This window comes from Mastacembelus armatus, chromosome 7, assembly GCF_900324485.2.
Source record: "Mastacembelus armatus chromosome 7, fMasArm1.2, whole genome shotgun sequence".
In the NCBI taxonomy this organism is placed as follows: domain Eukaryota; kingdom Metazoa; phylum Chordata; class Actinopteri; order Synbranchiformes; family Mastacembelidae; genus Mastacembelus; species Mastacembelus armatus.
The window spans coordinates 20405461-20477300 of record NC_046639.1 but is presented as its reverse complement, the minus strand read 5'-3'; the positions used below and the strand labels follow the sequence as shown (position 1 = coordinate 20477300).

The 71840-nt window shown below is 40.0% G+C and overlaps 3 protein-coding genes, 2 long non-coding RNA genes and 1 other non-coding gene across 6 annotated transcripts; 3 read left to right on the top strand and 3 right to left on the bottom strand.

The window, feature by feature from the left end:
* Nucleotides 1–4131: 4131 nt before the first annotated feature.
* trnag-ccc (transfer RNA glycine (anticodon CCC)) lies at nt 4132–4202 on the bottom strand. The gene has a single exon. It is a non-coding gene; the product is annotated as a tRNA-Gly (tRNA).
* A 15874-nt stretch (nt 4203–20076) lies between these two features.
* nsfl1c (NSFL1 (p97) cofactor (p47)) lies at nt 20077–30618 on the top strand. The gene is made up of 9 exons (XM_026331418.1): nt 20077–20214; nt 22199–22299; nt 22546–22623; nt 24312–24477; nt 24748–24843; nt 25088–25197; nt 25340–25477; nt 26296–26466; nt 29472–30618. The coding sequence occupies exons 1-9, from the start codon at nt 20113–20115 to the stop codon at nt 29632–29634; spliced, it is 1125 nt and encodes a 374-aa protein (XP_026187203.1). The 5' UTR covers nt 20077–20112; the 3' UTR covers nt 29635–30618.
* Nucleotides 30619–32028: 1410 nt separating this feature from the next.
* On the top strand, nt 32029–39434 carry fkbp1ab (FKBP prolyl isomerase 1Ab). Its single transcript, XM_026331419.2, has 5 exons — nt 32029–32215; nt 32353–32400; nt 35207–35319; nt 36129–36285; nt 37931–39434. The coding sequence occupies exons 1-4, from the start codon at nt 32179–32181 to the stop codon at nt 36255–36257; spliced, it is 327 nt and encodes a 108-aa protein (XP_026187204.1). The 5' UTR covers nt 32029–32178; the 3' UTR covers nt 36258–36285; nt 37931–39434.
* A 1015-nt stretch (nt 39435–40449) lies between these two features.
* sdcbp2 (syndecan binding protein (syntenin) 2) lies at nt 40450–54929 on the top strand. Its single transcript, XM_026331712.1, has 9 exons — nt 40450–40610; nt 44084–44135; nt 44440–44536; nt 47612–47712; nt 48813–48977; nt 50354–50529; nt 52017–52188; nt 52889–52980; nt 53277–54929. Exons 2-9 carry the CDS (start codon nt 44085–44087, stop codon nt 53329–53331), a joined length of 909 nt encoding a protein of 302 aa, XP_026187497.1. The 5' UTR covers nt 40450–40610; nt 44084; the 3' UTR covers nt 53332–54929.
* Nucleotides 45809–48851, bottom strand: LOC113145247 (uncharacterized). The gene is made up of 2 exons (XR_003297224.1): nt 48775–48851; nt 45809–46021 (listed from the first exon to the last, which is right to left on the bottom strand). It is a non-coding gene; the product is annotated as an uncharacterized LOC113145247 (long non-coding RNA).
* Nucleotides 52755–58894, bottom strand: LOC113145246 (uncharacterized). Its single transcript, XR_003297223.2, has 3 exons — nt 58696–58894; nt 55035–55157; nt 52755–53104 (listed from the first exon to the last, which is right to left on the bottom strand). It is a non-coding gene; the product is annotated as an uncharacterized LOC113145246 (long non-coding RNA).
* Between the last annotated feature and the right edge of the window lie 12946 nt (nt 58895–71840).

Below are 71840 nucleotides of genomic sequence, written 5' to 3'. Positions count from 1 at the left end.
TATTTCACTATTGTTGTACAAAGGATTTGTGTGTGTGGGTGTGTGTATGTGTGTGTGTGTGGGGGTGTGTGTGCTTGTGCAGAGGCTTAGCTGTGCCCATACAAGTGTGTTTGTGTGTTTGCAGATTCATCAGTGCTGCATGGTTGGATCTACAGTAGTGCATGCCTGCCTGATTGCTTCTGTGCTTTATGTGCATGTGTGGGTGTGTGTTTTCATCTTATGTTACTTTATCAAGCCATTATCACTTGATCGGGTCAAAGGCCACTACCACGTTCAAGCCCAGGAGATATTCCTGTTGCTTAATGACAAACTTTGAAATCCACCTGTGGAAAAACGACCTGACATGATTCAGACGAGAACACCTGTGTATAAAAGTAATTGACAGACCAAAACCCAGACTTGACGTCCAAAGAACTCCATAGGTATCTGTGATCAAACTGTGTCGAAACATCTGTGCAAGGATGTGACTCACCCCGTACAGTTTTGGATGTTTTCAGAAGAATCATCATGCAAGAGGGCAATGTTTGGAACCAGCAGGACTCTTGCTATAGCTGGACATCCAGGCCCATGCTTCAGAAGTCCTCGACAGACATGGAAAGAATCTCAGAGCCACTTTACCAGCCAGGCCTTTATGTTAGAGTGGATAAAGAAGCTACTTCTGAGTAAAAGGCAGATGACAGCATACAAATGATACTGTTTGACCTGAACACCAGAAGCTACATCTGGCAAAAACCATGTAGTATTCACCACCTGGCTAATACCATCACTATAGTGCAGCATAGTGATGACAGCAACATGCTGCGGGTGTGTTTCCAGTCAGAATTGAGAGAAGAATGAACGTCATGCAGGCTGCAGAATGTCCTTGAACGTCCCAGCCAAGACCTGGATGTGAACCCCAGAAAACATCTGTTTACAGCCAATCTGACAGAGCTTGATGGGATCTGTAGAACTGCACTTGGGACACAAAGGTAGGTTTTACAGAAAAGTTATTTCATTGCAATAAATGGCTGCAACCAATTAGGTCATTTGCATGGGTTCAACTCTGGCATTGTACCAACTAGCCCTACGAGTTGTGTCTATGCCACCAAGAAATATGGATGAATTTCACTTTGTCATTTTCTGCTGAAGCCAAGAGTCTTTCCCTATTTGGTGCAAAACGTGCTTCACAAAATAACAGAATAACAGCTCTGAATACCTTAGCACAGTCAAAGCGAGATGTGAGGGTTTTTTTGGTTTCATAAATTAAATTAAAATTTTCTTTGAACATGTTTTCACTTTATCATTATGGTGCATAGAAATACCAATTGTAAATGGTTTCTACAGAATGCTTTCCAAAGGCATTGTATATGTAGTGGCACTGATTACATATTTGTGCCTTTAACATTTTTTAGAATAATTACCTCATTTATAGCACAGTTCTAATTTAAGGCGCAGGAAAAGCTGTGAGAACAGTGTGTAGGTGTTTATAAGCCCAGGAACATATGATCACTGGTTGAAAAGTGTGATAAAAAGTAATGACTACAGTAATGCTGCTTAGTACTGGCACAGAAAGCATCCATCTGATAAAGAAGCAGATATGATTGATTCATTAGGGCTTCCACACTGGAGAATGTCTGTCGCATGCTCGTTCATGTAAACAAAACTAGATTACTAAATTGTTTGGTCAAGAAATCTAAATCTAAATCTTATTGAGTATCCTGTGAGGCTGCATACTAAACACGCAAGAGAAAAGATTATTTATGTGCACTTGAAAATATTTTTTATGGAGTCATAAAAACTAATATGGTTAAGTGAATAGCACATACTGCTATTCCCGCAAGAATTGCCAGTTGGTAATTTAGCGATATCTCCTCCTCCAGCTCTATAATGGGCTTGTAATGCTGTGCTGCTCAATGCATCTTCAAAAGGAACCAACTCTCTGTGGCTCAGAGGCGAGGGCTGTAAACTAGGTCGCCAGAATGAGCCAAGGAATTTTGCAAGACAGGAAAGAAAGTTGGTGTGTGAGTGTATGGGGCTAAAACAGTGTATTATTAAGGTGTAATGGCTCGGGTCTGAGAGGCTGCTTCTGGTTTGATTTATTTGGGTCTGGGGAGAAACTTCTATCTGTGTCTTGTGTGCTTTAAGAATGCACCAAATGCAGTTTGATTTATTTAAGAGCCACACTTCTACCGTTTGTTCGCCTTTGTAAAACTGAGTCAGAGTTGAAGGTAAAGTGAGAGTGAAATCATGATGGGTGCTGTGAGAAAAGAGGGCAGAATGTTCGTCTGCTGGCATCACTAAATTCAGATATCACTTGTCATGTCTGACTGTTAGATAAGGCTTGTTTTAACCTCAAAGGCCTTGTGCATGAACATTCAAATGCACTGCTGTGCTTCCTGTGTGTTAGAGGTGGAAGGTAACAATGATCCTTTTCCCCACAGTGCCACCCATTTTTGTCTGATTCACACTGTCCCAGCCATAAAAGGTGTCACACCATTAAGAGTCCCCTTTCTTTCCCTTTCTGCTAACACTCATGCATGGTGGGGGTGAAAGTGAGTGTGTGTGTCTAGTGGTGTGAGGTGTCTTGCATGTGAGGATAATAGCCTAGTTGAACGCCAGACCTGAGAAGCATTTACATTTGACACGGTGAGATCCCATGAGCCTTTTCAGCATTGTACTATCAAACAGAGAACTCAAACTGTAGCTGTGTGAGTGCATCTATTGCTGCAATTGTCTGTGTGGACATGAAGTGAGCAATTACAGTACGTCAATAATCTTCATTTAGTTATCTACGTGTGTGTGAGAAAAGACTGGAGGTAGAAAGTGGTAGTGTTTGTGAGAGCATCTTCCTTAAGCTTTCATGTGCATGTGACCAGCAAAATGTGGCACCCAGGGGCCCATAATTCAACATTTCTCCATTAAGACTCAGACATGCAAGTCTAACTCATGAAATATGTAAACAAAGACTATGTAAGCTGTTTTGTTGTAAGCCTTGCCGCTTCTGTGTGTTGTCAGTTGTGGACGCATGTCTGCAAACATGCATGGTATGTGTATGTGTCGGTGCATGAATGTGTAGAAAAGGTGTAGATGAATTATACAGAGGCACTGGTTTTCTGAGTTCAGACTAACAGAGAAGAGTATCAGGTGTAGAACATGGTTGAGGTTGCAGTACTTAGATTCTTGGAGCAGACTGAGCATGCAGCCTGTGACACTGCATCTCACTCATGTAGTTATTAATACACTGTCTCGTCCACTAAAGTCTGCATAAATATGCTAGTGTTTGTTTTGAGAAGCAGTTTTGACACTTTAATGTTTCCAGCACAGAAAATCCAAATATGAAAAAGCCAAGACATATCTTATGACGGTAAAAACAGAAACTGTTTGTTGAGATTTGGCTCATTAACTATGTAAATGCATGTGGTTTTCATGTGGAATTTGCTGGTGGAGGGACAAGTATGTACCCCTGTAGTGTGGTTGTGTGGCCTGTGGTTGCTGGATCAAAAAGGCAGCAGAAAAAGGCAGATTCTGGTGTTTGTTCATGCAAGAGTTCTCATGTGACGCCTTAAAAAGGACTGCTTAATAAAAGGGACTGGTTGTGAACAAACACATGCTCAAGGTTTTGCTATTTATCTGATGCATGAAAGCAATGAAAAATGAAGGCACTGCATCTAAGGGGAGATATGAGAATGTGCTTCACTGGGAGAATGAGAACAGGCCAGTGTATTTTTATAGCCTCTGTGCTGTATACATATAGTTGATGCACTTATTCTGGAAATGCTTGACAGTATTTAATTGCAGCAGTGGAATAAATTCCCCAGATTAGTAATTTACAAAGACTAAAGGTTTACCACCACACTAGCAGCTCTCTGAATTTGTGTTGATCCAAGCTAAATGCTAAAGTCAGCATGGCAGCGTTGGAATGTCCACATGCTAGCATTTATTAAATGGTACAAAATATAACATAGAGCTAATGTTGATGGTACTGGACAAATGAAAAATCTGACCTTATGTTGACAATACAAAAGGACTATGATCCATCCCCTGAGACCATTAATATAGGAAATACATTTCATGGCAGCTCACAAGTAAAATATATATATATATATATATGTTTTAAATCTAAGATTGAAGGTGAACCTAAGTTATAATTCCTGCACTGCCTGGGAATCGAACCCAGATCACAAGAATGGGAATCTTGTATGATACCACTACACCAACAGTGCTGTTAGTGAGCAAAGCACTAATCTAGATCAGGCTGATAAATGAGAAGAAGGTGACAAAGCTGAGGGTGAAAGGGGGGACATTAACATGGGAAAACAAAGGGGTGATGGGGTAAAGAGGGTCAAACAAAAGAGGCTTAGAGAGGAAAACAACATGAGTCCCATGTGGAAAGATTTTATAAGAATCCAATTTTCTTAGTATTACATGAATATGGAAAGTTGAGTCTGGTGGAGTGGTTATATCATGTAAGCCAAAGACTTTTCCATGAAGGCTGTGGAAATGAAAAAAAGCTTTGACAATATGAGAAAACACGTGTAAGAAATCTGTCTGCTCATGCATCACATGTGAGGTAGGGGAGGGTGTAACGTTCTGAATACCACTGTGTGAGTGTGTGTTTGCACAGGGCATGTGATTGGTGAAAGAAAGAGGCCAGGTAACTACTGAGTTGAAATTCTGAGCAGGAGTCCAGATGCAGAGAACAGCTGATTCAGAAGATCTGCAGCTTTTAATGTCAACGTGCAGCTTCAGTCGGGTGGAGAGTGGAGTGACTGGAACTGAAAGCAATTTTCTCTCTTAGCACACGAGACCCAGTTTCATCTACTGGGTGTCATTTCACGTTTGTATTTGTTGGAATGCAGCAAAACTAGGAATAAAATACATAGACATTATGTGAGAATTTCATTTTCTTAACTTAGATTAGCATAAAAACTGGAGGCAGGAGGAAACACCTAGTTGAGGAATTCTTACAGACATTTATATGCTCTAGTTATTTTTTATTTATTTATTTATTTATTTTTTGCAGCATAAATTACATTTCCTTGTTTTGTCATTGGCGAAAGCATCTAAATTACTGCTTAAAGATGTTTTTTAATTTGCGTTTCTTTTTTTGCTTAAACATATGTTCCATCTTGTAGCACCTAAAAAATGACTGCAAATGTAATATTTATAGTAAGTTAAACATGGTTATATTTTCAGCAACAGAACAGGAGGTAATGTGGGTATTTTATTCAAATTTTTTTTATTATTATTATTTTGTCTTACCAGACAACATTCACTTTGTTTTCTGTTTAAATTCCTCTTGATGCATCACATGTCACATCACATATCAGTCCAAATAGTCCAGTCCAGCAAGGTATCCAGATATACCCACTTTACAACACCAGCAGTTGTGCTTTGCTGTTATGGATTTGAATTTGGGTATTTAGTATATCTGTATATCCCTGTTTCAGCTCACAGAGGCTTCTCTGTGATGACCTACAATTTTTCTCATTATACAGAAGATAAATGTGGGTACTCAGAGGGAAAAAGGGTGATTAGAGTAATGATTAGTAAACCTCTTTTATTTCGTCTGTGGGATACATGGGAGAATGGGGTTAAAAATGACGAGAAGGGATGCAAAGAGAGAGAAAGCGGCAATGATGGATGTGTGAGATGAATACAGACCATAGAGACTAGAGAGCAAAGAAAAATTTAACATATAGACTAAATACATTAGATGATTCCTGGGAATGCATTGATAAGCTTCAGAGATAGGAGCTTGTTTATTTAGGTAGCATATAAAAAAAGATAAGCAGAGTTTGCTGATTGAGGGTAGAGAAAGAGATGAAGGCAGATTATGATAAACTGTTGTTGACTCCAGGCTTATCACTGGTTGATTGTTCATCTGTCTGCTTTCTCCACAGACTATTGGACACAAACAATCCTCTTACATATACCCCGACCTGTGACCACCTAATCCTTGGTCTCCTATTCCCGTTCAGCTCCACACAGTCACAGAGCAGTGGAGGGTTTTACCTCACCTGCGTCAGTCATTGATTGGTTGACCATTGATTGATGCTTTCACTGGGACTATTGGCTGGAATGTGCAGTGAAGCCTGGACAGCAGTCAAAGGTGAAATTATACTTTAGCATTTTTGGCTCCATTTTACTTGAGGCTAGTGATCAGTGGGTTTCAGACACTAATTATAGCTAACTGTATCTTCAGTCTGCCATAACCTTCCAACACATATGAAGCTGACAAAGCTTCTTACCAAAACATAAAAAAATCTAGAATTAAAGAAATAGTTTGATATTTTGGGAAATTCTTTTGTATTCTTGTTGAGATGTAGATGCAAAGGTTACTATTACTCATGTGTTTGTATTAATTGTGAAGCCAAAGCCAGATCCACACTGGGAGAAGGGACAATACCAAGCCTGACCTTGCATAACATGTAAAAAAGAATCTGCCTACCAACACCCGTAAAGCTCACCAATTATGGGATTATGTAATGTTGAAACAATGTCTTGTCTCCACTGGAAATCTTACAGTGAGGACAAGACTCCAGAAAGTTACTGCCCCTGGCTAAGAAATAGTTACAGCATGTAACACCACTTAAAACTACATCTTAAAGGTAAACAGACCATATGCTAATTAGGAAATGTGACAGTAGGTCATTTTTTTTTTACTTTGTGCAGAACCAGGCTAGTAGTTTCCCCATGCTTCCAGTGTCTATGCTATCTATGCAAGGCTAAGCCATAGATGGATTACTGAATAGGCTTATCGGCCACATGCCCAGGATCCTAGAGGGTCATGGGGCCCCTAGACCAGAGAACCATGAAGGTACTGTTAACCTTTTCATTGGCAATTCAATCAAATGACTAAAAAACTACTACAAAAAGGTCTGTGAAGATTCTCAGTCATCCTGGTCAAGCAGCTGAGTCATGACAACTGGCTAGTGGTGAAACATTTTGACCTAAAAACTAGAAGTCCAGTTGCCATGACTCAGGTTCAAGACTACGACAATAAGCCACAAAGTGAAAAAAAAAATAAAAATTAAACATAAAACCATGAGAAAGTAGAATACAATGACTAAGAAAAACATAAAGTATTGCAAATAACAGCAAAACAATTGCAAAAATATTCAAACCAGCAAAAAGACAAAACTATGACAAAAAGAAAGAAACAAAACAAGTAAAAATGAACACAAAATGGCTAACAGTGAGGCAAAAAATGCAAAATTAGGTGAAATATAACTATAGGGCTAAAACATGACACAAAATAACTACAGGAAAACAATGACTACTCAATACGTGGTTGCTCAAACTGAGTCTTGCTCAATGTAACAGGAGGCTACATGTCTGTGCCCATGGGCCCATTGTCCTATAATCTGGTCATGGGCTAAGCTAAATGACTTTTGGTTCAGACTTGGATAAAATAGAATAAAATGTAAAACGATTTCTTTATGGACTTAAACTCTCCATAATGCATTAAACACAAGCCTCAGTTTTTGTATCCTACTTCTATAATGTGTATGTCCAGTTTTAATCAAACATAAATTTCTGAAATGTAACTGAGGGGGTCACACTGCCCAGATTTGGAGAACATTTTATTCACATCATGTTTCAGAGGCAGGTGTCTTAGGTTTGTTGAGTGTAAACTAAATGGAAATGTATCAGGCAGCAGCCGTCACCGAAGGCCTGAGGCGCAGCACAAACATCACATGTCTGCTTTTCACCCATTAACTACACTGTGTGTTCAAATCCCAACTTTAAGTAACGTCATCGCTCTGTTTATTGACTCACAGCACGGTGTTTCCACACAGATGTACTGGGGCATTTTCTGAATCACTGGTATTCTTCACACATTTTCCTGTGTGTGAGTAATGTGTCCCAGTGTTGCATAAAGGATGGGAAGGATCAATAACACTGGCATGAGCGCTGTGACGTATCAGTTTCTGTTCAAACCTTCTAACGTCACTGCTTCCAGGAATATTTTACATTCCTGTCAAACTGGCTTCAACTGGCAAAACTCACCCAAACATCCAAAATAGATTTAGCAGATAACAGCTTTGGCTCTAATAATGTGTTGGCAAGCACAGCTGGTAATAACATGAAACATAACGGAAAACACCTCAATGGCCTTCACTGTCTGTACTACCATGAAATGCTTTCATTTGGAAGAATTTTAGAAAATGTGAGAGTTCAAGGTGCCAGATACCAAAAAATGAAGCAGGAATATAGTTTTCATCCAAATCCAAATCTACATAATTCTGTGGTCTAACCATTAGTCTTAGTTTTTCTGCACGTCTGGCCCATGTGTGGATAATGTTAAGTGACCTGATGAGTTTCTGGAAAGGAACAGAAACAGCAGAACAAAAGCACAACAGCAAAACAAAAATGTTGTGTGACTGACACAATGATACAACAATTATTTTTAAGTGTTTGAAAAGATTAACAATGGCAGTACCTACCTAACCACTGACCAAATCCAAAAACTTCTTCTTTTATGTTTCCAGCAGATTAAACTCTTCACAGCAAGCGGAACCAGTTTCCTCATGTCGAAAAGGTTTATTCTGAAGCAAAATAAAGGCACCTTATTGGATCAGCACCCATGTAAACAGTTAAGTTGAAATCTCTAATCAAAATTATTTCAATCAGATTGAAGAAATATTGTCCATGTACCTGCACCTGTTGATGCAAGGGTAAAACCCTGAAGGTGGATGTCAACTGAAGCGTAAAAGATGAAAACACTTCAGTGTTGGTTGATGTGTTAGTTAACGCTGTTGGTAAGAGAAGTCTGAAGTTTAGTTTAAGTGAACGTGTCCATCAACAAAACCTCAGTTTGACAACTGATGCGTATGAAAATGTCAGTCAGCTTCTAGAAAAAAAGTTTATGGAAAGTTTGAGTGTCCACAGTGATGCAGTGTCCAGATGATGAAGATTACAGCTATAGAATGATGAAACAAGAAACATCATGCTCTGTGATTTCTGTCTGTTTCAACTTCTCTCTATTCATTTATGAATGTTCTGAGGAACACTGATGCTGTTTGCTTGTTTTTCTAAGTGAGTGCTATCTGAGGAATAGCTGCTATTCATGCACCACAACGTAACCTGAGGCAGAACAGTGTGATGGTGTGGAATTTCACTGGAGATGGTGTGTGTGTGTGTCTGCAGGTCTGTGTGTGTGTGTGTGTGTGTGTGTGTGTGTGTGTGTGTGTTGTATCTTTCTATTTGTTTGTTCGTGTATGTGTGTATTGCATTTATGGTCACCTCAAAGGAGAGCAGAAGTAATATCACAGTGTGTTGGTTTCTGTTTTCACGCAGGACTTAATGTATGTTATTACAGCCTGTCATGTTGTCATCCCGTCCACACTGCAGGGCCTTGTTCTCTCTGCTCCCTCTGTCGTTTTCTCACGTCACTAACGCCAGGATAGAGATCTGATCCTGTAGTGCCACGCATCCTAGTTTCACTGTCCTTTTCTCTTCCTTAATCAGAAATAATTAGATGCTGTCTCTACTACACTAAATGTTTTCCCATAAAGTTGTTTTATCACATTCTTCTACCCCAGGAGGTCAAAGGTCAAGTATAGAACAGCAGTCCTGAGAGTGAAGGAGTTTCTTGCTCAGTGACACATCAGCAGGAAAGTCTGTTTACACCAAGAACGCTCTTGATTGTGTCTTTTTTGTGACGTGGTTTGAATAGTAGATATCTTATTTAGTCTATTTTTAAGGAACTGTTACTGAATATTCCTCAAACAATGGAAGCTGTTAAAATAACAGGTGTTTGCTGACTTTTCCTGCTGAAACCTTTTTAAAGTGCCTGTTGGTGAGGGATTGTTATCACAGTGAAAAAGCACTTTGTATATGTGCCTATTCCTGTACAGACATTGATTCTAAACCGTAATCAATATAAGATAAGTCAGGAGGGACAGAAAATAAAAGTAAAAAGGCTAAACGGCTTCTGGAAGTGGTTCGTTTTGCAGTAGGCGTCTCTCTCATCTTTCACTTTTTATCTATTCATCCTAAGTGAGCTGTCAACTAGTTTAAGTCTTCTCCACTTCCACGTCTCCCTCTAAAAGGTTCTATCAAAATCTAATACATTACGCTTCAACACACACATACACACACACACACACACACACACACACACACACACTCACTTCTGAGGGCTTTACACTCACTTACATTCACTTCCTGAAGACTCACCCTAATCCAACAGTCCTTAAACTTTTCCCTCCTTTTGTAGGATCTATGTCTCTGACATGTCATATTATTGTTGTTGACAGAGGAACAGCCTTTAACTTGCTTCTGTTGCTTCATCAACCACAGCTCTGCTTTGAGGGTGACCCATTCATCTTTTAACATTTGGAGCTGTTGCTGTTGTCTCGTCATCTGCTTTGTTTGGCTGTCCTCTCACAAACTTCTCCAGTGTAGTACCATACTACATTATTTATATTTAGCCCCCCCCTTACCCTAAACCTCACCTTTAACCAAATCTTTACCATAAACCATGAGCAAACTTAGACTTGTCCACACAGCAATAGAAAGACACATGCACACAAGCTCCCACAAGACCTAGAGGCTGAATCACCTGTGACCGTCACTGTGACGTTTTCAGTTTCTCTGATATGAGGGAGTTGACCATCACTTTCACAACTGCACAAACTAAATAACACCAGCAGACCAGTGTGCATACTTAGCCTATGCACTCTCACATGCGCCTGCACACAAACAGTCCCCGGAGATAACAGGGAGTGCACCTGGGGGTGTCTTATCAGCCCTATATCTTCCACCGTCTGCACTCTCAGACAGAAAACACACCACAGATGCAACACTTGTGAAACCCTGAAAACACATTACACTTCCTGTTCTTCCATGTTTAAAGTTCCTCTGTTTTTTTCTCTGCTTCCTCTTTTACTTCTGATTTTCAAATGTCAACCAGTCTGAGTAATTTTCACAGTTGCCATTTCTTTGCCATTCTCCATATCTTTACTAAATATACACAAAGGTTTACTGAACTGCATAACACACATGGCTGTGATGTGTCAGCGGCTCATCAGGATGTGCTCCTGATGGCAGTTTAGAGCAGGTCTACATATGTTTTTACATGGCCTGAGTGATAGATGTGATCCTAATGAGCAGCCAGCATCTTGTTGACTGATCTGATTGACTACATTTACAAGCTAGTTTAAGCTATTGATTTACTATAGCTGATATAATTATTAGATGCTCTCTACACATTGTTGGAGTGTCACAACATCCTGTTTCTGCATTGACATCTTACAATAAGTTTTAGGGCCAAAACCATCTCTGTAGTCATCATTCTGCACAGTGGGGCTCACTTTTGACGAGAGTGGACTTTCAGAAATATCTTAACTATTGAAAACTGAAAAAAATATGTAAAAAAGCTTTTAAGAAACTAGCACAGCATCATATACTGTATCATAACTTACAGTAAGCAGTTTATTATATTATATCTACTTGTCAGTGGTTTGTAAGCATAAGAGAAATTCTATGTTTCAGAATTAGGAGTGTTCATACAATGTGAAATCAGAATTTAAAGGTCAAATATGTTGACCCTACAGTACGCCATTACTTCTTTTACTCTAACTGGGTCATATGTAAGCAAGCTAACATTAGCTTTGTCAGTTACACCTGATGATTTTACTGTAGGTGTGAATATTTATTAGCCAAGCATCTGGTTCCCATGAGAAAGGCAGAATCCTCACAATGGGAGTAATACCAGGGGCACACAGATATGATATAAGTTATAGGGAAACAGTAAAGGGTGCTTGTTCAAGCCTTAAATTAAAAATTGATATTATGCTCTAGTGAGTGAGTGGCTGTATCTGCTGAATATTTAATAGTCAGTCTGATTTTTTTTTCTTTTTACATTGACACTGTTATGTTTTCCTGAGTGTATAGTATAGGAAGCTGCTCTCCACCACTTCCTGTCTGATAACACTGCTTTCCTGGAGGAAACCACACTAGAAGAAACAGGGATGAGGAAAAGGGAAGGTGGGGTATCACGTTGACTTGGTGATAAAACAACAACAATGGTGTGTAAGAAAGGTGGAGGAGAAGCTATTATAAGGATGATGTAGAAAATGATATTTTTACAGCCACTGTTCAGTTGTTTTTGATGAAGCAGAGAAAAAATGGGATCTGCCATGCAAATGTCTATTCTAATCAAAAAAGTTAAAAGGCAGAGGGAGAGTGTATATATGTATATATGAAAGAGAATAACAGGAGAAAGGGGGTGTAAGGAATGATAGACAGTTTGAGACAGCAGTGGTAAAAAGACCAGTATGAAAAATCCTCCAAAGATAGCACAGCAACAACGGTGTGACAACATCCAAGGACTTGTTTTGTCTTTGTTAGAATCAGAGCGGAGGAGGAGGGAGCCAGGAGCTGGATGTTTACGTGTAAAAGAGAGTGAAAGACAGGGATGAAGTGTGTGCCGCTGCACTATGATGTCTGGTGTGTATGTGTGTATATGACGTAGGGTGGAGGGACTCCAGAGAAAAAGAGCCTCGACTTAGCCTCCAAAAATCCCTTTCATGTGTGATTGGGGCCGTGCCTTCGTCTCCTCGTTATCTCCACACACAGGCTGAGTATCGCTTTCTCTGCTCTGGCTGACTCTGTAACCGACACCAAAGTGTCTGCAACACATTTCTGCCCTGCTTTCAGCCCTCTTCTCCCTCCTAAACTGAACTGAAAATGGGTGAAAAGCGAAGGCTCAAATAATTCTGTCTTCTCCTGTTTTTGACCTGTCACATGTAAGCATTTAATTAGCATTACTGTAAACAAAGTAAAGTCAAATAAAATAAAATTTTAATAAATTCAACATATATGGTGAAAAAGCTTTATAAAGCCTTTCAAATGATAAGTTGGCAAGTTATATTATCTAATATAATATATGTTTACCTGCTTTATGTGAATCTACTGCACTGGCGGTAGACTGTAGTTTTTTTTTTAATTTAAAGGAAATATCTAGTCAGAGAGTGAATTTACATTGTAAGGTCCTCATGATTTTAGACGTGGAGTCACATGTCTAAAATCATGAGGACCTGCCTGTCTAAGCTTAAAATTGATGAAGTTGTCAGGAGACAGAGGTTAGTTGTATGACTGAACGTGTGACGTCTGTAAGATAACACTCTTTTTTTTTAGAGCTCCTGTAGTCATCTGATGAAGAGGAATTTCACTGTTTTAAATCCATCTACCAATAATTTACACAGGGTGGCGCATTGACGCATGCGCTCGCTCTGTACAAAGGGCAATACGAGAAAAGGCGAAGGCTCACCTTTAGCGTTGCATTTCCGTGATGTTTAGGGCCTTAGGCTATAATAAACAGTAACTAATGCTTGTTTGTTAGAGGTTGTGTTGGAGTTAAGATATTGCCACGCATTTCGTTGCAGTGTACCGCCAAAATGTTTATAGGCAACAAATTTTATTATCTAGAGAGAGATACTGATGGATGTTCAAAAGTGTTCTGTTGTCAATGAAGAAGCTCTTAACAGGAGTAAAAGGTTGTTACTGATCATCCTCTGGCTGCAGAGGAATTAATTGATTTAGTTATTAGGCTGACTTCTGTTCATCAGCGAGGACGGCGATTTGTAAGGCTTTGGCATCAGTCCGGCATCTGTATAATCCTGTTAATCGCTCTCAGTCTTTCTAACTCCCTGCTTTTCATCTCTTTCTCTTTCTCTCTTTCACTCCTATTCTGCAACAATACAATGTCAGTAGCTTACATAAGCACATCCATAGAAGCAGAGAAACTCAGCTTTTTTAAAGTGTGATGACTGAATCAGTAATTCAAAGACCCAAAAGCTGCATGATGAAAAGACGGGGAAAAAAAGAGAATCTTTAATTTAGTTCTGATGAAAAGAAGACACTGACGGCATGAGTGTTGTATGTTGAAAGGCTTAGACTCTTTATGCCAGCATATCCACTTGAAATATGGCGACAAACGAATAAAAACAAAGCCAAAAAAGCACAGAAATGCTATCAGACCATGAATGGCTTTCTCCATGAGCCAATTATGATTCATCTGATTGTTCGCATTGCATTGATGTCATAAAAAATAATATATTCATATTCACCACAGACCAGTTTCCTGCCCCTCCCCCAACACAAATACAACTACAGTAACACTAACTCTGATACACAGACACTAAAGGCTGCCAAATGTCAACTCCAATCTGGGGCGGTTTCCCCACAGGCATGGCACAGACGTCCATACGCAGCCAGATGAGGTCCTGTATCTAGTAGACCATGCGGTTACCACGGTGACCCTGGACTCTCTCCATCACCACCAATAGTAATGCTGGAAAGCTGTAGAGGGTGGGGGAGAATGTCTGGGAGGCATTTAGTGGGATGCCATGTGGTATTACCCCCAAACAGTTATTGGTGTGTGTGTGTGTGTGTGTGTGTAATAAAACACATGCATGACTCTCCCTGTTTAATGTTTGTTTATAGGCTTTTTTTTTTATCTGTGTCAGATTTAGATTTAGTAGCCATTAAACCAACACAGAGGGCCTTTATTGCACTGATGATTGGATGGGCTCATTGTCTCTCTTTTTAGGTTTTAGTGTGGGTGCAATGCGTATTGTTAGGCACTATTTCAATGGACACGTGGCCCTCTCTCTTTTTGGTGCTCCGATGCTGCATATTTCATGCACCAAAACAAATAAACATATGAGCATAAAAAAGTGGTACATTCAAGCATTCCTTTCAAAATCCTTATGGTTACATTTGGTGAAGTTGTCTCCAGTCGGTTTGATCCATGTCTTATTCTCTCCTGCAAAAATAAAAGTTGAGAAATGAATGCACTTCATCTGGCACTCTTCTCCAGCTTCGTCCCTGTCACCTCACTGTCTTCTCATCGAGCAGCCGGCTAGTTTGAACAGATAGATTCTGCACTGGTGTCACTCTTGCACTCTCTTTGCTCCTCATGTCAACCTCCCACTGCTCAGATGTTGCAGATAATATGAAATATAATGTGTTAGATTTCATTAACTGCTTTCACAAGATGATATCATAAGCCTGATTAAATCCTTCTTTGCACATAAGCCAATTTGAATCAAATATTTTAAACTCGAGTGTTAAATTCACACATCTGCTTTGTTGTTCATTCACATAGGTTGGCCTTCTTTACATATTACCTGAATTCAGATGTGAAAATGAAAGAAAATGAGTTATATTTACAATGTGAAATCATTGTGGATTTCACATTGTGGTTTTAACACTGCTTGTTGCTGCGTCATTGTGTGTCCCTCAGATACAAAGGGGAAGTGGTGGGTGCTTGACCCTTAATGACACTGGGCTGTGGAGGGAGAAAATACATGAATTAAAAAGAGGAAATGTAGGAAGGAAAAGGGCCAGGAAAGGAAAAAGGAGAAAGGAACAGACAAAGGAATGAAAATAAAGGATGGAGGGAGACGAAGGGGGTGGCAGCAGGTTGGCTGTAGTAAATCTCTCTGCAGCAGAGGAGAGAGGAGCGAGCTATGTCCAGATTTGTGACTGCTTGCTGGGGACATAAGAGAATGAGTTAGATCCTTTTCGATCACCCCCCTTCACAGTATTGTAGTACTGGCAGTCAAAACGAGAGCAACCTCACTGCACTTATATGATGATCTGTAAACAATATGCAACTTTATGCAGATTGTTTGAAGCAATGTGATTTGTGATGGATGTATTCTTGCCATAAGTAGGTCACTGGCTCCTGTCTGGTCCCAGCAGATCTGGTTTTGCCAGCATTGTCAGGTAATTGTCTGCTGCCATGGAGATAAAACTGGAGCTGGCCCTGGTTCTGGTTTTTGGAGAGACAGACAGGCAGTCAGACAGTTCTGAAGTATGTGCACGTGCAGAGAAGCACCTATTGAGATGCTAGCAAGATTAATGGGCTAGCTTAATAGTATAATCGGTACAGAGATAATAAACCCCTTCCTCTTTCCCTTTTCCTGCTGATACCAGACTGTTTCTCTTGGTTCCACTCATGCACTGAAGCTAAACAGAAAACTAGAGACGAAATTGCTCAGATATCTGCACTGGCCTGCATAACTCAAGGGAAAACTCTTTCTCATTATATCATTTGCCTACAGCGGCGTTGTTATTTAAGTGATTATTCAAGTACTGAACTTTAACTTTTTAGGTATCTGTACTTCTGCTACCTCCAATCTATTGTCTTTCTGAGGGAAATGTTGTTCTTTTGATTTCAGTTGATGTATTTGACAGCTGCAATTACTAATCAGTCAGTTTTCCATAATCACTGCTGTATAGACACATTGTTGAGGGTTTGCAGACATAGTTTCACCATGTTCATCGTCAGCTTAGCTTGTTAGTGATGAGGTTCATGAGAAGCTCATTGCTAGAATTTAGTAATAAATTTAGGTATTGGATGAAATGAAATGATGCCCCAATGATGGTTCTAGAAGAAATGTTCAGGGATCATCAAAATAATTCCATTTCTTCTTTTGGGAAACAATGTGTGCACCAAAACCGTTCAGCATATCCATTCAGCAACATTTGGATCTAAAATCTTGATGATGGGTGTGTGGTTGTTTGCTTGTACTACCAGCACTATCAGTCAAATCTAAAAAAAAAAACAAAAACAAACCCACACATACACGCAATGAGACAGATTAGCTGAGTTTCTGAACTTTAACTGTTTTTATTCTCATTTAGTCATGAATATATAGAAGTACATATGATTAGAAGAATTGAAATCACGTTCATGGACTTTCAGTAAAAACTCTGAAGCAGGATCCTCATTTAAGTATTAACTAATAATGTTCTATTTTGTGATTATGCAAATAGCTACAGCTCACTTAGTCAGGTATGTGTTTGTGTTCATGCATCAGGAAACAACGTTATTCAATAAACAGTCTAAAATATTGCAGCTTAATGGCTCTCACATCCTCTTTCTGATCTGTTCTCACGACTTTATCTGTTAGGGGTTTATTTGTTACTGCAGATATTATTGGTCTATAGCATCCCATGATGTTGCTAATACTCTGTTACTTTCCACATGTTTAACACATTACAAAATGATGTAAGGTACATTCCAGTGGTCTTATGTCAGGCTGATCCCAAGAAATAAGCCTGACAGTTTGCAATTATGGTTTGGCTGTTGATGGGTGGGAACAAAGCCTCATAGTGACAGTGAACCCTGGGGCAGGCATTGTTGGAGTTGACTTCACCTGGTCTTCTATAATGCCATCTGTCTGGTGGTCTAAAAGGTTCTCCCACAGGGAAAATACCACGGTAACTTTGTGAATATAGCTGTGGTTTTAATAGACTAAACCACCATAAATGACATTGATATAAGCAAAATGAGTATCCCCGAAAGTCCTCTGGCTTCTTGGCTAAAACATAACAAAGAGATTATAAGTGCACTACTTTTAAAAATTCCCAGAGCTGTGTTGAATACTGAAGACTACAGGTCGTGATACACATGCAGCTATCAGGCGAAAAAGATTAGATTAAACGTTCAGGATCCAAACATGTTTTTTCTGTTTGTGTACAATGTCTACTACCCATACAGCATGTGCAGTCCTGTCTTGGGATTCTTCTCTAAAGAAACGATTGTTTGTGACTCTACTGACCTTTAGCAGGGCAGTTAGCACAAGGCCTTGACCCCTCAGACAGCATTGTGACTATTAGCTGCTGCCTGCCTAGACCCAAAGGAGATATATTGTTGTACTTGACAGTTCTGCAGCAGGGGGACGATGAACAAGAGGAGAACAAATTATAGCATGTATCCAAGTCTTAACAGCCAATGAAAAGTAAGTATAAGGGAGCCAGTTTAACCTATAATGCTTTGACTCAATTTCAGCACACAGATCTATTGCTGTTCAGATCAGAACTAAAACTTTAAATAATTAGTTTTATAAGCAAAAGATAAGATTGTGTTAGAGGCTCCTATGTGCATCACTCCTCTCTGTAAATTATTCTTTCAAAGTGCCCTTAGCTTTCAAAGATTTAGGTGTTTTCCACCAACTGACAAGCTGTGATTGGGGTGGGGTGAGAGCCACTCTTCACTAACTAAACCTCAGGCGTCATAAACAGTACTATGGATCTCTTTATGACATGGTGCCATTGACTGAGGGAGCAAAGAATCACAAGATAATTTCACAACTTCTGTGTATGTGGGTTAGAGGGGTGGGGGGTGGAAGGATGTTCTTGGGTTTCATGATTTCAGAATGTTTGTCTTGACTAGTGAGATTTCATTTATGCTTTCACAAATTGCAGAATTTCCAGGAATATCCTCTCTGGTCAAGGTAGATTTCAGATTATGAAATTACAGGTTAATTTAAATACACATCGGTGAAGTGATGGCATGTTGAATAATAATAACTGATAATGTACAGTTTACTCAGTGCTTGCATAGTGGCTTTATGTTTGTACAAATATCAACCAGAAAACTAAACCAAAAGAATTTCATCTAGTAGCATATCTGTAACTCATTTACCCAGCAACTGCACTTTCACTTCCTTTCAATCTTTTTAGACACTTTTCCCTTTGTGCTGATTTTTGAATTAACCTTATCTTGGTCCATTGTCTGTCTTTTTTTTGACACTGGCAGTAACATTACACTACAGTGTCAACCTGAAGTCTCACAGGAAGATTAAGCACATACGTACCTACATCAACACATGCATGCCTTCAGGGTTTCCTGAGGCAGTATTCAATGCCATCACCTAGTTATGACTGACTCTTATAGTGACTGTTGTGTTTTGTTCTTTCTCCTAAATGGTGTGTGACATGTTTCAGGTACAGTTATTGTTACTTCTTTGTTTGTCACAGTTGTCTTTTAGTGCTTTATTTAGGTTGTTTCTTTCAACATTTCTCTCCCACACACCTCTTTTCTTGCCCTTATTTTGCAGCCTTTGGGTTTAAACATCTTTCTTTTCTTTCTATTGTCTTCTTTGTCTCTTTCCCTCTCTTGCATTGTATCTGGGCGCTGTTGCCTCATCACAAAAACCCTTAAGCTAAAAACATCCAAAGGGGAAACAACATATATTCGCTGCTGCTTGAACCTCCTCAGTGTAATGCAGTGTTTTTCTATTTTATCTTGTTATTTGTGTGCATCTGAGAGTGCAGCACAACATGAGGTGGCCACACAGTTTTCTCACTTTGCTACAGTTTTCTCACTTTGCTACAGATTAATTAGCCTTCAAGATCAAACAACAGTAGTAAATTCATGAACCCCACCCCCCCCCAACAGAAACAATTAAGATGCTCCCAATCTGTCTAGTACCTATGGCCTTGTGCCATCTGACCAGCCCGCCATCAGACACTTTATCTGGGGTACAAAGGTATATCCCATGGGAATATTTCCTCCATCTGGTTATTGTACTGAAATCAAAAGCACATGTTTACTGGAACAGTTTTGTCAGATGTGAGGTGTCGGGGACTTCAGTCCACATCTGTTTCACAGTAGGCTTGCATAAGAAAACAAACTAGAGATAGGCCCTGAAAACCGTGATAAGAAGCAGATTAAGATCTGTCTGTATTAGAAGCTCTGTAGTCTCACACTGAGGCGTCACAGCTTGATGAGATGGGATAAATTGAGATTAAAGAGACAAGATGAGATAAAATCTCTAATAATGGCTATGAACTGCATCAGACCCAGACAACTAAGCTAGAAATCAGAATACATTAGAGATAGCAGACCCAGTACTAGTAAAAGTAGATTGAATAAATTAAATGTATTAATCAAAGGTTGACAATAAAGAGCAATGAAGTTCTCATTACTATTTTTTAAAACATATTTAAAGGACATACAGAGAAGTAGTCACCCAGGCAAATATTGGAAATAGATCTCAATAGATCTCTGAATCAATACTCTAAACAGACAATGCTCAGCTGTTGTGATTTTAGTCAACCTGTGGGTACACTGCCATCTAGTGTTCAAAACTGTGGGCTCAATGAAGTCAAAGCAAATAATGGATTATTTAACTTTAAAGGTCGTGTTATTTAAAAAGTAATATGGACATGCTTTATGCCGCACCGTAGCAATTTATTTATTATTTAATAAGTTAATTTAAGTTTGTGTCGCTACGGTCCGTGGTGTGAAACCAAATAGGAACCATCATCTGTTGCTTGTTTTCTCAGGTGGAGACGGACGAGTCGTTGAAGGAGCAACTCAAAATGGCGAGCCAAGAAGAGTCTGTGAGGGAGTTTGTTGCTGTCACCGATGTGGACGAGGAGCGGGCCCGGTTTTTCCTCGAGTCCGCCGGCTGGAATTTGCAGGTACGTTTCTTCTGTGATTTTCCATAGAGTTGCAGTGAGGAGTGCGACCGACAATCCGGCGTGTAAAAGCGGGGACATGACAAATAGCTTGCCGGCTAGCGTTAGCTCGTGTTGCCGGTAATTTGTCAAGTCACCCCTCGACAGTGGCCTGGCGGCTTTCTATCAGCAACAGCACACTTGTGTTGTACTTACTTAGCAGACAACAACACGGTCACAAGAAAACCCTTTTCTGTTGCTGCGGAGAAGTTTCGGCTAACGTTAGTCTGTCGTGCTAGCTCGCGTTAGCCTGCAGGGATATAACGATATATTTAGATTAATGCTTGTTAGCGCACCTGGCGAGAGGTTAAGGTTAGTGTTGCAGAGTCATTGTCCCCGGTGAAAAACATGCTTGACGTTATGTTAAGGAAAACAAAGGGGAGCTCCTAGTCACTTAATCTGTGGAGTCTGAAAACGAAAGAAAACCAAACTGAATGAGAGCTGCTATGTTCTCTAATGATGGGCATCTTTAGGGATTCAACGATTCGATTCGATTTCGTTTCAGTGGCCCATTGTTCGATTAAAAAACGAGCAATGTTTTTTTAATCAAATGTTTCTATACATATTTCATTCATATGAAATATTTGCTACTTTTAAAACATCTGCAGAAATCAGTGATGAAAATCAATTACCGAATTTTACGGACTATAAGTTTCACCGGAGTATAATTAGCTTTTAGCCAAAACAGCCTTGTTGAGCAGAAAAAAACACGAGTGGCTTTGATATATAAGTCACATTTCTAATTATAGCCTAAATTAGCCTATGAAGAACGTAGGCCTGACAAAACAACAAGCAGAAGTGCATTACGAAATTCATTCATCTGTTAAGTAACATTAAACTGCACCATCTCAGATTGTCTGAATGTCAACACTCACTCTAAACTTTGTTTCAGCTGCATACTTTACCTGCACTTTGAAGTCTGCAGTTCATCTTTTTGTTTTTGTGCAGCATTTGCACTTGTGCTACACTAAGACTTAGACTTTGACATGAACATAAATGTTTTTACTTTTCGGCAGTATAATATCATCTTCTATTGAGTCAAGAGTGCCATCTGCCGCTAGTGACTACTTGACAAAATTACTATAAATATACATTTGAAGAATTCGCTTTGCTGTATAATTTGCAGGACAAACCAGAGGAGTAAAAAAAAGTGTGATTTATAATCTGGAAAACTAATTATTTTTTACTATTACTTTATTAAAGTGGCAATCTGCTTCACGATTACATGTACAACTTTGCTTTTCAAGAAGTGCCAGTGACGGCATCCTTGGGTAAATCTTGTCAAACTTTGAAATGTCTCTTTGCAACAATAAAACCTGCTCGTTTTCATAATATATATGAATATAGACTTTTCTCGAAACAAAAAACTTTTATTATGGGCAAAAAACCCTGAGACAAAACTTGCTTTCAAAACAAAACAGCAAAACAACTACATATAATTTAGTAGCAGCTCTAATGTAAACATTCTTGTGTAACAATAAAACAAGAAAGAACAAATAACAGATAATACACTAAGCCAAGCTGCTTAGCTGGTAGATGGTAAAATACAAAACATGAAGCATGTGCCATTCGTATAGTTTTTGCCTATTCCACCTGTTTCTCACGTAGCTCATACATGTAAACATACAAGCCTAAACGTGCTTGTACACGTTTGTAGTCTGGTGCTGGTAAAACGTGTCTGATTGGCGGAATTCATTCAACCAATTATTAAAATTGATGTAACTTTTCTGCATCCGTTCAGAATAATTTTAAAGTGAACAATGATGCATCGGAAAAAAATATTATTTTTCCCGCCCCTAATGTTCTCACATTGCTGCAAAATAAATCAGCTGGGACACTATAAAAGACTCTGGAGCCTCATCAGGTAGGGCTAAGCTGTCCAGGTCTTGGTTTTGTGTTTTCTGTAAGGTCATAGCTTCATGGTGTATTCACTTTTGCCTCCTTACAGCTTGCCCTTGCTAGTTTCTTTGAAGATGGAGCTGATGATGATATAGTGACTCTTCCTCAGCCTGAGGGAGGTTCCTCAGTGTCTCGGTCTGCAGGTGCAAGGTAATGTTTACAGCCTGTCTCTGCTTTCATCAACACCATACTTCATTTTGGTGAGAATGTACTGGGATACATGTGAGCTGCTTTCCTGTCAATGCAAAGTCCAACAGTACGGTTTAGCAAATTTGGCTCGTAATTATTTGCAGCAACGTTCATGTTAGTCAAAAGACTTGGCTCATTGTTCATTGTCATTATAAATTTGTAACATGCAGTGGGATCCTTAAACCTTATATTTTTCTTTAATGTCAGCACTCAGCCCAGAGTGACCTCCTTCAGAGATCTGGTGCATGAGGCAGAGGAGGATAGTGATGAGGAGGAAGGCCAGAGGTGAGTCATATTCCTTTTCACAGTTCATCCTTTGTCCCTCACTTTAGCAGGTGGAGAAATAGGAGAAGAAATAAGGCAAATTTTGAGTTGTATTCCAGAGCTACAAGGGTTAGGATTGGGGTTTTTATGTTATGATTTAATTGATGACGTTCTTCACTTTTTTTTTTTCTCTTCTTGAAAAGCTATTGGACCAGGGATAGATTTGTTATAGAAACGTGTTCATGGCCCTGGTAAGGATTGAGTGTCCTGCCCAGGGTGGATCAGGGATTAAAATGTACTTAAATCAGTAAATAAAGTCACTGCCCATCTGATTGTATGCTGTGACAATTGCCCTTTAAGTTCTTTCTCATTCTCCTAAATGGTTCTGATAATTGTTCAAGGCTCTAGACTTGACTGTCTGGTTGAGTTGTACATCCACAGGGTTTGGATGTTAGAAAGTCACAACTAGTGGGTGAGTCCAGAATGCACCAAACTATTTTTGGTCTCACCTCATTGACTGTGAGCTCGTTGTTTGTGCTTTTCTGCAGCATCAACTGATTCTGTTGCCAGGGCAGTGCAGGAGACGGGTTGTTAAGAGATTGTGTGGGGTTGCCAATGGCCTTTTAGTCTTACAGCTAGAAAGCAAGCTGAAATAAGAAAAACGGTGTTCTTTTTCCTAGTGTTGATTACAAAATAGATTCATACATATGTTTTTTATTTTTCCAGTTCAGTTTTGCAGGGCATGATAACTTTAATATTTACTTAATTGACTGAATTGAGTTATCTCACATTCTATATCCTGTTTTATTATTTTTAACATGTGCTGCTGATGCATCGGTGGAAAATTATCAATGAGGGGCTTTCCAGACACCTGGCACAAAATAATTATTATGGTATTGTTTTTACATTTACAGTGTAGTGTACATAATGAAACCACAAATGGAAAGTCTGATTTTTAGTGTGATAAGATTTGATGTTTCAGAGTGGTTGTTGGAACAGCATCTGAAACTCCCACTTTACTGCTGTTCAGACCATCTGACTAGCCCACCCACTCCCTGCAGTGGCTGGGCAGCTGTGAGAAAGTGAGAAAGTGCACAGTTTATTTATTTATTTTTTTATTAACTTCTCTATCAGGCTTAATTTTTTTTTTAGTTCTCGCACATTGACTTCAGTTGTGTGTACAACCAAATGCAGCACCAAGAATGCTGCTGAGGAGAGACTGTCTTAATAGTATGCCATTTCCTCACTATTGTGTATGGCCTTATTTAGACAGACCTACTAGATAGACTAAAGAATTCTGCTGCTTCTTTAATTATGTCTGACAGATAAAATGAGAAAACAAGTTTGGGACGCAATCAGTTCCTACTTGCTCACATACGCAGGAAGTTTTGCAATTTTTGCTTCTCTGGTCTTTATATTAATCTGGCAGGATTCAGTGTTAGGCTATTGCTGATTTAACCTAACAAGATCGCCAATGAAACTTATTCAGACATAAGACTGACTGGGCTGTTACATGCAGTGTACAGTGAGCTACATGTAGATCACTGTAATTACTTCCAGGCACTTGTGAGGTGTGGTAGTGGAGAGGAGAACAAAGGAATAATGACTTTGACTCAGCTGACTGTTATTTTATTTGCATCAGAAGACGTACTTTATTTGGTGTGTTATGGAAGAATCCTTTAGTCACACCCTGCTGTGTCCCCCTCCAGGTTTTTTGCGGGTGGATCAGAACGTAGTGGGCAGCAGATTGTTGGGCCTCCCAAGAAGAAGAGCTCCAATGAAGTGGTGGAAGATCTGTTCAAGGGGGCCCGGGAACACGGAGCTGTGCCTCTGGACCGGAGTGGAAAAGGTCCAGGAGAGCCCAGTAAAGCCAAGGTAAAGTGAAGCTCAATGTTTTTGTGCTGTCGTTTATGTTGGCTTGTTTCTGTGTTGTTATTAATGTGTCATTATCAGATTTGTTTTTTGTCTGTGATGTGCACTTTTAATTAGCTTTTGACCAGATTTGTGAGTAGGCAATTTTGATATCTTCTTCTGATTAGCTCTCCTTCCATCTGATGACCCTGTTGTGTCCCATGTTGTTACGCTTTTTATTGTTTTATTTATTTATTTATTTATTTATTTTTTAAATTTCCTTTCACCACTTAGGCCTTTGTAGGTGGTGGTTACAGGCTAGGAGCAGCTCCAGAGGAGGAGTCAGCCTATGTGGCTGGAGAGAGGCAAGCCTCCAATAGCCAGCAGGATGTGAGTACAGGTCCTACTGGGCCCTGATATTTGTTTTAAGTTCAGTTAATTTCTTGCATCTGCAGATGCACGAAAAGAACTCTCAGAAGATGTTGATTGTGAAATGTCATGGCAACCAAACAGAATACATACACCTTTAAAACCTCCTTTAGAAAAAAATACATTTATTTATTTATTCCACTACTAGTTTAGGGTAATAGCATCCATACTGAAAAAATGTGTACAATCTGTTTGTGTGTGTTAGGTACATGTGGTGCTTAAACTGTGGAAGACAGGTTTCAGTCTGGATAATGGTGAGCTCAGAAACTACAACGATCCTGGAAATTCCAGTTTCCTGGAGGCAATCAGAAGGGGGTGAGAAAATTAGTTAACTTTAAATATACTGAACTAATATCAGTGATTCATCCTTTTGGCCATGAGACTTTGTTGTTGTCTCCTTGCTTGGCACACATTAGGAGTTAATCCGTCTGTTCACCTGCTGGTTGTCACCCTGCAGGGAGATTCCACTGGAGCTGAGGCAGCGGTCTCGAGGGGGCCAGGTCAACCTAGACATGGAGGACCACAGAGATGAGGACTTTGTCAAACCCAGGATGGCCTTTAAGGCCTTTGAAGGCGAAGGACAGAAGTTGGGGAGGTGAGATTGTTGAGCAGTGTAGTTGCCTGTTTATTTTGGTTTCCCCTTAGCAAAATATTACAGGTCAATACAGCTCAATGCTCAGTCTGGATAAAAGCAGGCAGACCTGTCCAACTTGTTCTGAATCATCTTTAGTCTGGGAATTGACTCTGTATGGGCATTCCAGATAAATGACTGGTTTCTAATTATTCATGAGACAATCCAACTGAAAAAGCAGTATAAATAAAATGATGCACTGTAAATTCTGCAGTCACTGTTCAGTGTTCATATTTAAAAAGAAAAAAGTATACAATTTGTATTATTGTATCATTATATTTGTTCAACTATTAATTAATTTTTCTCAAGACCCTAGTTCAACTTACTAATGAAGAAGTTCTTTGCCAAAACTGAACAGTAAGATGCATATTAAGCTACTTGCTGCTATTTAGAGCAAGGTGGAGGTCTATCAGTAAGAGCAGCTCATGATTAATCACCTGTACACTTAAAGCTTCAACAAGGTGTCTGCAGCTCTTAACCCCTTACTGCCCAATGTAATTACAATTATTGAAAAAAAATTTGCATTTCTTTTCAACTTTTTCTTGGCTTCATCAGATGAAGTGGTTTGAGGTGAAGTCGCGATAATAGTTAAAATCAGTGGTGTTCTTCAAAATAAAAAAAAAATCTTAAAAGGAAATCTGAAGTTTTATTTTGACAATATTTTTACTTACTGCTGTGCACACAAAACTAGAATTTTACATTTTTCTTCAGCTAATAAATTTTATATCATGACTCCAGCTTGACTGAGTATTCAGGATAAACTCTGACCCTCCCACCTCTAGTGCCACCCCAGAGTTGATTTCAGCACCCGCCACCTCCCAGCAGGACCAGGCTGCCAATGAGGCCCTAGCCAGTGCCTCTGTGACCCTCGACCCCTCCCAGCCCGTCACTAACATTCAGATCCGACTGGCTGACGGTGGCAAACTGGTCCAAAAGTTCAACCATACCCACAGGTGATTGGCTCTTTTTAAGTTTGGTTGGCAGGTACACAGCTCTTTTGAAGAACATGTTTTCTACAGCTCTGTGGAAGCATTTACTGACTTTACTGTCTGAAATCTGTTATGTCTGTCCTATGTTTCCAGGATTTTAACCCGAAATATATTTTTGTTAAACTTTAGTTTGAATTTTTCAGCAGATATAAGCGGAGGTGATTAAATTGTGATATTTAAATCAAGGGATTATGATTTCTCATTATAGTTTCATAGCATAATCTCATCTAAAGACAGAGTTATTTCTGCTCTCTTATCTATCTCATCTATCGCTGTATATGTCCCCAAAATACCATTTCAATTCAATTCAATTTTATTTGTATAGCGCCAAATCACAATACAAATCATCTCAAGGCACTTTACAAAAACTAAAACTAAAAACCCAACAATTCCCTTATGAGCAAGCACTTGGCGACAGTGGAGAGGAAAAAACTCCCTTTAACGGAAGAAAAAAACCTCCAGCAGAACCGGGCTCAGTTTGGGCGGCCATCTGCCTCGACCGGTTGGGGTGAGTGGATAGAGCAGAGAGAAAAGAACAGCAACAATAAACAACAAATAGACACTGCAAGTTGGTGGGGCCAGTAACTGCACATCAGCGATAAACAGCTCCAGGACCAGGGACACCTGCAGAAGGTACAGAGAGAGAGAGAGAGAGAGAGAGGGAGGGAGAGAGCACAAACTAGGGGAGAGAGAGAGCACAAGGTTAGTAACATTCAATGGTGGAATATACATGAGGTCGGAGAGAAGGGGGAGGGGGGGGGCGGGTAGGGTAGGGGAGCTCAGTGCACCAATGGTCCTTGGGCAGTCTAGGCCTATAGCAGCATAACTAACTAAGGGATGGTTCAGGGTTGCCTGAAGCCAGCCCTAACTATATGCTTTGTCAAAGAGGAAGGTTTTAAGTCTAGCCTTAAAAGTACAGAGAGTGTCTGCCTCCTGAACCCAGGCTGAGAGCTGGTTCCACAGGAGAGGAGCTTGATAGCTAAAGGCTCTGCCTCCCATTCTGCTTTTGAGAACTCTGGGAACCACAAGTAGGCCTGCACTCTGAGAGCGAAGTGGTCTATTGGGATAATATGGTACTATGAGGTCTTTAAGGTATGAAGGAGCTTGATTATGAAGGGATTTGTATGTGAGAAGAAGGATTTTAAATTCTATTCTATATTTTACAGGGAGCCAATGAAGAGAAGCCAATATAGGAGAAATATGATCTCTCCTGCTAGTTCCTGTCAGGACTCTGGCTGCGGCATTCTGGATTAATTGGAGGCTTTTTATTAAGATATTAGGACATCCAGATAGTAATGAGTTACAGTAATCTAGCCTTGAGGAAACAAACGCATGGACTAGTTTTTCTGCATCATTTTGAGACAGGATGTTCCTAATTTTGGAAATGTTGCGCAGGTGAAAGAATGCAGTTCTAGAAATTTGTTTTATGTGTGAGTTAAAGGACATGTCCTGGTCAAAAATAACTCCAAGGTTTTTTACAGTAGTGCTGGAGGCCAGGGCTATGCCATCTAGAGTAGCTATAATTTTAGAAAAGTTATTTCTGAGATTTTTAGGCCCAAATATAATGACTTCTGTTTTCTCCGAGTTTAAAAGTAAAAAGTTACTGGTCATCCAAGCCTTTATGTCAGTTAGACAGGCTTGAAGTCTGGTTAACTGGTTTGTGTTAACAGGTTTAATAGATTGATATAACTGAGTGTCATCCGCATAGCAGTGGTAATTAATAGAGTGCTTCCTAATGATATATCCTAAAGGAAGCATGTACAGGGTGAACAGAATCGGTCCTAGCACAGAACCTTGTGGAACTCCATAACTAACTTTTGTTCGTGTGGAAGGTTCATCATGGACATGAACAAACTGGAATCTGTCCGATAAATAGGATTGGAACCACTTTAACGCTGTTCCTCTGATACCAATCACATGCTCCAGTCTCTGTAATAAGATGTTGTGGTCAATGGTGTCGAATGCTGCACTAAGGTCTAGGAGGACAAGTATCGAAACAAGTCCATTATCTGAGGCTAAGAGAAGATCGTTGGTAACTTTCAACAGTGCTGTTTCTGTACTATGATGTGCTCTAAATCCTGATTGGAAATCTTCAAATAGTTCATTCCTGTGTAAGTGGTCTGATAGCTGCTTAGCAACAGCTTTTTCTAGGATTTTAGAAATAAATGGCAGGTTGGATATTGGTCTATAATTAGCCAAGACACCTGGATCAAGACTAGGCTTTTTGAGTAAAGGTTTGATTACTGCAGTCTTAAAGGCCTGTGGTACGTAGCCTGATACTAGAGATAAATTTACCAAGTCCAATAAAGATGAGTTCATTAATGGCAGGGTGCCTTTAAGCAGTCTAGTCGGGATGGGGTCCAAGAGACACGTTGATGATTTCGATGAAGCAACTACTGATGTAAATTCAGAGAGATCTATAGGAGAGAAGCAGTCTAAACATAACTGAGGTCCTACAGATGATTCAAGAGCTACTGTAGTAAAAGATTCATTTATTGCAGGTATAGGAAGCATCTGCTGAATTTTATCTCTAATAGTTGTGATTTTATTTGTAAAGAAACTCATAAATTCATCACTGCTGAGAGCTAAGGGAACACTGGGCTCAACGGAGCTGTGACTTTTTGTCAGCCTGGCTACAGTGCTGAAAAGAAACCTGGGATTGTTCTTATTTTCCTCTATTAGTGATGAATAGTATGCAGTTCTGGCTTTACGGAGAGCATTTGTATCTGAAAATTAGCATTATGTGGAATTCACCATGCTACATTATCAGTCAGTTGTACTTTTGCATGTCTGGACTTTAGGAGCTAAGTTTAACATAAAATTTAGGCCAATTTCTATGAAATAGAAAAAGCAGACAAATCATCAGTATTCTAATCTGGAGGAGTCTCTGTTCCACATACAAACACCAGATTTCGTCCTGTCACTCGAGTAAATAAAGCACTTTTCCCGTCATGTGTTGTGCCCCTCAGGGTGTCTGACCTGCGCCAGTTTGTGGTGGCCGCCCGGCCTGCCATGGCTGCCAGAGAGTTTGTCCTCATGACCACCTTCCCAAACAAGGAGCTGTCAGACGAGAGCCTAACGTTGCAGCAGGCCAACCTCCTCAATGCTGTCATTGTCCAGCGGCTAAAGTGAGGAGAGGGGGGATAAGGTAAAGCCCCCCCCGGTGGTGTGGCTGAATCACTGCAGCCATGTGAAACCTGCTGCTCCTCCTGAGAGAGGAGAAAACATGGACTTATATATGGACTTCTAATTTCTGATTTTTGATCATTGAAAGTGAAACATAACATCCTGCTCCCCTGGCCCCGCCACCCCCTTACTCCCACCCTCCACCCCTCTGTGGTCTGTGACAGGCAGTAATGAGGGGAAACTGTACATGCTGTTGGAAAGATGCAGATAAAGTTGAATTGTGCAAGATGGCTTAAATCAAAAACAGAGCAGCAACCCAACTTTCTGAAAAGCAGCTTGGTTGCTGGGATGTTCACTAAACCTGGTTTTGATTTTCATTAATCTGATCCCTGCTTTTCCTTTTCTATTAACCTTAATCTGGCCTTTTCAGCTCAGTTTACTATAAAATGCTGAGGCCTCACCAGATCAGCAGCAGATTCCCAGTTTGTTTCTGCCTCAACAGCACAAATGAATACTAGTCTTATTAAGGAAACATGTTGACAGTGTTTTGTACACGTTTCCATTTCTCTCCACAAATTCTCTTTGGAGAAGCATAAAAATGTGACAAAACACTGAAAGTTCTTTTCTCTTCAAACCAACCTATACCAGTAGCCTTACGCTCCTTTATTCACCTCCACAACCACACCTGTCCCTTTGTTTAGATGGAAATGGACTTATTTTTTTAAGCTGCCTTTTTTTCTCCTTCCTTTTTTCCTTTTCAAATTTTAGTATTGTCCCAGTTACACAGTTGCATTTTGATATTGTGTATCATTAAAGCTACACCAATGGCTGACCAAAAGAACATGCAGATTGTAAGCACTGGTTTGTAATAGTGGAAGTTGAGTTAAGTTCCTACAACACACTGACATCTTCTATGCATCCTGGGTCAACACAGAAAGATGATTGGACCTCTGGTAAAATAAATTCATTTTATGGTTGATGTATAAAGAACTTATTGTCTTGTCTTTTAATTATTGATGCAGATATATTTTAAATTGAGGGACTTGCATTATATTGTTTTTTTTTAACATGAATTTGTATTTGATAATTTGTTTTTACTAAACAAACACCTAAAAAGGTTTAAGATTGAAATATTGCCATAACATATTTATTGGTAAGTTTATTTTACATAATTTATCATCATTCTTTTAAACATGGTTACTACATAAATTCTTCAATGTGCAGCAACACAACAAATAATTTGCTAAATGTTGTGCTGTCTGACTTATTATGCAGTACCTCTGCTGTAAAAGTGGCCAGAGTGTACATTGCCATGTTTTCTGTATGTAGCACAGAGATCTCATTTAGGGTCATGAAAGTGATTTTAGATCTTAGATGCAAAATATATGGCACATGCATGGAGTAGCACAGTTGAAGAGCACTTATTACACAGAAAGCAACCACTTGAATTTTTTTTTCTTCCTTTAAATCTCATTCTTATGTAATTCTTAGTTTTGTGAACTACTCTGGTAATAGTGTGTCTTCACACAAGATATCCTAATGTTCTCGTTTCAATTCTATATTTTAACCAACATTACAATTGTGAATTCTTTATATTCCACTGCTCTTTTGATACCAACTGGACGTGTGAGCACTGTGGCTGCATGTTTTCTTTAATGCTCTGCAAATACTTTGCAGTTCCTCTTGTGGATATGCTGAGCACTTAGGGTTATTGGTTTCTGCAGGAAAGAAGACGCAGACATGCACATTTGCTCAGGTGATGTGAGCAGACTGTACCGAGTGTCTGCTGGGACATGGAGATGGTTTCACTCAGAGCCCTTCACCTAAATTATTCCTGTTACTGCAAACTTTCTCTCTGCCAGCTTCTACTTTTGATTTATTTGTTTCACAGTGGTGTCCTCCACAGCAGCCTATAGTGCGCTGTAATCTGTCTGTGAAAGCAGATTTTTGGAAATTTAAAAAAAAAAAAAAATTCTTTTCCCTTTGGTCATGGTGGAAACATTTGGTGATTATTGATACACGGATTGATTTGTTCTGTAATTCATTCTTAATTTGTTTTGAAAGGTGGGCATATCTCACTCGTGTATCCTGCCAGGATGTGGTGGCTTGCAATGCATCTTGGTAAATGTAGGCACCACAAAAATGGCGAAGAGATCAACTCAGCTTTCTCTTTTAATAGAGTATGAGCTGAGGCATTTTTCGTTTCATTTGAGCAAACTTACCATCGCCACTGACAGGACATCCATATAAAACGTGGCGAGCTTTCCCTTTAACGTACTTATTTTACTCCAAAAGTCCAGTTATTGCGGAACTCCACTGTGGCCGCCAGGGGGCTCGTATTACCGGCTGAAATCGCTTTGTATGGGGGTTTTAATTTGGAAGTGGTAGGCGGAAGTACAGTTGTATAATATGAAGAATTGACACTGGATTCCCCTGCAGAGAGCCGGAGACGGAGACAGACAGCCGAGGACATCCGCCGGAGGAGCCTACAGACGGACTGCGGGTAGAGTGGCACCGGGTGCAGGGACAGCTCCATAACACACCGCTAAAATGGGAGTCGAAATCGAGACTATAACCCCAGGCGATGGTAAGACTTCTCGCAAAGGAAGCGTTGTGTGATAATTATTAAGTGCACGTTTGCACTTCTCTTGCATGTGTCTAACAGCAGCACAAACGCCGCCTTCATTGCCCGTTACATTACGCGTCTCTTTGGTTTCTCCACAGGACGGACTTTCCCCAAAAAAGGGCAGACGTGTGTGGTGCATTATGTTGGTGAGTTTAAAATAGGAAACTTGTTATTCTTCATGCCTGGACACATTCTGCACATCTAGCCACTCCAGTGGATTATTTCTACTCATGAAGGCTGCATAAAGTGAAGTCATGGCTGTGGACAGCTGCGTCCTGCAGCCGTCTGACAAAAAAAAAAATCTCCAAAGCTGAAAGTGTAACAGCGAAAACTGTAAGTGGTCACAGGAACGCTGTGCGGTGCTGACACTGGACTGCGTTAAACTATTCACAGCTGACGTTTTTTTTTTTGTTGTTGCCTCAGACCTTCCAGGCAGCGATTTCTCAGTAGGGCAAAGAGGCATGACTGTCACTCGCCGACTGGGCTGCATGAAAATTTAACCCCTTCGCCACATTTCTCTCTCTGGACGCATGTTTGGTCCCAGATATTCAGATGTGATATTGTTCTTAAAGCAGCAGCAGCAGCGGCGGCGGCGCTGGTGGTTGTGGTTGTGGTGCGTCCCGGGGAAAGCGCGCTAGCTGGATTCACCCCTGCGTAAAATAAAATGCGCGCTCCGGTTTGGGCCAAGCGCTCCCTTACAGTCTCATCAAGGGCAGCGGATAATGTGCTAATTTGTCCTGTCTGGAGAGAATGACAAAGAAGCGAGACGCAGACGGATTCCGCCGCGGGGTTCACTCAGACGCCCAGACAGACAGACCGGAGAGCGGGGTTTAAATCCCGTCTGATTTCCAGCGCTTTTCTGTCTTTGTTGGAGTTGTTGAGCGGATTATAACCGTCTGGCCGACTGAAATAATGGCAGTCACTGTATAACTGCTGTGATGTTTGTCACAGACAAAATATTTGATTGACACTAAATAAATAATTTTTAGCGCCTTATCTTACCAGTTACATCTTTAATTTCTTAATACGCCCCTCGTGTTGCCATGATACAGCTACAGCACCAATAAACAGGATTATATCCAGGGTGGTAACTAATAATTTTGCGATCAGTGTACTGATAATATCAACGAATCAGTTCATTATTTGCTGTACAACGTCAGCCAATAAAGAAGGGGCCCAGAGCGCAAATGTCTTGTTTTAGCCAAAACAGCCCAAACCAATAGACTGTATGTAAAAATCTAAATCCATTCAAAAGAAACTGGAACCAGTGAGGATTTGGCATTTGTGATAAAAAAAAAATGTAAAGATTAACTGATCATTTCATTATTTTTCTATTGATCACCTAATTGAGTAAGCATTTTAGCTATACTCAAGTTTAGATGCACATGAAGCTAAATGCTAAAGTGCTCAGTATAAAGAAAACAGCAGGTATGGTGTTTAGCATGTTCACCATCTGAGATTAGCATGTTAGCATCCTGACATTTGCTAATTAGCGCAAACATCAAACTGGGAATTATGGGTAGGTCCTTAATTTTGCAGGTAAAAATAAAACGAATAAAAAGAAAATTTGACCTGATGATGGGGCTACAGGTAAGATCAGAGGACAGTCAGGATTGCTTGGATTCATTTTCTGGGGAACATATCTGTACAAAATCCATCCTGAGATATTTCTGTCTGGAGCAGAGTGGGGGGGACTGACCAGCAGGGAGATATTGCCATTTATAGAGCCAGACTATCATGTATTCCACAGACATTACAGATTAAATGCACTACAATACAGATTACAGTGTAAATAGAGTTAGAACAATGAAACATGTAGTGCTAGTAGCAAAATTGGATTTGTGATGACTTTGGCTTTCCAGAGAGTTAGACTATATATTTATCTGCACCTGTTCTTACTTTAGCAAAGCTGGGCTCAGCTTCTTGCCTGGTAAGACAGACATAACTTTCTGTAATAAAAAGCTCTTCATTTTTTTTTGATTACAGTGATATATTTTCAGTTTTTTAGACACTGTGTCCTTGTATTTTTTGTTTTTTTTGTTGTGGTTTTTTTTTCATACCACTAAAACTGCAGGATTTCCTCTCAGGGCAGTGTCCCTTCCTGTCGCCTAGCCTTTACATGGGACATGAAACAGGGTCGTCCATTACACAAGCCTTTTCAAATAGCATCCAAGTCAAGAACAAAACTTGGATTTGCTGGGATTTTGGAAAGCCTCTGCCTACAGGAAATGGCTGGTGTGAGAAAATGTCAGTGCTGTGTTGTTTGATGGTGGAATGAGAAAAGCAGGGAGTTGATGGTGGTTGCTGTTGATACTTGGACCTTTGAGCTGCTCACACTGAGCTGCTATCTAGCTGTCCAGAAGCAGACAGGACACCCACCACACTGCATGGATTAAAGGCTGCATCCTGCCAGCCGCCCCCTGATGTGCTCAACAACGCGCACAATGTTGCGCCTTCTCCTACACACACACTCACACCACACCACACAATCACGCACACACACACAGTGCCTTGCTGGTGCTAATAACAGTAATAGCACCGGGGTAAATAGTTTTGGAGTGGTGCTTTTCTGTGGATTGATGATTGTGTTTTCCTGACTGTCACACTGAAACCCACACTGCAGGACAGCTGCAGCAGCTATTTCTGTGATCTTGGAGATTCTTTCATTTGCTTTTAGTACACACACAGTAGGGAGGATGGGTGTCAGACAAGCTTGCAACATACATTCATTTTCAGCGTTTTTATGAAACGTTATTAATGTAAGTCTTTAGGCTGAAACGTGTAAAAATAGCATTTTGATTCATGTTTAAGCAATTTATGTGTAATAATTCCTGTCAGGTTGTGCATGTTCAGCACTAATAACTGGACTTTTCATCCAGAGAATAAGGCTGTGCATTGACAGCATTATTTTTTTTGCTGACTGTGCGTCTCTATCCATGTTCTTGTTTGTAGGTTCCCTTACAGATGGACGTAAGTTTGACTCATCTCGTGATAGGGACAAGCCTTTTAGGTTCAAGATTGGAAAGCAGGAAGTGATCCGAGGCTGGGAAGAGGGTGTAGTGCAGGTAAGCTGGAGAGCTGGAAGTGTACTGCGCAATATATTCAGTTCAATTTAAATTTTTTTTTATTTGTGCAGCACCAAATCACAATACAATCATCTCAACACAGCAAATCCCTTAAACAAAAATGTGTACTTTCATTTTAGCCAGCCTTTTGATGAATCTAAATATTATCTTGGTAAACTGATGCAAATGTGCAGGTTATATTTGTGCCAGAGCCAAAGAAAAAGTCATGCAACTAAGCAGTGTCACCAGTGATGATTCAGAAGCAGAAATCATTTGAATTGCATAAGAAATCACATTTTGCTGCTGATGTTGTTGTTCATCTGCTGGAATATGTAACATTTCTTGACAAAGTTCCATTATTGTGTTTTCACTGTCATTAACACTGCAAACGGTGGGTGAGTACAGCATGGCCCCAGCTCTATATCTCTCTCTCAGCTGTGCAGCATTTAAGAAGTGACTGGTGAATGGTGCTGACCGTCTGTTGGTCCTGTAGAGTCATGGCAGCGTAGTTTCATTTTCTGTTATATGCTGTTTGTGGGTTCAAACAGCACTTTTATATCTCACTTAGACTTCTGTTTAAAAAGCTTTTATTGGCAGGATCAGATTGAGAAATAATGAAGCATCATTAGTGAGCTAGACATTTTCACCATTGCCTTCAGTATTCCCTGTGGTTTATTATCTGATGTAGACTGCAGAGACTCCATTATGATCCAGTAAACTGTATCTTCTAGGGCTGACTAACTGTTCCATAACATTTTTTTTCTCTTTCTCTTTGCCCTGTTTGTGTCATCTGCATCCTCCTTTTCGAGATGAGTGTTGGTCAAAGGGCTAAGCTGACCTGCTCGCCTGACTACGCTTATGGAAACAAAGGCCACCCAGGCATCATCCCTCCTAACGCCACCCTCATCTTTGACGTTGAGCTGCTGGGTTTGGAATGAAATGATTTCACAACCTGTTTTGTGTTGTGTAAGTAATCTACTGGTTACTGGTGATTCTTTTTTCAAGTTTTAATTGTAAATCTTCATGTTGAGGTCATGAGTCACAGGGCTAGCTGTTGTAATGGTGTATGGCAGTATTTCTGGGGAGTTTCCAGCAAACCCACTAGACTGGTGGGAGCAAATTTCTGTTTTCTCTGTACTGCGCTGTAATGAACAGCCTCACTGAACTAGCAGAGTTACACAGCCAGCAGCAGCATTTTCCTTCTGAGAGATGGCACTCATGAGCCACTTAACCTCCACTCATTGGTTGCAAGTGGACTCACAAACACTGTTACACTGACATTTTGTTCTCAGGATTAAAGACTGAATAAAAACTAAAGCTAACTAACACTTAGCTCATTAGCTTGGTTGGTAACAGAACAAACAGTTTAGTCAACAAATATTTTACCACTGTTTCCTAAACCACAACTCTCTCAAAATCATTCCTTTCCTGCAAAGTGCATCGATCATTAAGTCAAATTCAGGCTTTAGTGTCTGAAATACTATGACTGGTCTTAATACTGTCAGCCTATTTCAAAAACATATTGTAGTGTTGCAGTAGTAGTTCTAGTGAACTTTATATTTCCAGTTTTTCAAACCAACCAGTATTAATTATATTATTTCACTCCACAAAGAAAGTCCACAATGTTTAGGTTGATTATCCATCATGGTGAAGGTTTTATTGCTTGGTTTGCAAGCAATTGGCCATTTGGAAAAGTGTCCTTGGATGTGCATTGAATGAAAACTCAAACAACTGAGATCTGTGAGTAAGCTGCGTAAATACACTGCATTCATGAGCAGGAAAATCCCATCCACAAGACCAAAAGTAGATGGTGTGAGTTAAGATGTTTCCAGCATTAAACATGATGCTGTTGGATGAGTGACTGAAATTTGAGTTGTACAGTGTTGTTAACTGAATTTTTTTTTCTGTCTATCCAAGCTGATTTTAAGTGTGTAATGAAAGAAATGGTAATGCCTGGAAGCTGTGTTATGCTTTTAGCACTGGAAATTACATCTCCCTTTAGTTTTATTAACATTTTGAGCAGCTACAGCTCTTCTTCACACAAATACCTGCAAAGAAAACAGGGAGGTTGTTTACACACTGAGTATTGTGAACGTTTATTGCTGCAGCACCTCAAGCCTCAAGGTCAAATATGTTTAAAACAAAGATTTGAAATGGCAGTTTGCATCACTTTGTAATTTTCAGTGTCTCCTTTACCAAAATCATGCCTGTCTTAGCTGTGTGGTGCATTTTTTGTGTATTTAGTTAAAAATACATTAATGATATGCAAAGCATGACAGTAAACCTTTTAATAATGTAAGGTTACTATTAATCTTTTAATAATATGAGTTGTAAATTATCAGTTGTGGAAAGATAATCACAATTTCAAGTCTTTCTGTGATTGACTGAGCTGTAGTTGTGAACAAATGTTTGATTAATTACTTTCTGATCAGCAATAATATCCACACATACATTGGTTACAGTCTATTGGTGTACAGTAACCACTAAAGTCAAAAAGATCAGTGCATTATGTGGAGATTTAGTGGCTGTATGATTGAATGTGAGCAAATGCGACACATAAGGCATGCCTCTATTTATGCTCAGTCCTGAAATGTTCTTTTTGTTTTCATAGGTGACTTCCTACCTGGGTGAGAAACTAGGAGAGTCTACACTTGATTCTATGAAAGGCTTCAGTCTCTAGTTCCACTACTTACTTTATCAAACTATGAGTTTTTGTTATTTTGTCTCTGTGACTGTGTTAACCTCCTATGACCTGGCGTCCACATACCTGCACATCACATTTTTGGTTGTCTGCACCATAATACTTAATTGTGTTAACTGAGACCTGTTGTCCATGAATGTGGACACTCACAAGTGGTTCATGTTCAAAGATAATATCTGGTTATTATATGTATTGGTTCCACATAAACCCAAATAGCTAGAAAAAATCTAAAATGCAAGCCAAACTAAAGCTCAGGTCTTAAGAGGTTAAATATATTTCCATCGTTTACTTATTTCTAAAAACTACAGGCCATAGCCTTTCAAACCTCCATGTTCTTAGTATTAAAGTTTTTAAGTTTTTTGTGTTTTTTGAAGTATTTGTTGTGCAAGGTTATGCTGAGAAGTACAATCATTCATCTCTAAGTATTATATTATAATATTTGTATTATAATGTTTGAGAGCTGGTGCTTGTTATATTACAGAAACAAAACAAATGTACAAAAGAAAATGAAAAGCACATATCTTCAGCTTAAAATCAGAACAAGCGAAGTGAGTTTCTGTTAGCGATATAAGGCTTAGTGTTGAATTTAGTGGTCAACTCATGGGAGGCCTTAATGCTTTGCTGCATAAAATGCGTATTTCTACATAATACCACTGTGTATTCTTTTTTAATTTGATTGTTACTGAAGTGTGAGCATTGAAGGGGTAATTGGCACAAAGGACAACCAGTCACATTTCTAATGTGTGCCTAAATATTCTCACCAGACATGTGGTTACTACCTTGCCTTGTCTGCACGTTCCAGGCCGAATGGAACTTAGTATGTACATCCAAAGCTTTGCATCTGATTTGCATTAATATTGCCTTCTCATCTGCCAAGTCTTTACCCCATTTAAAGCCATATACAGGTTGACCAGTGCAAAAACAGGATTTGTGGTGATGCATTTAAATTGGATTTTGTTATTTATTTCTTAGAAGAAAAGGGAAATGCTTGAAATTTACAAAAGGGGTTGAGGAATTGTAACCTTCCCCAGTCTTATTTTGTGTAACAACTTGTATTTTTCCGATGCCAGCTTTGTATTTCTCAGAATTAACAAACTTAGGCCTAATGCATGATTGAAGAGGATAATTTTTTTCTTTTGCCAATGTCAGTGAAGTGCCACACTGCCTAACCATAGTCTGTGTTGTGGTAGAAAAGAAATGCTGACACATTGGCATCCTAGTTGTTTTGTATCTCAAATAAATAGTTTTAAATGGAGTTTAAATGAAGGAACACGCAGGCCTGGCTGTTGGATATTGACCATGTGTCAGTGACAACAGTCCACCTCTGTACTGTGTAGTTATATGCTGATACTGTATGTTAGTGTTTGCAGGCTAAACCAATGATGACATATTTAAAATAAATGAATTGCTCTCCCTCTGCCTGTAGGTTTTTACCCGCTTCTGCCACAGTAAAACATACAAGATTTATCATAAATGTCTATTTGGACTTGAATCTTTTATATTAATGTATTGGGTTCTCAATCTGGTATCAGTTACTCAGCCTTGCTTGGAAGAAGCATACTGTAGACAGTAACAGCTAGTGACAGCTATGACATTTATCTGATAGGTTCAGTTATATTGCATCTTTTTTTCTACATAGTACGTTTTGTCATGTTTGTCTTTATTTGACAGCAGACAATAGAGACAGACAGTAAACCAGCAGGGACTGTGTAAGGTACCAGAATGTTGCAATAACCTCCTGACCATTCTGCTATCAGGATGATCCCACAGATAAAAACCTTTAAAAAAAAAAAAAAAAACATAATCATCAAAGAAAGGGATAAATTGTTAAAGTGTTAAAACCCCAACAGAACAAGGCAGTTGTCCACTTTCAGTTGTTAGTCCAGGCTTTGTCATTTTTCTACAAAATTAAACAGTGTACTTTGGCTGCAACAAATTTCAGTTACATGCAAATGTGTAAACTCATGATTACAAAGAATTTTATGTATAACATCATGTTGTGCTCATTTAATGTTGGTCTGTTGCCTTTTTTGTAGAAAAATGGCAATATACTCAAGTCTAAATGCCCGACAAACTCGATTAAGTAAATGTTCTTTTTTTTTTAACAACACTGGAAATGGGTGAGAACAGCGTGGAAACAGTCTGAGTGCCAGGCAGTAAGAAGAATACAGCAAAGAGCTTTTCCTGGTGAAATGGGTGTCATATTTCGTATAAGCATATTAGAGAGGCTCCTTTTCATATCTGAGCACTTTTCTTACAGAGTGCAGCAACACAAACAGCGCTTTGTTGAGGCAGAATATGCGCATTGGGTCACGGTGATTATCACCTGGTGTGTTTCACCTGTAACGTGTTTACGCTGAGTCAAAGTTCATGCGATCGATACGGGGCGTGGCCTAGCGCGGCACCAATGGTGCACGCACAGGAGACCAGGAAGCCAGCGGTGACGTCACTTTCCAGAATTTCCCCTCAGTTTTGTTTCAACGACGAAGAGCCGAAGCCACGAAGACAGAAACTGAGACATAATTAACTCGACGTGTTGTCCTCTGAGCTTTATAAGTGTTTATTCGAGTCGACAAGCAAGACATTAAAGGTAAAGACCGTTTCTATCAGACCGTTGTACCTCCCTAACGGCGGGCGTTGCATTGACCTGACAAGCTAACGTTAACGTTTCGGCTAACTTAGCTGTTTGCTTTCTTGTTGTTTGTGTCGGAACAAAGACGGTCCACCTAGTAGCTCCCCGGGTTTAGTCTGTTTTATTATTTATTTCCAGCTGTTCTAGTTTCAGCTAACTGTTTGCCAGACCGTGACTTGTCATTCTAAACAAGCTAGTAGCCTTTCATTAATGTTTAATGAAGTCACGTAACGTTGGCTAGCTTAACGTTTATTAGCTAATGATAACTTAGCTAGAGTTCGAAACTTAAGACTTTTACATTATGGACATAGAATGGTGCTTGTTTAATAAAACGGGGATAGGGTTAGAGTTAGGCAAATGTTTCGCTCAATATGTAAATATAAAGGACTCTGTTATAATTAAAGGATTTTAGTTAAGTCCTGATGTTATACTGTTAATACCGGAGCTAATGTTGCATGTTTATATTGGAAAACTGAATATTATCTGACTATAATTCATATGTCTTAATGTGAACAGGAGGAAGGGTGTCTGCTCCGTTTTACCTTTGTATGCCCTCCCCTTTCTTCCCAGTCCCTCAGTATTTCCCAGCCATGTCAATAGACCAGAATAAGCTGCCAAGACCACATTCTTGTATCTAACCAATTCGTTCAGGCTTACTGAAGTTAACTCACTCTTTCCTTTCCACTTCTATACCAGAGCTTTTGGTTTGTGTGCTGCTACTGAGAAGTAAAGGACACACCAGCTGAACTGGTCTAAATAAAATAATGTTATGAGCTACTGTTTCCTGTTCGCCCTTTTAATGTATATGCCAGTGTAGGGAACTTGTCTTGGCATTTCAAAGAACATCACCCTTCAGTTTAACAGAAGCTGCAGAAGTGACTCTGTGATCAGGTTATATCATTGTAAGAGCTCCACTGATTTTTAGTTTTTTCCAGGCTTATTCACTTAAACCTCTGGCCTGCAAATCCAAATGAAGGACAATTTTAAGGCAAACAAACAAACACAGCTAAAAAGTAAACACTAGAAGGTATTAAAATGCCTCTCTGTGTCCACTGACACAATGACGCTCTTGTCTGTGAGGACTGAGAATAACAGAATAGAGTAGTGGCTTGAGTAGCTGGGAGAGTGAGATGTTGCAGTAGTGCGATCATGGTAAGAATGAATCACTTATTTTGCAGGGGAAAGGTTGTTCTGGCCTTCTTGTGTCAAGATGAGTGTTTGACTACATATCCTGCCACTGTACTTTCATGAGTTGTTTTTATGGGTTTGTACTCTTAAAGAGTTGTTGGAAGTTGGCTATAATGTGTCACTTTTCATATTACTGTCAGCTTCCTCTTCATTTTGTTTGTCCTGATTGAGAAAGATTTCTTAACATGTCATGTGGTTGTGCGGCCACAGTTTTCACGGTGTGGTGAAGCAATATTGGGAGCAATCAGTTTGTCTATAGTTGTTACTTTTTCATATATTATGTGGAAGGACTGGAAACTTTTGGTGTTTTATATTTGAAAATGTTTTTTGGCATTTTTGTCTTTATTTTAGAGATGCACTGATCAGATAAACTGGATTTTTGATAATGCTGACCTTTTCAAGTATATCATGTGTTGGACATGGCATGACCAATATGTGTTAGTCATCTTTTTTGTGATTTTTTTTTTTTTTTTTTTTTCCTCAGATAAAATCAGGCATCATCTTGTAATTATGAACTTGTGACTTTCACATGTGCATTTTTTGTGAAATTTTGTAGGTCAAACAGTTGATAATAAAAACAGTGAAAGGCCTAAGCAGGAGAGAGGAAATTGCAGGGTCCACATAAACCATATTTGACATTTTGAGAGACAGGCAGAAAACACATGGAAAGTAGAAGATAACATGCAGCAAACTTGAGTCAAACTGGGGACATGGACATTATTGTTGAATATGCCTTAGAGCTTATCTTGTTCATAATCACTGAAGGCACCAGGGAGAGATGTGAGTATAAGTGTTTATTAGGGCAAACTAACAAATGAATTCATTTGTTAGTTTGCCCTAATAATGTTAGTTTCATATTTATACTCAAACATACTTCCCTGTCATTGCATTACTGCATGTCTCAGCCTGTTTACTTTGGGTATAAACACAGCCAGCTGACTGTTATCTTTCAGTTCTTTTTTCACATCAGGCTGCTGTAAAGTTTATGTGCTTTGGTAGTGAGTTCTTCTGAGTCTAGTTTTAGTTAGAACTGGACCAGAGGGGAGTTCAGTTTGCATCATGCATAACCATCCTGATTTGGAGCATAATGGGTTTTTGAGAGCCATTAAGACTTACCTGTGCTGCTGTGCTCTCATGAGTTTCGCCCACCACTCACTTTTACTCATGTACTCATATTATAGTGTGTGGCAGCTTGTACTTCATACCAATGGCCCTATTTGCACAGGCTCTAGTGTTTTTCAGTGTAATGTCATTAAACGTCAACAGCAACCTTTAGTATGGAAACAGTTGTGGAAGTACAGTTGCATAATGCAGCTGATGAATAAAATAGAAAAATATTAAATGTTTCTTACTTTTCACATCTTGTGCTACTTCTACCTGCATTTCCCTTTTCCTCCTCTTCTCATGTGCTGGTGTCCACGTTTGTCATTTACAGCAATGGGTCAAGTTCAACGTCAGCACACTCCTCGATACCTTAGGGCGGAGACACGCCAAGCCGACATCAAACAATGAGTCGTGACCCAGGCTGACTGCTGCGTCAGTAGCATCGCAGAATATTGCTTTTGTGTCCACCAAAAAGTGACTCTTGAACACACGACACAGACTACAGTTTACAAACTGGCATCTACGTTCTATACCTGCATAAAAGGAGATTACTCACTGCCGAAATGTTATTTATAAATTAATTGTTTGGGTTTAGGGTTTGTCAATATCATATGTAGTGAGAAATCTATGTATTATGTAGTAACATTTTCTGTTTCCATGTCTGTATCATGCCCTGTATTTCTAGTACATTTATTTGCTTGAACAAAATGGCTGTCTGGCAACTGCCTGTCAGTCATTCTTGGGTCTTAGTTCTGCCAGCTACAGAGCAGAATATCTGTTTCTCTCTGGCTTGTTTAATGTATGAATTTCTTAATCGGTGACTCACTTATTTCATCCTTATGCCATTTAATGTTGGTTGGGTAAACAGCGCTCTTTTGGTTTTGTCAGTCCAAAAAACCAAAACGAAGACTGCACATGACTGAAGGCTGCATACAGCTACAGAGTGTCTGTGGAACTGCCAATACTACCAGTCAAATTCACATAATAGAGTGTCATTTGATTCAGTGCTAGTATGAAATATATCTTAAAGGAGTTCAAAGGTAATGGTGCACATTAAGGTAGTCAGTACTGGTGAAGTACTGGGCTGTATCTCCCATTTCGCATGATCATCCACTCACTGCTGTTTGTGTTCTTTTTAGGATGTCTCTGTATCCTTCCCTCGAAGACCTCAAGGTCGACAAGGTCATTAAGGTACGTGTGTTTGGACAAATTGATTTTTATGCAGAGCCAACTGCTTGCAGATATTTAGCTATGTAGCAGTCTATGCAATTTTATGACCAGCATTAAAGGAGCACAACATGATTTTACACGAGTTTACATGTCACTGAAGATGAAATTTATTGCAGTTGTATTATTCAGGGCCAACGTACACTGTTTAACTTTGTAGAAATATTTGTTTCTCTAACAACACTACTGCAGCTTTTTGTGTTTTGCATTGCACTGGGTGACAGTTGTCAGCACTTCTGCTTGACTGTTGCATGTGATTACCTCTTAGGCCCAGGACCACTTTGTCCAGACTACTACCCCTATGCCAGCCATCACTGAGGGAACATACCAGCCTCAGTCTGCTACTGCTGGGATGCCAGGATCAAGTGAGTCTTGTAAATACTGTTGTAGTGAGTGTTTTGTCTCTTTGTGTTTCAAACGTGTCTGAACTTAGCAAAATCTTTCTAACTTACCTTAGAACTGTTACTGTAACATATAGCAGTAGGACCTTTACCTTTATCTATGCTCTTGTTTTCCATTCTCATTTCATTTCTTTTGTTTCTTATGTTGGGTAATAGTGTCACTGTGTGGGCAGCCTGTGGTTATTTGAAAGTTAACAGCACCACTACAATGGTTAAAGACCTGTGATGTGATAGGACTGGGATGGGTAGATAAGTTGTGGGGTCTTTTGACAATAACAGGACTAAATGAGTCCCCACATCGGCTGATTACTCTCTCTTTACCTATGTGCTTGAGTCTGTTTCAGAGATACAATGAGGGCATTGTATTTCTGCTCAAGGGTTTATGTTTCACTAAGGTTTGTGTGAAAACAGTTCTACACTCTGCAATAAGTTATACACCATTGGAAGAAAAGAGAAACATTTGAGGCATTCACAAAGATAGGCTGGGGTCCTCCAGAGATTAGAGAACATCTCTGCCTGTTTTTACTCACTTCTTCCCATTCTCCCACTCATCCTTCTTCTCCCTTTTCTGTTTGGATGCAAAGTCCTGTGGGCTTTTGGTCTTTTGTTTGTGCCTCAGCAGAGCTAGTTGTGAGTCACCATGGAGACTGGCTCTGGCAGTTGCACTGGGACAGGGCATGACGGGAGAAGGAGAGAGGAGGAGGAGCTGATTTGAAAAGGAGGGAGGAGAAGAGACAGGACAAGTGTGGTCTTCTGGTGGTGAGGAGAGAAACAAAGAGCGAGGTGAAAGGGGCCAGGCTGATTGACATTAGCACTGGCCACAGCTTAGCCAGATATACTGTAACTTGCAATCGCTGCATTTAAATTGGCTCAACAACATCACCTTCCTTGTTATCCATTTTCAAAGCACTAAGACAATTTCGGATGTGATTTGACTCTTCCATACCTTAAACATCAGTGGCTGGTAAAACAAGTTTTATTATCAGCCAGTGGATTCAAAAATCCATCATTTACTGGCTTATTTGGAAGGGTTGTTGTCCAGTTAGACTTTCTGAGAAGAAAGTGGTCAGCCAAGTAATATATGGCAAGAACAGTGAAATAGCACTAAACTGAGTAAAAGGGCAGAGTAATCCCCAAGGAGCATGCATGTATAAAAGATGTGCACAAAAGACACTAATAAAATAGGAGAGCACAAAACATAAAGAAAGGAAAAAGACAACTAAAACTAAACTGAAGTAATGAAAAGTATTCAGTGTTTTTATTAAGGCCTAATGTAGGAGGATGAATCATGATTTGATAAAGCATTTTTCTGTCATTTGTACTTTTTACATTTGGCCAACTTGTGGGTGTTTTCCTTCTTTCTGTTCTGTACCATGACCAGTACCAGTGGGTAGCTTCTGATCACTTGGGTGGAGTGTGACTGACTCAGACCATGTTGACTTTAGATGACTGAAAGAAAGCATAGCAAATCACTGCAGATTATTGGCTTAAATTAAAATCACTAAACCACTTCCTGGTACTGTATTGTGGGTAATGTGGGTTTGACAATAGTAACTACAAACTGCATAAGTCCAGGTGTCTCAGAGTTGTGAACATACTTGTACATACTGAGGTTATGAGGCCTGACACCACTACGTTCTCAGTTAATCAAATAAAAGCCCAATCTTTAGAGCAAAAACACCTATGTAGTATTATTTATGATTGTAGAATTGGTCATTCCCACAATCACTAAACTACCATCTTTTGTTGATCAGAAACCCCAACATAAAAATCCTATATTTTTACTCATAGTTGAATATAAATTTTATTCATAACATAATTTAAATGATTAGCTCATTACATAATACTTTCTATGTCTGGAGTCATTGTTTGTTTATGTCTGATTTATTGAATCACACACCGAGTAATGTAGAAGAGTATGTGTACAGTATATGTGCTGATGTATACTCCAACTCATCTAGCCTGTCTTTTCATTTTTTGCTGCTGCACATACATATACTAAAATAGCAGCTGTGCTTAGAGACACCCACAGTAAATTCTAAAAATGTAAGCCACTGGCTCATTTGGCTCATGCTTATTTTCCTACCTCCGACCACCTCCCTTAAATGTTCTTTCTGTTAGCTTTGCCAGGATAAATGCAGTAATGGTTGCTCTGCTGCAAGGGCAGCTGCAGCCTCTTGTTGCCAGAAAAGTGATGCAGTCATGCAGAGAGAATGGCAGATAGTTACACTGTCCAAATGGGGAAATAGACAGGATCCTGTAAAATGGGTGGGGTGAGCTTAATCCTAACATTGTATCCTATACATCTGTAATTGTGTTTTATAGCCTTGGAATTATCTGAGGAGCTAAGGGATGTCATGACTCGTAACTTGCAAGGAATTAAAAAAAAAAAAAAAGTGTGTGTGTGTGTATGTATATATATATATATATATATATATATATAGAGTTTTTAAATAGACATAACAGAAAAATAAAAATAAGGAATGAACACAGATCCTATCAATCAGATTATATGGCCTTTCCATTCACAGAATTAAATACTGATGCCAGGAAACCTTTACTGCACTGCAACACAGAGTTCTCACTATCAGCAGTTTTCCAATAAAAATCACAGTGTAGCTCAAGTATGACCCTGCTATGATGGACATCATCAATAAAATAAAAAATGCTGTAAAAGATTACTTAGATATGGGTAATCTAACAATGGTTTACACAAGTGAATTTAAACATAAAACAATATGGTTGGAGACTACACAGTGTTGCAATTTAGAGAAAGCACTAATACAAGCCTCCACCTTATATAGAGGTAGAGGTTTAAGAACATACATGCAATTGTTTCTTTGTACTGCAATAAATGTATTCATTTAGGCATTATACAACTTGGTAAACTCTCCATATTCTCTCTCTTGTCAACCACCTCTCTCTCACTCTCCATCTCTCCCACCTGTTTGTTTTCCATTCATCTGCTTCTCTTACCTTGATTCTTTCTTTCTCTCTCCCATTTCCATTCACCTCTTCCTTTTGTCTTCAATATCCCAGGTCTGTACCCAAATCTGGAGGAGCTGGGAGATTACATGGGCCTGGCCCTTAACAGTGATGAAGTCCAGAGGAACCTGGCGCTGTTGCCTGTGGCTGAGAATGTGAGTTGTGTGTGTGTGTACGTGTCTTACTATGGTTGTTTGGACATGTTTTACTCGAATACTCTGATACTTGTGAGGACATTTTGGGTCGTCCTCACAGCTTCAAATGGTTTTTTGAGAGTTCAGGCTAGGTTTTAGGTTTAAGTTAATAATCGGGTTAGGTTAGGACAAATGTAAGGGTTAACGTTAGCCATTTAGTTGTGATGGTTAAGGTTAGGGTAAGAGTCTAGGATATACATTATGTGAATGAGTGTCCTCACAAGTAGAGTAAGATGTGTGTGTCTCTCTCTCTCTCTGGTCATTCTTGTTGGTTATGATATTTTACTCCCTGAAGATTTGTTTACAACCTTTATGACTAACTGCTGATATTAAAACTGAGGTGAATATTGGCCTTAACATCAGGTGGACACAAACATGGCTCTAAATGAATGTTAATGTTATTCTGTAAGCAGATGTTTCTGCTGCAGGTTTAAATTTGAGGTTATATTTAATTAGGAAACACAGAAGTTAAGCCTCTCACCTTAAACCTTTAGTGGTTTTGTTTTTTCTTGGTTTGTTTTTTTTTTGTTTTTTTTTTAAAAATAAAATAATGCAGCCTTCTGAGCACAACAGTACCATGTTCCTGGAGATTCACATTACCGAATGACTCACCACAGGCCTGGAGCAGTGTGTGGGAGGGTGTGAGCTCTTCACTCCCCTTTAATTGTGTGTGTATGTGTGCATGGGAACTGTGCAGATATCAAGGCTCTCACAGCACCCAGGCTTTTCAGCTGGCACTTAACCATCTGTGTTCTCTGCCATTTGCTGATATCCTCACCCCTAACATGATTTTCAAATTTCTTCATTATTAGAGCAAAGCATATTAAAGGTGTTTTTAAAATCAGTATGTAAAGAGTTTCTGATTCCGATTCATCCACTGAATTGAATCCTCCTACATAACTTTGTGATGCAGCCTTTCTTTTTTTTTCTTCTTCACCTTAATTTTAATGTAATCTTCCTCTTTATTCTTTTTTTCTCTTATCCTAACATTTTTCTCAACCCTCCTCCATTACACTTTCTCACCTTCCTTGCTGTCTGAATTCCTCCACACCCCATCTCAGCAAGTGGCAGTGCCCTCCTACTCAGGTGTCATGGGGATGGTGCGACCTGTGACGGGGACAGACATTGGCATCAGGAGGGCTGAGATCCGCCCAGGAGTACGGGAGATTATTCTGTGTAAGGACCAGGACGGGAAGGTGGGACTTCGGCTTAGGGCCATTGACAATGTGAGTCTTCATCCCAAACTCTTTGACAGATCTGGGTCTGATTCATTTACTGTAAACACTGAACCTCTTCTGTTATATTTATGGAGTATCAAGTGATCCGACATGTTGATCAGCAGGAGTTTTACAAATTTACCCATTTAGCGACAACTGATAGTCACAGGTTTTTTCCAAATTAGTAGTCCCCTCAACTATTTTGTTGGGTAGTGACGGTAGTGATTTAGAGAATTTAGAGTCCCTCTTAATACAATACTTTCTTTTTTCCATATGTACATTGAAGAGTTATTTGTTACTGTAATCATTTATCCTGTGTGAGCTACCTTTTTTCTATGGGAAAAATACATCAGAGTTGGAGGAAAGCTAAGATTAGCAGCACAGCAGGCAAACGTGGTAAAACACAACTAGTTGTCTATCCTTTAAAATAAATTTTCTGACAGTTCTGTTTGAAAGTACCTGCATTTCACTGCCTTCACAGTATAAGACATTTATATGTAAATCATAATGTTCAGGTTTTTTTTTTTTTTTTTTTTACAAAGGTGTGTTACGGGGTTTGTAGTATTTAGTGTATCTTCATTTATATAAATGTGATGAACAAAACATTAGATTCTTACTACTACTGTCCACATGGCTCACTAGTGGTTTTAATTGGTGGCTACTTGACTAGTGGAGTAGTTAAAACCCCTAACCTTCAGATGTTAGCAGCTAAGACTGTGACTAGGTGATGTTTATCATCTGGACTAAGTGCAATGAAGCATTAACATACTGAGAGAAAAAAACAGGCATAGTGAATGATCTCTTTTGCTCTTGGCCAGCTTGAAAGTGGGAATATGCTCTGGAACATACTTAATAATTCAGTTTGTATTGAATTGCACTAATACAGCGGGCAGCCTTAGAAATTACTTGGCAAACAGCCGATTTGATGTATTGCTGAAGTGAAACAGACACAGAATGCTCATAGCTTCTATAGTATGTAACACAGGTAAATCCGAGACTAATATATACTGTAGCCTCCAAAGAAGAGACAACAGGCTGTGTTTTGATTTACATTAGTTAACAAACTGCTGAATACTCAAAGTAGACCATAAAATGGAAGTAAATTGTTCCAGTCATTTGTTATATTGCTTGGACATCAAGTAAAACAACCACGTAATTGAAACATGAGCCTTATATTGATACTGTTTGTGTCCTGCCTTTCATCTAGCATTAATTTCTCTCTCTGTTTTTGTAAACATTTATACTTCTCTTTCCTGCCTCTGGCCTTGCCTCCTTTTTCTTGAGTCATTTCATTTTCTTCTCTTCAGTATAAGCATCTGTTCCTCCTGTCTTGTCTCTATCAGTTGCTGGAACTCAGTTTGAATGTTTCCTTCCTCCTTTTACAGGGAGTGTTTATCCAGCTGGTGCAGGCTAACTCTCCTTCAGCCCTGGCTGGGCTACGTTTTGGGGATCAGGTCCTCCAGATCAACGGGCAGAACTGTGCTGGCTGGAGCGTAGACAAGGCCCACAAGGCCCTGAAGGTTGCGGCCGAGACCCGAATTGAGCTTGTGGTCAGAGACAGGTGAGGGGTATTTATTGCACTGAGGAAATTATAACAGTGTGTCATAAATCTTTAATCAGGACTCACTGAATTCATTTGGTTACAGTTTGACCACTGTACCTGAATTAGTCTTTGTCTTTTGACATCAGTTTTGGTGACATTTTATTAATTTAACTGTTGCTAATTTTATTCAAGAAAAAGTGAAAACATGCTCTGGGATTTAATCTTCCTTTTTTCATTGATTCCTTAAATCTAAAACATCAGAGTCATCAGGAGTAAAAAATACTAAGTTTCAAACACTGCTATTTTTTTATAAATTTTCATATGGTCTATCTAGTTCTTCAAATGTAGTACAAACTCAAATGGGAGTTTTTGTTCCAGGAAAGCTGCTGAGACAAAAATCATTTGGTTATAAAGTACCAGGAACTTTTCGGTGGAAACGGGCTTGTAGTTGGCTGCCCAAGTAAAAGTAATGGTATCACTGCATGCAGCCCTACAGCCCTTGATAAGTCTGTTTTAAATAGTCGATTTTGATGTGCTGACCTGCTTTTTTTTATCCCAGCTGATTGGTTTAACTTCTTGTTTAATTTTCAGTGGGACAGATTCTTAGTTTCTTTTTTTTCCTTTCCAAGAACTGCTAATATTAGCTAATGCTGGCAGAGACCAATGCAGCTAAGTCATCTTTGAAGATGATGTACATTTTGGGAGCACTGAAAAGTGTTTTCCAAACAAAAGTATAAAGTATGATGTAGTTGCATTTAGGATGTTGAGAATGCCAGCAATAAAACAGCCTTGCAGTCATTTAAGTTTCATTAGTTGATAAAAATTTAATACAGTTTACCTTTGTCTTTATTTATCATGGTCTTTATTTTGTATTTATTTTGTTGTAGGGAAACAGTGTTTATTTCATTATAGTTTGGATTTGTAATAGTTTTGATTACACTGAATTTTACCCATGTTTTTTGTAGACTGAGCTTGATTGTGTGTGCTTTGTGAGTCTCCAGATTATAGAGAAAACTTTTTTGTATCTTTTATATTGATAACAAATGGTCATGATTTTTAATGTACTTGCACATGTGAACTTGCATTATTGTAATAGCTGATATCAGAGCTAGTTAATTGGCTTAGACTCAGGTTTCTCAGGTTCTGAATAAAGTGGAGGAAAAGATAAAAGGCTGCTACCTGATGAGCTGAGGGCCTTGTGGCTCCTATTTCTGCAGCTCACATATTCTCATTTTCTGTTTGTTGTCCTTTTTAGGTCCATATCATTTGGGTAATAGCTTAGATGGTTGGCTCCCTCTGCTGGCTGTTCCACAGTTTGCCCTTAGCTGCCCAGCCCTCTGTTTTCATGTTGTCCTCTTTTTTTCCCCATCAGTTTCTTAGTTGTAATTATAAGTCTATAGACAATTCTGTACACTGCATAAGGCTCTCAGTATGAAGCTGTTTGAAACAAAGCTTTACACATCAAGCTTATTGATCCTTTATGGTGTCTATGTCTGTTTCTGTAGGCCCTTTCAACGTACAGTTACCATGCACAAAGACAGCTCAGGCCACGTGGGCTTTATCTACAAGTCTGGTAAAATCACCTCACTGGTCAAGGATGGCTCTGCAGCCCGCAACGGTCTGCTGACTGAACATTACATCTGTGAAATCAATGGACAAAACATTATTGGACTCAAGGTCAGACACTTGTTTCTGTCTGTATATCAAATAGTGTGAGGGTTGATGAATATTTAATGTGTTATGCTATAATTTGCATAAGATGAACTTCACTGATCTTGTATTATGTCAATGCAGAGCACATGTACTAATGTTAATCCAGATTTAGAACAGTTCACAAGTATTTGTGATGCTCATAAAATATTTGATGGCTGTTATGTTTGCACCGGGGTGGCTACTCCAATAATAACAGAATGCAGTAAAACATGGCGATGTGCAGCATTTTTAAGTAAGTGCACCAATCACCAGCTCCAAGTACGATGTTTTTTAGTACAGATTGTTTAGTAGTTGGCTTTTAGTCCAGTGGGTTTTTCTGGTAGGCACATAGTTTGTCTGAATGTGTTTTTAGTCTAAATTTTATGTTTCGTTTTTTTGAGCTTGTGGTCTTTCTCCATTGATCTGATGCATGTGACTGGACGTGTCACACAAAGCTTTTTTCTATGTAGAGAATTGGGAAAGTGTCACAGTAGATGTGATGTGGATGACAATCTACAATGTGATATCAATGACAGGACTGATACAAATCATTAAAAGAATGTGTAAAATGTTTTAATTTTTTAAACATTTTTATTTCCACTTCCTGGCAATGGCAGTACATTATAATTGTTTCAATAAATTCATTAAATGAGTTTCTGACATGTTGCTGTTCTCGCTGTTCCAGGATTCTCAGATTAAGGACATTCTGACCACTTCTCCGACCACCATGACCATCACCATCATGCCCAAGTTCATCTATGAACACATGATTAAGAGGTAGCACTTTACCTAATCACTGCTTTTACCTTATGTTTGTCCATTCACATCAGGGAGGGAGTGATCCAGGTGCAGGTCAGCTCAGAGCCTGTGATTAGTACCCCATAGATTTACCTTGAATTCACTGAAGACATACAAAGAATGAAAATGAATCACATGAATAGTAGTTTCATCTGCTTTCATCTGCTACTCAAATTATTCCCTCCTACCTGCCCTAAGGTGTGAAAGTGACCTTAGATGAGGCATTTTGTATGATCCTATTCACTGACAAGCTTATGTGTGATTTTATATTCCAGGATGTCCACTGGTCTCCTGCGGTCAGCCATGGATCACTCTGTTCCAGAGGTGTGAAGACCAGAAGCACAACCCTAAACAGGCAGGATGCCTACAACAGAGATCTCTCTCTCTCTCTCTGTTCCTCACTTGTCTTTAGCGCTCTCTCTTTCCATCTTCACACCAAACCACCTCCTGTATCACAATCATCGTCATTTCTCATATTTAACATAATCTTACGATGCCTTTTTTTCTATTCTTCAGTTGTTCAGTATATTCTTTCTTCATTGCTGTTGATGTTAGTGCTTTTTATATGTTAACCTTGTAGTATTACATTTTATTCTATTCTTTTGTATTTCATTTTTAAATCAAGGACATTACAAAATGATTTCAAAGCCATGCACACGATCACAAGTTCAGAGCTTCCTCCTCAGTGTGGAGATGAATCATTGGCATGTGTCGTTTCACCCTGTTCAAAATGCTGTAAAAGCCAGTGGCTGGTCATCAGAGCCCTACCATGTAGATTATAGCTGCGCTCTCAGTCCCTGCACTTGGCTCATATTGTGTGTACATGAAAATAATCTGCACTGGTTAAAGCCTGGGGCCTCATGTGAAAAAGTCTGCTGACTTTGCTCTTGATTCCAGTGTACATTCATTTTTACTTGGCCAGTAAAACTAATAGGTTAAGGAATTGTTGTAGTTATTGGTGAAAATTTGTGTGGATTTCTGCATATAGATCATTATTGTTTTCTTCTAGTGGATAACCAACATTTATATTTTCTAGATTCTACTGTGTATGTGAGAGATGCAACATATAGCTGTTTCCATCTTCTGTAAGAGATGGGGATGCATCATTTCACCACACTTCCTGCAGGTGGTGTCAGGGGGAGAATCTGATGTGTTGAATTTGTAGGTAGAGTGGGAAGACTACATGCACATTGCAAGAGGAAGTGTAGGGAAATAGGCAGCAGTAGATGTTTGCTGCCCTGTGCAGTTTGGACTTGGCCCTGTCCACAAACACTGAGAGCTATGACGCAGCAACGGCACAAGTAAGCAACATCCTAGTCCAGTAAGCAAGTGTTTTTGAGATTCTTGTGCTTTGAACTATCATTTTTGAGCAAATTGTTGGTATTTGTTTGGACAGGGTCTGTGCTGGGCAGACCCACTAAGTGCACTTTCCATTACCTTTTAAAAGGTTGTCTTTCCTGTATCTGTTTCAACAGTTTGGTCTAACAGTTGTGCTTTTTATAGTGTTTGTTGTGCCTCATGATACGAGAAGTCATGAAAACAAATGTAAATGTAAACTACAGGAGATTTGATGCTGAAAAACATCTGATCAAATTGAAAGCATTAAATACCACATCATAGGTTTAGCCAATGAACCCACTCTCCTACTGCTAAATGTTGTGAAGACATCCCTCTGTAATATTCCTTGACTGATGAGCACATTGCGTGTGAGCAGAGCTCACAGTTGTGAATTTCTACTTGTTATATAAAATTCCTCCTTTTAATGCTGTTCATGTTGGGATGCATGATTTCCCTTAATTTTCTAGGTATGCAATCTGATAAACATCACTGTCATTCTGTAAAGAAATGCTAGAAAATCTAAAAGTTTATATACGAATGTAACCAAGATAATATTGTACAACAAATAAACAGTCTTTCTGTTCTCATTAGCATGGTGGTGTTTGTTGTCATCCTCACATCACATTTTAAGGGAAAAAAATAAGGAAAAATAAATTACTCAGTGTATTTTAATATGACAAGTTTTCATCTCTTACCTTGCTTTCTGACGGTTGTGCAGACTCTTCCATGATAGGTTTACTAACACCCATGTCAACAACCAGTCTCGAACCATGTCGCCAATCAAACATCCACACGAGGGACCCACGGTAACCACTAGCCTGTGGAGGCACCACAAGGTCATAGGTGTTTGACACATTTACGTGGTCTTTGTATACCGGAAAAACCTCTGACCAATCATCATCTTCAGAGCTACAACCCACCGTCTAATATGTTCCGTCAGTCACGTGACAGTCATCTGGCGCTCCGAACCTGGAGATACGGCCATCCCAGCCGAACCACAGACTCCACACAGCACCTGACGCATTAATCTCTCTAAACCAGAGGACAGGTGAGAGTAAATGTGGCCAGAGGTGTGTTTATACTAGCAACTCAACAATGTAGCTTGCTATGCGAGCAAAAGCTAATTTACGCTTGTCTTTGATTTAGGTTAGATGGCCGAAAAGACTTGGCCGAACGTAATCTAAATCTTATCTCTGTCCACCTCTACGCTCACCTGTCCTCGGGTTTAGAGAGACGAATACGTCAGGTGTTGAAGCGACAAGCTCACCTGGTTGTGTGGAGTCTGTGGTTCAGGGGGGATGTCCGTAGCCCCTGATGACTGTCACGTGACTGACGGAACATTGAGTTGGCACGAAACCTAAGTATGAAGAGCTGACAAATCGATGCAAACCTGTTTCCAAGTACATCTTTCAATGGAAGCCCGTTTCCGTCACTGGGATGTAAAATAAAACGACTCGCTAACTCAAAATAACGTGATAGTTTCTCAATATTCTGACTCAGGGTGGAGACACTTTTTAAGCCCCATTTCATGCCAGATTATTTGTCTAAACAATCCTCAAATGTTTGGTGTCAACACGAATATTTTACTGCTTCTGATCGGTTCGGAGCCTCGATCATAAATATCAAACGTGTGATATTTATGATTCCTGGAAGCTCCAACGGAATGCCCTCAATACCCAATGAGAGCGAGCATCCCGGAAAACGTCACCAACCGGATGTCGTGTACCTTTACGCGTCACAAACACCTTTACGTCAAAACAAAACAAGCGCCAAAAGTCACATTGAACACGTTTGTTGAATTATGCCAACACGAGTGTCTTTAATGTATTGAGCATGATATAACGTTACTACAATAGGGCCGACAACGAAAAGGCGTGCGTAATTAAGTCACGTTTGATCCCGCGGGTTCTCGTTATTTTCAGTTACTAAGTCAGAATATTGAGAAAGTATCACGTTATTTTGACTAAGGGTGTCGTTTTATTTTTCATCCCAGTGGTAGAAACGGGCGTCCACACCTTTCTGAGCCATTTAATATTCATAATAAATAATACAGTTAAGATTCAGACAAACATGAAGACAGAAACGTTTCCTCCATGCTGTTTAATATAGGGACTTTAGGTCTTTATACAGTGTGGTGGGCGAGTGAATGGAGAAGTAGCCTAATTATGTCTTTTACTGTACACACTACTATTTCCATTAAAATAGTTCATTTACAATACATTATCTATAGATGAATTTAGCTAAATTAGTTACTATACAAGGCATTGGATGTCCTGAATGAAGGGATAATCTTTGTGTACATTAATTATCATTACATAGTCTATGAAACACAGCATAACATGACAATACACATTAAAATATTGACATGTTCCCCAAGAAAAGAGGAAGACAGGAAGGGGTGGGGGTATTCTTTGTACGACTCCAAACAGTAAACAGATCCAAGATCAAATGAATAAAGCTGGCTTGGTATTGCTGGCTAAAGTTATCTGGATATTTCAGTTCTTCGACGCCTAATCTACACTCAGTACGACATGATGACACATTCACAGACATTTTAGAAATGTATGTATTCAGACCCTTAGCAACAACACGTGAAAATTAGCTCAGGCACGTCCCATTTCTCTTGATCTTTGCTGAGCTGTTTCTACACCTTGGTTGGAGTCTACCTGAGGTAAATTAAATTGATTGGACATGACTTGGAAAGACATGCACTTCTCTATAGAAGGCCTCACATCTGGCAATTACATATCAGAGCAAAAACCAAGCCATGAGGTAAAAGGATCTGCCTGCACATCTCAGAGACAGCACTATTGATTGGCACAGAGCTGGGGAAGGTCACAAATAAAATTTCGGCTGGACTGAATGTTCCCAGGAGCACAGTGGCTTCCATAATGCTCACATGGAAGAAGTTTGGCACAATCAAGACTCTTCCAAGAGCTGGTCACCTGGCCAAACTGAGCAATCATGGGAGAAGGGCTTTAGTAAGACAGTAAGAGCCTGATGGTCACTCTGACTGAGCTCCAGAGATCCTGTGTGGATATGGGACAAAGCTGCAAAGGACAACCATCACTACAGCCCTCCACCAATCTGGGCTTTATGGCAGGGTGGCTCCATGGAAGCCTCTCTCCAGGGCAAAACACATGAAAGCTGCTTGCAGTTTGCAAAAAAGCACCTGAAGGACTCTCACACTGTGAGAAACGAGATTCTCTGGTCTGTTGAAACCAAGAAGCAGTGAAGCAGGGTGGTGGCAGCATCATGCGGTGGGGCAGTTTTTCAGCAGCAGGGACTGGTCAGGTTTGAGGGGAAGCTGAATGGAGCAAAGTACAGAGATACTGTATCTTCAATGAAAACCTAAAATCTCTCTTCAATTTGTCATTATGTGGTACTGAGTGTAGATTAATGAGAAAAATGAATTTACACAATTGTAGTACCCGGCTGCAACATAACATTGAAAAAAGCAAAAGGGGGTCTGAATACTTTGAGTGCAATGTAAATAAAGACAACTGAAACTAGGACGAACTGTTTCCTCATTGGCTGAATGCAAAGGTCAAAGGATAAAAGAAAGTTTTCTACCTGCCAGCAGAGAGTTAGAGAGTTTCTGCTGCAGGGCACAATTTAAATAAGTGATTTGTACAGAAGGTAACTCTGCAAACACAGAGACGAATGACACAAATGCACATTTAAATCCTTAACGTCGCCACAGCTTCGACCCGACAGCAGCACACAGCAGCATGCTCAGGGAGCCGAGCACTACAATAAAGCCACAAAGAAGGACTTCCAGCGTGCAGAGGCCATTTCTAGATCACCTTCATTTATTCATAGTCGTTTATGACCAGATGACGATCCAGACACTTCACATCATATAATCTCTGCATTATATTCACACTGAGCACAAGCACAGCTTATTAACAGCAAGTGAAGTACAAGACAAGTGAAGCATAACTCTTAGTCCTGCTGCCATTAACAACAACAGGCTTCATAGCAGTTAGTTAAAACAAACATGAGACTATGGCTGTTTCACAGCCAGGTACGATGGTTTATTCCTACATTTTCAACATCAACACCGAGAAACTGACTGTGTGGGACTAAGATCCAGTCCTCATGGACTAGTCCTACCAGACTTATGAAGAACCGACAGATCCACGATAATATCAGATCATCAACTATCCGACTAACCTGTGAATCCACGTACTAAGAATACCCCCATGGTGTATACAGACATACACAGCATATAATCAGTCTGTCATATTTCACAGCAGAAAGTTCAGGTGTGCCTAGGGGAGGGGTCACTGTGAGGTCAGGAATCTCCTTAATCTAATGCATGAATCTACATCCAGATCGTTTGGCAGCACTCACCCACACTCTGAAGGTATCTCCTGAAGCCTCACGGACTGCTCCAAACGTCAGATTAAAAAATAATCAGGTTTGGTCCAGGAAAAAATATAATTTGAACAAATTTCTTACGCATAAACGTATTCTAACGAACTCTACGGAAAATCAAAAACGGCGACCGGAAATAACGTCCAAAACAGCGCCTGCCGGAAGTCTTCTTCTTCATTGGTGTTTAACGTCCTTTGGAGTTGCTTTTCGCCACCTTGTGTCGCATGTGATAATTACCGTCCTGTTTTTCAGCATCCTATTTATTATGACGGTCAGATTTAAACAACACTCTCCTTCCGCTCAGACTGCTTCCACATTCTGAATCGAAAGTATTTCAGCACCTCGTGAAAGGAAAAGATGAACAGGAAGATGATCCCGGCTGCATAAAATTAGAGATAACCATAAAGACAAATGATAAAAAATGTTTTCACACAGTTATCTCTGTAGATACTTGAATGTCACTTGTCTTACTTTATAATTAATTCTATTCCAAAATGAGGGAATAAGTTATTAATAAATAATTAGTAGCATCAGGTGGAGTTTGAAACTAAAAGAGATGGACAACACCAAAATCTCTGTCATGCTATATCACAATCTAGAGTTAGAATAAGAAAGTATGACTTGTCTAGATCTGTATTTGATTTAGGATACAATTTTATGTTTTTGCCTGGCTGTTGTTCTGCCTTGAAAGGCTTCATAATGTTCCTGTGATAACAAGATATAGTGTGTTGTGGTTTATTTGGTGAAATGATGAACAAAGTAATTAAAAATCCTTTAGAAATTTACAAGATAATTCACAAATTTGGAAAATGAAAGTTTGTTTCATTATCTAAAATTTGATGCAGCTGATATCATCACATTCATTTCTTTCCTTCAAAAAGAGGCTGAAACACTAACAAACACTATTACTAATACTATTATTTTTTTCCAGCTGTGTAAATGGGTAAATCATTGCTGTCCGCTGGTGGAACTGAGATCATTATCATTTCCTGTTACTATCATTGTTTATTTGGTGAAGAAATACTCATGCCTGAGAAACAGACTATTAGACATTTTTCCTGTACCACATCAGATTAATTTCGGGAAGGGTCTATGAGGATTTGAGAAAAACCTTTAGAATGTGGGTGAGTGTTATCAGACGACTTTCTGGATTGAAACAATCACCATGGATCGATTTTCACGACAGTGTTGTTACTGTGACTGGAATGTATGGAATAATAGAGGAGAGTCACAGTCTGGGGCCAAGTCACACCCTGATACATCTGGTACTCTGCTGGGACTGCAGCATTTAACTAGAGAACTTACTGGACTGTCAGAGTCCAAAACGGGGACACTGTAGACCATAATGTATTCTCCAACAGGACTTTTAAGTGAAGGCATAAAATGTATAATACAGGCTTCTCCAAACACAAAACATCAGCAACCTCAACACACAGAAACCATAAAAAAAAAAGAGTGTCCAAAATAACTCCAAAAAAGATTTGTTTAACCTTTGAAGGATAATAATTGGTGTGTGTAAAACATAACAAATGTTATGCACAAGATACCATATTTAACATTAAAGAACATGCACAAGTTTAAAAGCTAACTTTTGTGAACAAGATGAAGATTTGAAAAACATAATACATAAAGTACAGAAGATAGAAAATAGCAACTTGTGCAAAACATATTAAAGAACTACACACAGTAGTTGTATCTTGTGGAAAAAAACCCAAGTACAAGATTAATAAGAGTTATCAGTTATAACCAAACCAAATTGTGTGTGTATATATATATATATATATATATGTGTGTGTGTGTGTGTGTGTGTATATTTTGGACTTTAGGGGCTTTGTAATACAATAACAACAGTAAGTACTACATGACTAAAGTGATAAAAATACATGTCCACATAGTGCAGCTAAAGCATAGATTTCTGTGCATAGAGATAAATTAAGATGGTTGAGATGATTGCTGCTACCCACAACAAGCCTGAACATCTACACCTGAACCCCTTCATTCAAAATCTACTCTTTCTGCCGTTCATTGTAAAGACAGCAGGAACTTACAGCATTGACTTATATGAGCAATCATTAACAGGACTTTCATCATCAGAAATGTTGTTACACAACACATTCTCACACCTGTTCCCTCAGGATTATATGGCTTTTTGTAAAACATAAAACTGTTTTAGCCTCTTAAGCCACTTTAGCCAAGTGCTTTGTACAATCAGGAGATGGGAACACAAACAGTTGCACAACTCATGATAAAGAGAGTGATGCTGAGGAAAGGTCATGGAGCAAACAGGGAAAGTCTACGTACAGAACAAACAGTTCAGGGTGTCTCTAAGGCATTTGTTATAACTTTTCATGCTTTCAGGTCAGTGAAGTGAAAACACTATTGTCACAGACATCTGACAATTACCCAGTTTGACAATATAGCATGAACACTGCTCATCTTCTACCAGTGTGTGATTTTACAACAGCATTTAGACTTAAACATACATTATTTTGGGGCACCGTCGTTTGCTTGGCCTGTAGATATTATAGACAAATGTAAAAAGCTGAAGGTAAGCACTTGTCTTATGGATGAAAGGCAAGCGCTTTGCAGAATACACAGAAATAATGACGTGTAGTGTAGTTGTATATTTAATGATCTACCTGAAATATCTTAGTTACACTTTACCTGTTTCATTTTTGCCTTAAACATTATCAGCACTGTTTCAATCTGCAGACCAACAGAACAATCGCTCAGAGCTCAGTGAATATACAACACTTTGGATGCACATACAATCTCAACTTCAAGTAATGGCTTAAAATTCATAAAGTGAACAATAGTGCAAAACATGTCGACCAAATAGTAAAAAACATGATTCTTGGTGCTTGTTTCTTCACCAGAGAGATCAACACCTTGGTTGGTGTCAGACCTTTTTTTTTTTTTGCTGGGTTTGGGTGATTCTCAATCCACATTTGGCTTATGACTTGACTCTCTGACATTCATATGAATTTTGATTTTTCAGTTCCAGCCTACTTGTTCGTCCTAATTATACATAAATATCTGCAGAAGATCATCGGATTGGCATAAGACGCCAACTTTGGCAAAGTCCTCTGGTAATACACACATTCATCCAACGAAACCACCCTGATCCTAAAGGTGAGAACAACCAACATATCTTATTGATTCACATATAACATGTAGTACTCCATGTCTAGAAATGCTTTAAGAAAAGCAAATAAAGTTGATTTATTTGCAGTGATTAACTAACTCTTGTACAGTGGACTTGAAATACAGACTACCAGAGTGACAGTTAAACTACACCACAAGAGCGTTAAATTCAGCAGAAATATACAGCACAGAGCACAGAATGGAAAAAAAAAAACAACTCACTTCACTCAGAGTGGTATGAAAGTCTCTGAGCCAATGAACATCTACAAACAAGTGTCTGATCATTGAATCAGACGAATTGAAGAGATTCCCTCTGTTTGTTATGCGAAATGAAAAGTAAACCAAGTTTGGCTATTGTCAGTGATTCAGTAGTTCAGCTGGATTTGTTTTGAATGAAAGCATCGGGGTATAAGGGCCAACAGTATTGAGTTCAAAACATCAAGTCCATATTGTTCTTATTACTCTCTCCCATAGCCTGAACTCCAGGAACTGAGCCTGTAACACAAATGCAAAAAACAAAGTGGTGCTATGGGACAATAGATCCAACTCGCTGTAAAAGCACAACTTATGATTTTTGTATTTCGGTTATTGTACAGATTAAATGAACAAGATATATCATGCTAATTTGTTAGGCTAATTGTTTCTACATGCTTCAAGTCTTTATGCTAAGCTAAGCTACTCACTTGCTGCTGGCTTCATATTTATGGAAAGACATCAATCAATCATCTAACTCTGTGCTAAAACCTCCAAAAATGTTGAACTTTTCCTTTAATGGTTGAGCCAAACAGTGAAGGGGTGGAAAAGGTTTAGGCTGTTGCTGTAACTGCACAGGAGGATGAGGTTTGGTTATAGGCATAAATAAGCAGCATTTATAGCTCAGTTGGATAAATATGTAGACTTGCCTCCAATAATAAACTGGGGACCAATTTTCTGAGTTTGAGCTTTTGTTTAATTTCTGGAGATGTAATCATCTACTCTCAGGACATTAACACACTGAACACTGTGTGCTAGCAGGCACCACCAGCTCCCATTCTTATTCTATAAAATGTTTAGATTAACGTTGAGGAAAGGATCGATAGATGTTAATGCGTCTCTTGGGGTGAAGGTGGAGAGAAAAACAAATGATTGCCTGATGAAGGAGTTTTTTTTTTTTGTTTTATCAAATCTTTCTTTGGCCAAACATGGAAACCACCAGCTGGTTGCTATAAGGCAGTTATTCACTTCCTGCACAATACAATCCTATACCCACTTAACTTATTAATTATTTATCCTGCATGGCTGAACTCATTCATGTGAAAGAGGCTAAATGAATGATGATGCTGTTGTGGTGCCTTTGAGCAAAATATCTGGCCTGTCTCAGCTTCTGCTGGACAGCAGCACAGCCCTGCAGGAAAAAATTAACAGTGAGGCTACTGATTCAGTGATACCACTGGAGGGTATCTGTGCACGATCTGTACCTGGCATGGAAAAAAAAAAACAAAAAACAACTGTCAAAGCAATAACAAAATATGTTTGGCTTGACAACTTGACTAATCTGAGCCTTAAAGTCTACCTGAGGTCTGTGTCAATGCTTCTTAATAGTATCTAAGCTCCATGTTTTCAGTCTTAAAGATGTTAAAAACTAAAGGAATAGGGAATATGTGAATTCTGAATTAGGCAGGACTTCCCCTCAAGCACTGGTCAATGAGAACAGTGTAGCTTGTGTGCTGTGGACAATGAAACTGTTTAGTTACACATTTGCACAGGTCAGACTCAGAACAGTAGATAGACAGATCAATGATAATCTTTAACATTTTGCCTTTAAAAACAAATCAATCAGCATAAAACGTCCAAGAATAGATCATTCATTTCAATCAGCTTACTGAGTCATTAGTGATTGCAGACATCCTTGTAGCAACAGAAGGGACCAGTGGGGAACAGATAATTAGAAGCAGGTCTAAACACAACAGGTCACAGAGCTTAGTCATAAATGCACATTTGCTGTTGTTCCCTTCAGCTTGGTAGGTTTTCCTCTCTAACACACAACAGCTAAGGATCCAGACAGACATATGAGAGATTCTCCTCTTATATTTGCGATCCACCTAAGTCTCCCCCGCCTGCGGGGTAATGCCTCAAACCACCTCCCCTGCGTAGAGAGTGCAGTGCCACTGTGCAACATCCACGCAGGAGTGATCCTATATGATACATGGGCTGTCCGTCACGGACTGGGCCGCGACAGAGCCACGCTACTGTTGGCACCACAGGGATGGCCACTGCTAGTAGATCCACTAAAAAATGACGGCTCCAGTAGCTTTTCTGAATTGTGCCAGATGGATCTTCCTCTTGTGCTCCGTTGCCCTCTGGGTTGCCCTGTTCTTCAGTTTCATCTTCGTCATCAATGTCATCCTGCTCCTCAACAGCAGTGACACCAGCTATCTCCTCATGAGAAGTAGATCTCCTAGGCTGGGAGGTATGAGGCTGTTCTACCCCTGGTGATAATCCTGTGCAGCTTGGACTCAACTTTTCCGTTTCTCCCTGACCAAAGTCATCCATACTGAGGTCTTCCTGTGTTGCCCCACCTTGCCTAATGTCTCCACAGCATGCACTGAACTTATGTTCATGTTGCACCCCTGCTGATGCCTCTGTTAAGTTGCACAGTTTTTCTGGTGCTGCCTCCTCCACTGCACCCTGACCTTCCACCTCTTCGCCTCCCACTGAGCCCCTCTGCCTCTTCCCCTCGTCATCCTCCAGTCTGGTCTCATTTGATTCATCTTGCTTCTCCTTTGCAGCGGCTTCCTTCTCTCTCTTTTCTTTCTCCTGCTTTTCCTCTTCCTCCACTCCCTCCTTCACCCCACACAGAGGATTCTCCATGGAACATGCCACAGTAGCAGAGCGTGGTAAGGGAGGGACCAGCGGTGTTTTAGAGACTGGAAGCGGCTCTGTGGCTGTACTCATGACCGTTGCTGTGGTTACCGATGTGGTGGTGGTGACAGAGTCCAGCTCCTCCTCCCCTTCATCAGACATCCAGGTTGAGGTGGGGCTGCAGGCTTGGGAGCGGAACGTGCGTTGCTCCGCAATGGTATCAAGATCAGAGGGGTAACCTGCAGTTGTAGGTATGGGACAACTTTCAGTCTGAATGCCTGTCTCCCGCAGGGGGTGAAGGTACAGGTGGTGGTGGGAGAGGCAAGGGTGGCTCATACAGCCCATTCCACTCAGGCCACAACGGAAGGGCATTAACTGCTCACCTGTGCAGAGTTTTTCATAAGTGGAGGAGTGAGGCATAGTGTGGGGCACAGAGTGGGACAGATTGTGAGGGAAAGAGTGAGGTAAGGTATGGGAGAAGGTGTGAGGCAGAGAGTTGGGCAGGGAGTTGGGTAGAGAGTGGGAGAAGGTCTGAGTGTAGGAGTTAAGTAAAGATGCTGTTTCTTCAGAGAGGAAGGCAGCCTCCAGGAGCAGGTCGGCCCGGCTGGGAACACTGCTCTCACCACAGCACACAAATCCACTGTCCTGGGTTCCATCACCTGACAGACAAGGAAAGTCCTGCCCATTGGCACTACGGTCTGCCAGTGCTTGATCACTCAGCTTGGTGTAGGTTGAACTCCGAGTCAGAGAACGGGCTGGTGAGGCATCGCAGGAGCAGGAGCCCCTCCCTCCTACTGCTGGTTTGGGTATTCCCCCCGGACTTTCCCCCGATACTGATGCTGGAGCTGAACCCCCAACACGGGTCCGACTGCCTGGTACGGCTTCCCCCTCTTTGGCTAATCCAGCCTGGGCTAACTCCATACTGAGCAAAAGGTTCTCAAGCTTGTGGTTCTGAGTGTTTATGTCCTGGAAGTACTTCTGGACACATATGTCCCCACTGAGCCCACCAGCATCACTGAGCCTGGCACGAACAGTGTCCACAGCCTGTTTGAGCTGCTGGATCTCCTGACGTGCCTCCTTCAGGGCCATTTGAGCCTCCACACGATGACACTCCTCCTCAACCCAGTCCTCCTGCATCCTGTAAAGCTGGCCTCTCAGCTCATCTATCTCTGTGTCCCTAAAAGTATGAAAATGGAGAGGAGAAAAGGGACAACCAAAGATGATTACATAAGGTTTAGGATTAGAACCTGGAAGACAAGGTAAGGGCAAAACTGACAAGTTAACAACTGAAGGTCTTGCCAACATTAACAGCATCTGTTCCTTTGTCAGTATCTCACCTGTCTTGCAGTGTGTGGATGGTTTCTTTTAGCCTGGCCCGCAGGTGTCGGATACACACCTCCTTCTGCTGCAGGGGAGTGAGGTACTGCTCTGGTGGAGGCGGCCGAATACCATGGTTATCTGTACATGAAGTGTACTTCTGGTGCCGTCTACAACACGTAGATCACAAATATAATGAAGGAAGTCTCTCTCTCTCTCTCTTTTTTTTTTTTAAAGTTTAACAGCACTTTAACAACACTCCTTTTCAATGTCTTGTCATTAGGTCTGAGTATCAGATTTGTTGACAAGCTGTAAACACAACGTTGATTTATTGTCACATAAGCAGCCAAATATTACCAATCATAAATCTGCTTTATGGTCTGCACAACCTACAGTAAATGCTGCTCCCAAGCTTAGTTTACTGTGTACTGAAAATAAACTGATGGAATAAAACTGGGCTGTGAAACCAAAGCAATGAGGCGAAAAAGCAATAACTGTAGTTGTGAGGGGATCTGCAGAGTCTGGATAAATGATTCTCTATGAACACCTTTCACAGAGCTAACACAGAGCTTTGTGATGTCATTACTATCATGAAATTACTCATTAGAGAAGCTTCAAACAACTGAATATGTACTTTGAACACTTTTAGGAAATCATCTTGCTTAAGCATTATCATCATCAACAGAGACACTGACAAAAGCTATAAAACTGATTCCAGACATCTTAATTGAATTAAGTGCAATCACTTATAGACCAGAGCCCTGAGCTAAGATGCTTATCTTTGTTCCTCAGCATTCTATGCAGAGTCTGATGTCTCACCCTTTGGTGGGGCTGCAGTCGCTGCCTTTACAAGAGCCTGAGTTGCTGCTGCTGCTGAGGGAGGTGTTACCATAGGGATCTCTGTTACTGGGTGCGGCAGGTGTCCGCCTGGTGCAGAGTAACAGGAGACATGTTAATCTGACAACACCATAAAACCAAACTCAGGTGACAGTAAAAATCTGTGATCTGTTGAGCAAAACCACCAACACACTGAATCCAAAAAAAAAAAAAAATCAATTTAAAGATTATTAGAAAAAAAACTTCAGTTCAAGTCCACTAACATGCCAGTACAACACAGAAATACACAAATATACACAGTCACATAACAAATACAGGGGCTAAAGTTACTACTAATACACATTGGAAACACAAGCACACACTCCTTTGGGCACTAACACTGATGCTGCAGTTTTTTCGACAGGGAACGTGCTCTGTAAAGATGAAAATCAATTCAAAAATAAAGTTAGACATTCATAACTATAAGAAGCATTCCTCAAAAGAAACAAAGTGAGAGTAATTCAGTAAACAAATGAAAAAAAAAAAAAACAAAAAAAAACAGAAGGGAGAAACAGGTGAGACCAGACGTGATGCTGTGGAAACAATTCTCAGATGTTTTCCACGATGTAACAGCATGACACATTCACAACAGCGCTAAGGGTTTCATCATTCCCATGCTTCAGAGGAACAACACTGACTGGGAGGGAAGAACAGACCGAGAACGAGGGGTGGAGGGGGAGTTTGTTGAACGGCTGTGACGATCCGGAGACTTTGTAGAAGTGTATCCTTTAGTTGGTGACTTTGTTGATGCGTAGCCTTTAGTTGGGCGCATTGAGACCATATAGCCTGTCTCCATGGGTACGTAGTCTAGCTCTATGAACCTGCAGTAGTCAAACCTGATCAGGCACAGACAACAGAGTGTTAAATCACAGCAGGACAGAACGCTGCACAGATGCCAAATATCAACAAGCACTCAAACACTAAAGTGGCTAAAGAGAGGAAGCTCTCTAAAAGCTTCACCAGAGGAAAGACAGATACAGCAGCTCAGCGTTCATAGCTGAGGTTGCTCTTGTTTACTTTCCATGCAAAAAGTCCATGTAAAGAGACTCTAATGATTAGAGAAGCTGGGGAGCGGATGCATTAGCATTTATTCTAAGAGCTTCATCATCCAAACACACTTCCACACACAGAGATCTGCACATAACAACTCTGATGTGAAAATATTCAACCATCGATTCATCTGATACAGTACAACCTAAGAACAGGACCATAGCAGGACAAACATCTGTCCTACCAGGACCAGAACTTCTATTTACTTACTCAAATCTGGATGATTATTAAAAGACGGACATGTCAGTACAGTTGTCAAAATGTCAGATTAGACACAGATTAAATATTGGTGCTAGTCTTAATCTGAGTACAACACTTCCTATAAAGGGCTCGATTCTGTTAAGACTGTTGACTCAGGTGCAAAAAACACTACAGAGAATAATATAAATAAATATCATATAACTAATAAAGAAGTAAAACAAACACATACTTTCACATTTAACGATTTGCTACAATCCTGCTGAATAAAATAACATGTCGATGTACAGGACAATACAGTTATATTGGTGATAGCCAGGAAAAGGCAGGGTGATCTGTGATGGGCAACTTCTGTCAAGACATTCTTTGCTCATAAAAACTAGTGTTATTTCAAATTCAGACACAACAAACATTCTTATGACCTGTTACTTTAAAAGGACACGACTGTTGCCCAATCACTGGCCTCCACCGAGGGAGGGACAGACAAGCAGGGCCAATCCGAGCAGCCATGAAGGATTTGCACACACAGGACACGTTAACTCCACACTTACACACTAAAATGCAAAACATAAACACATCAGTGTTTTTCTAGTTTAAGTTTTTTCTCCACTTGGATTATTTTTACACTTTATTTTTTGCATTTAGTCTCTTTTCAGTTACACACAAACTTTAGAGCTGTGGTTGTAAGATGAGGCATTCATTCTCACTACATGGGGAAACCAGATATGTTTAACACTTCAGTGGGGACTGTATGCTGTCGCTTTACACAACAGGTGCTATATTTGACACACTCACAGTGATGTGTGATTCTCACTTCTTATACAATTATTTTTGTGCTATTCCTACTTCTCCTAGTTTCCAGCAAGACCCTTACTGAGTAAACGTGTCCTGTGTGTTACAAAGGGAGAGGAGGGCCAGATACAGACTGCTCAGTAGTCCTTCACAGACCAAGATATGACCAAAGCGAAGACAACAGAACAGAAACAGGCAGGGGAAGCAGCTGAAGCAGTGAGCCTGGAGAAGGATATAACATCCCATCCATCTGCTGGGATGGAGCCAGTGTCTGGACTGTGGGTTGTGATGTGGTGGATGTACTGATGTATTGTTAGGTATGCTGTGGCTACTGAGTGTTTCCCAGGATTCAGTCGGGGGGTGGGAGGTGGGGGGTGGGGTGTAGTGCACATTATTCCTTTACAATGTGGTTCATTTCCAGTGGACACGTAGACTTTGCTCATGAATCTTATCAATTCAAATATAGCAATTTTGAATCATCCAAAAACCACAATCTCATTTGAGCCAAAGCCAGTGTCTCACCCACTCTCCGCTGTGGATCTTGCTAGTGTTTGTACAAAAAAAAAAAAAAAAGAAGAAACATGCTGCTGTTGACTGAGCGGCCGTGGTGAACCAGTGATCACATGTGATCACAGTATGCTTCCACAGAACAACAATAGCGAAATTTCTTCTGTGCATGTAGCTGCTAAACATGCTATGAAAAAAAAAACAAACCATATGACCAAGACCAAGTGGTGTTACAAATGCTGCAATTCCGGGGTACTAATTTAACTAGTGACACTTAATATAGCTGTATAGTCAGTAGTTTGTGCAGTGCACACCTGTACATCAGGATTTCCCTTGTTTTGACATTAACCAACTCAGGGGTGATGTGACACAACAACAAACACACAAGTATCTGTTGTGTACTATTGCTGAGAACTCTCTGTGCTTTTTCATGTTGTATAGATATGCAGATCAGCATTGCAGCTATTGACTGTTCACTAAACTCCACTCTTGAGTGGAGATTTTTCATTTTGAGCTCAGCAGTCCTGAGCATGCAAGGCCAACCTGTCAAGCTTTGGATTTCTCCACATAATGAAGCACAATAGGAGGCTGTAGTAAGACAGCGTTTGGAAATGTCTAACTTACTTACTATGCACAGTAGCAGTGTTATGACTATGGCCATGATATGGTATGATATTATATCATTAGTGAACTTGGTTAATTAGTATGTGGGGTAACAGATTAAAAAGCACAAGTCAAGTTATATTTAACACATCCATGGATGGGATTACAGTGTGAGGCTAATGTTAGTGCCTTTTATGGTGTGCTTGTTTTAAGAGATGTCAGTCAGAAACATTAACCAGTCAGCCAGAGATGGCGTTTTCCTCCAAGCTGTGTGATGTAGGCTTAATGAACTCTCTAACTACAGCTGAAAAACACCTGCGGTTATAGTCATCATTTTAGCAGGCACAATTCATCATCGACTGGAAATAAGATGTTTTTTTGTCTGCGTTTGTCTAAACTCAGTGAACCACTGCTGCAAAAAGAGGTTTGAAGTTTTGAGTTAAAGTCACAGCTCTTATGATGTTCAAACGTGCAGTGGTAAAAAGGAAAGCTTGACAGGCTTAGCAACAGTCAGAGAATGGAGGGACAACGCTGTCTGTGTTAGACAGGGGACTCAAACATTGCCTGTGTGCTGTTGTTGGTCTTGTTTTAGTGGCTACAGTGCATGTCAGAGCTACAGCTATGAAACATGCTCTCTGAGACTGTAACTGAAGTGTGTCTCACGCAGGGGGCGCGGGCACAGGAATGGCCACTGCCGCCGTGGCCGCTGGTGCATCTGACCCCGGCCCTGACCCCGACCCTGACCCCAATGCTGGCTTGGGTACCGGGATGGGTGAGGATGCCAGTATTTGCTGCAAGCGGCGTTTGGGCTGCAGCACCTTCAGAGGGTTGAATCTGAAGAAAAGAAACGAGAGAAAGGAGGACACCACAACTACAGATGGAACTATCTGTAGCTACACATTACTACAATAAAACCACCACAACCAGACATGCTGGTTTCAGTGGGAGGGCATTTATGCATCTTTGTTCTGCACATAAATCTATGACTTGCAATGTCTGAATAAGAATATTTATTAAAAAAAAAAAATTAAATCACTTAGGACACCAGAAGCTAAGCTAGAACTAAATTCTGTACCCAACATTAATGCATTAATTACACAGCAAAATGAGGAACAGTGAAGTCTCAGCCGAAATAACTAAATGGATGGAGAACATCACCACTGGTCCCTACAGACAACAAAACACGGTCTTATCCTTTAATCTCCAGTATGTCCAGGCAAAGGAAGTCCAGTAGCTGTAGGAGAAAACATCAATATTCCCACTAAACTGTGTTCAGCCTCCAGTAAACTTGCTGTTCACTGGTCACTGTGTGTAGGAGCTGGCTGGCTTCTAAAGTTACAGTGGGTCTCTTATTAGAAAGTGGTAATGAGTTGAGTCAGAGTTTTTATAACATCTGGTTGAATTGGAGGAAATGTGGGAAACACGCACGCACGCACGCACGCACGCACGCACGCACGCACGCACGCACGCACGCACGCACGCACGCACGCACGCACACACACACACACACACACACACACACACACACACACACACACACACACACACACACACACACACACACACACACACACCTGCTCATATTTTGGTAAGGAGAGACAACTGGCCTACAGAGAAAGACAGAACAAAATAATGGAGGTTAAACCTTTCGCCTGTAGCCACGTGGCTCTCCTCTGTGTTCCTCATCATCTCCTGTGTGCTGCTGTTGTTTGTGGTCATCTTGCAGTGCACAAATTACTCCCATGAACCCTTTAGATGCTACAAATGAGCACTGACCAAAAGAAAACATGTCT

Coding starts and splice junctions, on each gene's coding strand:
- nsfl1c (XM_026331418.1), top strand. CDS start 20,113: ATGGCGAGCCAAGAAGAGTCTGTGAGGGAGTTTGTTGCTGTCACCGAT. Junction 20,215..22,198: donor CCGCCGGCTGGAATTTGCAG/GTACGTTTCTTC, acceptor GCCTCCTTACAG/CTTGCCCTTGCTAGTTTCTT. Junction 26,467..29,471: donor AAGTTCAACCATACCCACAG/GTGATTGGCTCT, acceptor TGTGCCCCTCAG/GGTGTCTGACCTGCGCCAGT.
- fkbp1ab (XM_026331419.2), top strand. CDS start 32,179: ATGGGAGTCGAAATCGAGACTATAACCCCAGGCGATG. Junction 32,216..32,352: donor GACTATAACCCCAGGCGATG/GTAAGACTTCTC, acceptor GTTTCTCCACAG/GACGGACTTTCCCCAAAAAA. Junction 35,320..36,128: donor GGGAAGAGGGTGTAGTGCAG/GTAAGCTGGAGA, acceptor CTCCTTTTCGAG/ATGAGTGTTGGTCAAAGGGC.
- sdcbp2 (XM_026331712.1), top strand. CDS start 44,085: ATGTCTCTGTATCCTTCCCTCGAAGACCTCAAGGTCGACAAGGTCATT. Junction 50,530..52,016: donor GAGCTTGTGGTCAGAGACAG/GTGAGGGGTATT, acceptor CTGTTTCTGTAG/GCCCTTTCAACGTACAGTTA. Junction 52,981..53,276: donor TATGAACACATGATTAAGAG/GTAGCACTTTAC, acceptor TTTATATTCCAG/GATGTCCACTGGTCTCCTGC.